The sequence below is a fragment of the Theobroma cacao genome, chromosome 1 (genome assembly GCF_000208745.1).
Source record: "Theobroma cacao cultivar B97-61/B2 chromosome 1, Criollo_cocoa_genome_V2, whole genome shotgun sequence".
NCBI classification, from domain to species: domain Eukaryota; kingdom Viridiplantae; phylum Streptophyta; class Magnoliopsida; order Malvales; family Malvaceae; genus Theobroma; species Theobroma cacao.
The window spans coordinates 32,748,863-32,819,230 of NC_030850.1; the positions used below are offsets into that span (position 1 = coordinate 32,748,863).

The 70,368-nt window shown below is 34.1% G+C and overlaps 8 protein-coding genes across 15 annotated transcripts in view; 5 read left to right on the plus strand and 3 right to left on the minus strand.

The window, feature by feature from the left end:
- On the plus strand, positions 9,448 to 11,616 carry LOC18613826 (transcription factor MYB86). The gene is made up of 3 exons (XM_007051263.2): positions 9,448 to 9,868; positions 9,991 to 10,120; positions 10,210 to 11,616. Exons 1-3 carry the CDS (start codon positions 9,736 to 9,738, stop codon positions 11,303 to 11,305), a joined length of 1,359 nt encoding a protein of 452 aa, XP_007051325.1. The 5' UTR covers positions 9,448 to 9,735; the 3' UTR covers positions 11,306 to 11,616.
- Positions 19,533 to 21,129, plus strand: LOC18613827. Its single transcript, XM_007051264.2, has 2 exons — positions 19,533 to 20,574; positions 20,735 to 21,129. Exons 1-2 carry the CDS (start codon positions 19,770 to 19,772, stop codon positions 20,818 to 20,820), a joined length of 891 nt encoding a protein of 296 aa, XP_007051326.2. The 5' UTR covers positions 19,533 to 19,769; the 3' UTR covers positions 20,821 to 21,129.
- Positions 21,458 to 27,067, minus strand: LOC18613828 (pectin acetylesterase 6). Of its 4 annotated transcripts, none has more exons than XM_018128045.1 (13): positions 26,603 to 27,066; positions 26,418 to 26,500; positions 26,096 to 26,225; positions 25,922 to 25,995; positions 25,420 to 25,506; positions 25,225 to 25,349; positions 25,067 to 25,127; positions 24,735 to 24,788; positions 24,573 to 24,650; positions 24,014 to 24,119; positions 23,761 to 23,906; positions 23,371 to 23,474; positions 21,458 to 21,799 (listed from the first exon to the last, which is right to left on the minus strand). In XM_018128045.1, exons 1-13 carry the CDS (start codon positions 26,799 to 26,801, stop codon positions 21,754 to 21,756), a joined length of 1,293 nt encoding a protein of 430 aa, XP_017983534.1. In that variant the 5' UTR covers positions 26,802 to 27,066; the 3' UTR covers positions 21,458 to 21,753. The 4 variants fall into 4 exon arrangements, with proteins under 4 accessions (XP_017983534.1, XP_017983539.1, XP_007051327.2 ...); XM_018128050.1 differs by lacking the exon at positions 21,458 to 21,799 and adding an exon at positions 21,939 to 21,960 and having other exon boundaries at positions 26,603 to 27,065; XM_007051265.2 differs by lacking the exon at positions 21,458 to 21,799 and adding an exon at positions 21,990 to 22,444 and having other exon boundaries at positions 26,603 to 27,067.
- On the minus strand, positions 28,165 to 32,662 carry LOC18613829 (protein ABC transporter 1, mitochondrial). Its single transcript, XM_007051266.2, has 8 exons — positions 32,059 to 32,662; positions 31,725 to 31,950; positions 31,346 to 31,498; positions 30,532 to 30,690; positions 29,999 to 30,158; positions 29,636 to 29,745; positions 29,140 to 29,256; positions 28,165 to 28,807 (listed from the first exon to the last, which is right to left on the minus strand). Exons 1-8 carry the CDS (start codon positions 32,586 to 32,588, stop codon positions 28,415 to 28,417), a joined length of 1,848 nt encoding a protein of 615 aa, XP_007051328.2. The 5' UTR covers positions 32,589 to 32,662; the 3' UTR covers positions 28,165 to 28,414.
- On the plus strand, positions 41,599 to 43,989 carry LOC18613830 (uncharacterized protein C24B11.05). 4 transcript variants are annotated; one of them, XM_007051267.2, is made up of 8 exons: positions 41,599 to 41,729; positions 42,175 to 42,240; positions 42,377 to 42,442; positions 42,532 to 42,629; positions 42,748 to 42,873; positions 42,980 to 43,273; positions 43,378 to 43,443; positions 43,614 to 43,989. In XM_007051267.2, exons 2-8 carry the CDS (start codon positions 42,183 to 42,185, stop codon positions 43,764 to 43,766), a joined length of 861 nt encoding a protein of 286 aa, XP_007051329.2. In that variant the 5' UTR covers positions 41,599 to 41,729; positions 42,175 to 42,182; the 3' UTR covers positions 43,767 to 43,989. The 4 variants fall into 4 exon arrangements, with proteins under 4 accessions (XP_007051329.2, XP_017969313.1, XP_017969312.1 ...); XM_018113824.1 differs by lacking the exon at positions 41,599 to 41,729 and adding an exon at positions 41,787 to 41,915; XM_018113823.1 differs by lacking the exon at positions 41,599 to 41,729 and adding an exon at positions 41,939 to 41,996.
- LOC18613831 (peptidyl-prolyl cis-trans isomerase) lies at positions 43,951 to 46,151 on the minus strand. Its single transcript, XM_007051268.2, has 7 exons — positions 45,964 to 46,151; positions 45,681 to 45,875; positions 45,406 to 45,547; positions 45,206 to 45,294; positions 45,048 to 45,102; positions 44,810 to 44,895; positions 43,951 to 44,313 (listed from the first exon to the last, which is right to left on the minus strand). Exons 1-7 carry the CDS (start codon positions 46,015 to 46,017, stop codon positions 44,158 to 44,160), a joined length of 777 nt encoding a protein of 258 aa, XP_007051330.2. The 5' UTR covers positions 46,018 to 46,151; the 3' UTR covers positions 43,951 to 44,157.
- Positions 61,389 to 65,733, plus strand: LOC18613832. Of its 2 annotated transcripts, XM_018114126.1 has the most exons (4): positions 61,389 to 61,493; positions 63,019 to 63,236; positions 63,842 to 64,009; positions 64,991 to 65,733. In XM_018114126.1, exons 1-4 carry the CDS (start codon positions 61,457 to 61,459, stop codon positions 65,192 to 65,194), a joined length of 627 nt encoding a protein of 208 aa, XP_017969615.1. In that variant the 5' UTR covers positions 61,389 to 61,456; the 3' UTR covers positions 65,195 to 65,733. The 2 variants fall into 2 exon arrangements, with proteins under 2 accessions (XP_017969615.1, XP_007051331.2); XM_007051269.2 differs by lacking the exon at positions 61,389 to 61,493 and having other exon boundaries at positions 62,548 to 63,236.
- Positions 69,909 to 70,368, plus strand: part of LOC18613834 (protein phosphatase 2C 32) — a 5,866-nt gene continuing 5,406 nt past the window's right edge. Inside the window, exon 1 of the mRNA XM_007051271.2 lies at positions 69,909 to 70,368. This exon is cut by the window's right edge and continues 2,600 nt beyond it. The gene's annotated coding sequence lies outside the window, so the exon portion shown is untranslated.

Sequence of the window (70,368 nt, forward strand, 5' to 3'; positions counted from 1 at the left end):
AATAAATAATAAAAAAAGTTTCCGGCTCTGTCTGGGTTACACCATCCTTGTAATTGATACAGGGAAATGTCAAGTTTTTTCTCATATGAATGAATACTATTTCATGCTCAATTGCATTGCGACAATTGTTGTTAATCATCTGGTAATACTGTTTAAAGTCGTTAATTTGGGTGGTTCATTTTTCTGTCGAATGATGAAGGGTTTGATAATCATATTCATAATCTCAATTATGCAGATAAAGAGGTATCATTGAGTTTCATCATTACTTAATTTGACACAGGGTTCATTCTTGAATTATTCAGAGTAATATATGATGCAATCCTAGTCGTCCATTGAAACTTCCAGCCAAACAGGGGGTAAGGGATACTGGGGATTTGTATTGGCAGGCGAAATAGTAACAGAGATTTGTCCACGCATCAGCTGACACATTTACCACACTAAAACATTAAAAAATTAATAAAGTTTTGGGCTTTTAAAAGTTAAAAACCCGAAAAAGGAAAGTGCCATGTAGTAATAAAAAAATGTATATATATATATATATAAGAAATTGTTGTCAGGTCAAGAGGCAAGATTTTAGGGCCAAAAGTGGCTATTTTAAGTTATTAAGCAAAAATCATTATAATAATAATGGCAGACAAACAGGGAGCAAAATATTCCATCTGTGAAAGAATATACAGCAAAGGGTAGTGAGAAATGAGTAGCGGCGGGGTTAAAAGAGGGGTTTGCCGACAATCCTTGTTCAAGTGATGGTTATGGTACTGTTTTCCACACAACTTTTTCAATCCCCAAAAGAAAAAAAAAAGAATCAAATATGAAATCTTTACTTGATTATGTTTTCACACCTGTACTGGATGAATCCGCAGGAAAATCTTTTTGGAGAGTTAAAAGAAGCAGCAGCACTCGAAAAGAGCTTTGGGATTTCTTTCTTTCTTTTTTTGCCCTTTTCATCTTCGACATCAATGCATTGCATGGTCATGATAATCAATCATTATTTTTACATCCCAATGCACGACACATCACGTCATCGCCCTAGTCATAGATGGGAGGGAAGGCGGTCCCAATGATGGACGGCCAGATCATGAGGCCCACAATCCACAGCTTTCTTGACATTGTGTGTAAACGAATTGGGTCCCCAAAGAGGGAGGATGGGGGGGAGCCCTAGGAGACCCTGGCTGCCCCTATTTTCCTTTTCTTTCTTTTCCTGCAAAAAATGAATGGATTTTAGACGCCTTTGATTGCAATCTTGAATTATCCGACCTTACCTTACCCTTTTGTGATGCCGTCGGATGTTTAGGTGTACTTGACAAGAAGAATGTGACATATCCTTTGAATAGTAATTAAGGTCACCTTTTCTATGCTAGGAACTCCCCTTTGGGGCTGATTGGGTCCCTTATTCAAAACCCCAATTCAGGGATTTCCAACTTTTGTGTGCAGGCGCCTTTTTCATTGTGATGATCAAATCAAAAATCTGGAAAACTACAAGGGTCGGTTATATACAAAAATCGAATTGATTTTTTTCTCCTCGATTTCCTTAACAGATGAAACATCCAGTTTGACCGACTTTGTGATGTTAATCATTCTGAGAGAAGAAAACAACACAAAAGGAGAAGATAGAAGAATGGTTGAATAACTCCTAGAATAAACTACTGCTGTATTGATCAAACTCCTATTTTGGGAGGAAATATATGGTACTATACCATGAATTTTGTTTTTCCCTCTGCCTGCAATGTTTACTTTCCATTTTGGCATTATTTTTGAACCTTAAATGGGGAAAATGATTAAAGATACATGGCCCTATGGGTGGGGTTTAATTGGACAAATGTCACATATTCTAGACCCCACCCAACACCAAAACCTTATCTATCTTTGCCATTAATTTCAATTTTTTTTTTCCTTTCTTTCTCCCTGTAGGGATAAACATGAAGTGGGCAACGTTTAAATGTGGTTACATTTTGAGGGGAGTTCCCAGCTCATCCACTTGTAGGGGACAAAATATAAACCAAGTACCTAAATTGTGATTTAGGGCTGGATCCGGTCATTAGCACACTCGTGCAAGCAATGTACCTAGACAACTGAAAGGATTTTGCCACACCCTTGCTTTGATCTCGATGTCATTCTTGATTGTACTGCTTGTAGGCCATCACCTAATCTTTGGTCTTAACCTTAATTGCCGCTTGACCTTAAATAATTGTGCTCTGTCTCTCTCATCTCTCTGAACTCGGGCTTTGCTTTGTACTTTTCTTGGGTGCCATTGGATGAGGTGCGCAAGTAAAATTCCTGATGTTTCTAAAGATAACAATTTTTTATTTGCAATTTGAGAGATGAAAACCAATGAGTTTCCAGAGCCAGCGATTTCCCCTTTTCTTTAATTCTCAATGTCTGCAGGCTGCGGCTTTTGGCTTTTGAGAATGTTTGTACTCCTTAATTTGCAACTAGCTAGTTTCTTTGCACTATTTTTAATAAACTGTGAATATTTTACTTTGGGTACTGCATTCCCTTGACATTCTCGTTCAACGTTATGAAGGCAACCAGGTAGAAATGCAGCAACATCAATTGAATCCCATCAAGGAATTAGCAGTTACAATTATATGTGATTGTACTAACAATTTTAAAATTAAATCAAGTTGATATTTCAACATTTAATTCAATAACAGGTACATATATATATATCCTCCTATTTAAGAAATAATATTAAATTCCCTTTTATTCACGCTCATAATAGTATTGATTGTATTAAAAAATTGAAATCAAATCAAGCTTTGATTATGATGTAGAAGTTCAAAAAAAGGTATATATGAATATCCTTTTTGTATGTCTGCAATTGGATTTGAAAACTTCCCCTAAGAAAAGGGGGGAATTGGGGGCATCCTTGAGAAATCCACAATTTGACCTCCAAAAGAACCAAAGCTAACCACTTCTCGACCATGACTAAAATTTCAAAACCAATTATGATGCTAATGATGCTGTCAAATTAAAGCCTGCAGCAAGTAACAATATTTCTTTTCATGACAAGCCCAGGGAAACAAAATTCCTTTGGGAATAGGATGGAACTCGGAAAACCCAAGTCAATGAATTGAAGCCAAGCATTAAAAATGATACAGCCGACCGGCCGTGGATCTTCTTAGGGGTATCAAATATCATTAGCATAATGTTTTTAATTTAATGGTGAAAGACAACGGTTGACTAAAGGAAACAGCTCATGTGCTTGCATATGATAAGCTCGCGAGTAAATGATGAGGCATGCAGATATAATTAGACGAAGTATCTTTTTTTAAATAAAAAAATAAATTCCTGGGGTATACAACAATATATAATTTGATCTTGTTGGATGTGTGAACTGGGACATTGCTAAGGTCAAGGAAGCCTCCTACTGGCGTTACAATGTAGACAAACCAGCTATAATACCAAAATGAGACAGAAGAAAAGAAAAGAAAGAGAGAGAAAGGAGTTGAAGATGCTCGATGGGTTCGGTTGTCTGTATATATATAGGATTGAACACTTTGAATGGAATATTTGCCTTTCCATCAAACTAAATATGCAAATAGCTAAACGACGTACTTTTTTCCATGTTTTCTTTCGGAAACCAAAACCTTAATTATCTTCTACTTGAAATATATATATATAAAGATAAAATGCCAAGGAATCTTTCCATCCTTTCTGTTGTAATATAAACAAGCAATTGGCTATAATTGTCAGAAGGGACATAATCCATGGTCTTTTAGTGTAAAGTTGTGCATTTATAAAATATCTAATGTTTCACGAATTATGTGCTTTGTGGGAATAATAGATTGAATTCTGGTATCTCACAAAGAAACAAATCAACAACAGAAAATTTTGAAAATAAAAAAGTTGAATTAGGCTGTGAAATAATATAACGGCTTGATTTTGTCATGCATAATAAGTTCTTGTTTAAAAGAAAAGTAAAAAATATACTACAACCTGGGAAATTATGTAGTTTTTTTTTTTAAACATATTTCATATATAAAAACGAGATAATGTTTACACAAGTACTGACTTGAGTCTGTTTTCATGAACAACTCGATTGTCAAAATTAATATTTCTTTAATTAAAAAATAAATTAAATAAAAGTAATTCTATTAAACGGTTATCAGTGGTAGATTTAATATTTTATTTGATAGATGATTAAAGAGTAATCATATAAGATTATCAATTTATATATATCAAATTTTATACATATAATTATAAAAATTAAAAATTGAAAGGTTATGGCCGTCATCTCCGATCACCACCTTAGCTCCACCCTTGATCATAATGACATCTATGAAATGTGAAAGATAATTACACTCAAGTATTTAACTACTAATGATAGGTAACTGTGTTCATTATTTATCAAAGAATTAGATCAGAATTTCTATTTTTTTAATAAGAAAAATGTGAAGATATTGTCCATAAAATTAGAGAGGAGAGCACTAGGATTCCATTTGATTTGTAATTGTCGTGAAATCTTGCAAAGAGGGAAAGAATAATGTACCTAGGGTAAAAACCATCCTACACCATGCATGTTTTCAAATTTGGGCAACCTAATGCATTAGTTTTGAATAATATATCAATCTAAAATATGTATTTAAAGGCATAGTTTTTTTAATTATTATCATTTGTTGGAAAAATTAACCCAATTTTCCATTCCTTACAAAATATAGAAAACTATTTTTCTTTTTGCTTTTTCAACTTTCGGCTAATTTTTTTTTAAAAAAAACAAAATATAAGTTTTTAACTCTCTTTATTAGCCCTTATAAAAGCAAAAATGATACTCCACTAAGTTATTTTTTTTTTCAATCCATTTTCTAAAATTAAGCACATTTTTTAATAAAATTGTAAAAAAACTAGAAGAATGGAAAATGTTTTGCAAATATAAAATGTCCTACTTTCTAATTTCTAAAAAAAGGAGAGAGAGATATATATTTAAATATGTTTTCCATTCCTAACTATTTTTTAGAAAATAAAAATAATAAAAGCGCGCTTCTGAGTTCTAACCACTTTTTCTATCTGTTCTGTATGTTCAAAAATTCATTTTGCCTTATTCTTTACCATTAAACAAGATTTACGAGTTCTAATTTTTAAGTTTAGTATTTTCCAGAGTATATATATATATTAAAAATCTTGATGAATTTGATATATATATTTATATATGTTTATATTTCTCAAAATACAAAGAAAAATATAATTTTCTCAAGACGCATAAACAAATTATATTCGTTTCACTTTTTGTTTCCTGAAAAAAAAAATTTAATAGTAAAATTAATTTTAAAAATAAAATATATAATAAGTTCCATTTCTTATCCCAAGAAAACACTTATCTTTAGATTAAATTAATATAGATTAATTTCAATAGTGAAATTAATATGAGTACGTATGGCTTGCAACTGGCAGATAATACTATACTTTCCTATTCCAGATTACACGTAAAATAAATTCTAAGTATTTCATTCCTTAGCAGAAAACAATCTCAACGTTTGCTCAGGAGCAATATGTCTAATATCTTCCATATAGAAAAAAACTGCAATATTAATTAATATCTGTTTTATTTTTCTAAAATCAGAACCGAAGTGCACTTTTTATACACTGATAATGGGTTTCAATGATACTTTTGTGATTGCAAATTAAAAGATTAAAATTAGAATTTTATTTAACCAGAAAAAAAAAGAAAATGAAAAAGGATTGAATGATGAGTCTGTCGGTGGAGGAGTACGTATGAGCATTCCTAATCGCTACCTTGATGGGTCCCGCACACCTCCTATTATGTGTATGAGCTCCCTCCCTGCCTGATTCCCTTCTGCTGATCTTGACATCTTTTTTCATTCATTGGCTTTTGATTTATGCAAAGTCAAAAGAAAGTGAAATGCTTAACTTAGTCAATACTCCTATATATATTTATATGTCCAAAATAATAAGAAAACGGTTGCCGTATTAACAAAGATGGAAAATTTTCTACATTTCTCAGCTTTTTTAGAAGAAAAATCCATTGCTTGCAATCAGTCACAAATACCAGCAGGAAACAGACATGCAATTTCTCATTGGCCACGTGGAAGACAACCTTGTTAACAAATACTAATTAAATTGCCATATGTATTCCTCTTAACTTCAACTGATTACAAGAAGTTAAACATTATAGTTTTAGTCATGCGAATGGAACCAGTTACTAAGGATGGTTTGTACTAAACGAGGAGCGTGTACCATTGGCTAAGGTGTACTTACTGCTGCATAGAAACTAAGGAACAGTAACGGACAGGGGCTGGGGAAAATGAAAATTTGAAAAGAGAAAAAATAACCATTTAATCATCATCTTCCTGAGGGGTGTCCCTTGCATAATTTTGAGACACTTGGGACCCAGAAAGATGGCGTAGAGATCTGTTATCTGGACAGTGTAGCAGATGCAGATGTTGTGTAGTGCTCAGTATCTAATGGGTCCATTCCTCCCTGGACAAATTTGCATGCACACAAATTGACTCCATCAACTGATTCTCCACCATCTGATGAAAACCTCATATACCCTTTTCGTGTCTGTCTCCATTGATCCCAAACTCCGGTATCCTGCATGGGACCCCTTTAAATGATGGGTCCGACCCCAAATTCCCATGAACCTCTTCATCTGGCCAAACTAGTCATTCCCGAAAAATAAAAATGAAAAAAGGACAGGCATTGTTACCTGAGATAATTTTAACGTAAAGATCATTGAATATTTTGACAGACAGTAGCTTGAGGCAATTATTAGTGTTGAAGAAGTTTATGAATTGACTATATTACACGTCAACGTTTTGGCACTTTTTATTATTATTTCTCGGGAGCAAATTACAACTCGATTGTACAAAGGAGATAAAAAGAAAAAGGATTTTCATTTTAATTCTAAATTTGTCAATTCGATTGAATGTAAACTGGTCCTATGTATAATTGATGTTAAAGTACTGTGTTTGCCGCCTATGATCGATACTTTCTAATCTTTTTATCAAGATTCCCATGGGTTTCACATTTCAATGCGGGCCATGCCCAGTACAGCTAATGATTTGGAATAATTTGATGAATTTCTTGTTATCTTTCCAGTCATATGCTTGTTAAATCATTTAAAAATCTGCAGAAAAAGAAAAACTCAAGGGGGGTCTCTGGGATTTCTAATTTAATCTATCTGTTCCTGATCATCTCTTAGAAATTTAATTTCCCTTTGTCTGTGGCTGGCTAAGAAAAGACCGCAAGAAAAGGTGCAAACAGCAAGGATTAGAGAGTTTATGTTCGAATTGACTAATCAAATTTTAGCAAAGGTGGTCCAGAGCAAGAGAAAAAAAAAAAAAAGGAAATGCATGCACAAAGAATTTGGTTCTGTAATCTGTATTCATATCACATATAGTGTTCCTAGTTTAGTCTTGTATGAATTAAATATATATTCAGCTTTCCAAAGAATTATTTGGCCCATCATGCTGCTATACATCTCTAATCATTAAGATTAATATAGAATTAATCTGTAAACCGAATCCTTTTTCTCACTTATTTTATTGCTCAACTTTGTCATTTTGACACTAAAAATAAGTTTTCTTGCAGAAACTGACTTCATATAGTTTAGTACCGTTATCAGACTTGTGCTATATTTCTTTCTTCTTTTCAGGGTTTGCTTTTTTACATTCATGCTGCTGCATTCGTCAGCGTCTTGAATTGGCAAAGGTTTCCGGTGAAACATATTTCAAAATTAATGAAAGACTTAAGTCAAGTCTTCGCTTGTGTATCCAGGACGGCCAGGTTTTAAACCGAAAGGAAGATGCCACAAAGCCAAGCTTAATGCAGCATTAATTACAAAAGAACTAGCATTTCTGATGAATTTCCCTCACGATATTTTTATGGCAGACATTATCTTTCAAGCATTTTTAAAGTTATTTGAATCTTGAAAAGTCCAACCTTACTGCAGGATTTAGATTCATGAGTAATTTGATATTGACAGTTTTTTCTTTGGTCCCCAAAGTTTATTGTAGTTGTGTGTACCTTCTGCTTTGTAGCTCCACTACTAGAACAGGAAAAGCTATTCTCGTCCTCCTCAGATTCATGATCAGTCGGCTTAAAGTAATAAAATTCACTATTCTTTTTTGCAATGAATGTATGAACCAGAGGAACTTGGTCGTTGCAAATCTTGGAAAATCATATATCTGAACCTCACTCCTTGAGCATACAGCAAAATTTGTCATGTGAACAGTTCTAGTAAAAAAGGGTGATGCAGAAACGTCAGATATCTGTACAAATGGTGGGGGTGCTCAGGCAGTGCTCTGGTCCAAATGGGGTTTTTCAAATAAAGAGACATATGAATCAACACATTGAATCAAATATTCGGATAAAGATTTTAATTAGTTTTGGATTGGAATAAAGTTTGGGCTGTGGGTGGCTTTTCTTTGCTGGTAAACCTCAAGGGTTAGCTTTGCCTGTAGAAAGTCACTGTAGCTAAGAGAAATTAATGCTGTTGCAGTATGTGTTACCAAAACTATAGAACAACATATTTTAGTGGCATGTGTTGGCTAATTTGAATAAATACAGCTATGTAGTCACCTTCAACGTATGTAATTACAAGAAGACACAGCAGTCTGAATCTGTTTCTCGGTTTTGGCCATTGCCGTGTGAAGAAAGCGTTGCCCTTCTTGAATTAATGAGAGGGGGAAAAAGGGGGAAAATGTGAATTAAGTCTTACGTCCCCAAAGTGGAAAAAATTTAGGGAGTAAGGTAATTTATAACAATGAGTGAAATTCATCAGAAACAGGAAAGACATTCTTAATTTACAGAACATGAACAAAATAATTTGTTCTTTCCACGTAATGATGGAACTTTTCAAAGTGATCATGATTTGGAAGAATTGCCCCAAAAAGCTCACAGAGTAAAGAAGGGAGTGGATCCTGTTTCCTTTGAGACACAAAAGTTGTTGTGCATTAAGCAAAGGAATATATAATATCATATATATATATATATATTCCTGCAGAGGGGGAGAACTTTCTGTTATTTTCCATCTTGACTGTGTTGTTGGGGCTGCTTTTGAATTGGGATTTCAGGAGGTGAGCAAGCACATAAAAGGATGAAACCAAATACTGAAAGTCCAGAACCAGTTATCAGACAGAAATTCTATACTTTTGCCTAAGAGTAAAAGAGAGTTACTGTCGGTCTCCCATTAAGTAAAATTTACCATTAGGTTTGGATTCACTAACAGAAGTTAGAAGCATGGGGTGATTATCAAAACTTCTGTTTTTCTCATATAATATCAGAAAAAATGTCCCACCATCCCTGCAAAAGACATTAATTCTCAGACCTTTGATAAGACACATGCAACTCAGACCATTAACTCATCTCCACCTCTCGTCAATATGAGGAGAAGGAATAGAAAAAAAAAAGGAAGGAGGGAAGAAAAAAAATCGAAATAAAGAGGAAAATTTAAAGAATTAATAAAAGGAAGGGGGGTGGGGGAGGGGGCGGTGAGAGAGAAACTACAACACCTTATTGAATGTGACTTTTCTTTCTGGGGAGCCTCCTCTTATATTAATTCAACTCCCTTTCACAGCTGCTACTTCATTTTCTAGCCTCCCTATATCAAAACCCTCTCTCTTTTTCTCTCTCTCTCTCAAATTTTTTTTACCAAAGCATTCCAAAGATACTGTTCAGAACCACCCCTGCTTTGCTGACAGTTTCACCTAGGATTCAGCAAAGTTGCTGTTTTAGGAAAGGTCTCTTCCTCATTGTAATTTGGTCTGTCTCAAAATGGGGAGGCACTCTTGCTGTTACAAGCAGAAACTGAGGAAAGGTCTTTGGTCCCCTGAAGAAGATGAGAAGCTCTTGAGGCATATTACAAAGTACGGCCATGGCTGCTGGAGCTCTGTCCCTAAGCAAGCTGGTAATTTAAGAAACTTTTAACTCCCTTTTCATGTTAGTTTCTTCTTTAAATCATCTGGTCTTCAGAAAAATATATGACAGAGTATTAATGAAATTATTTCCGTAACATGGCCAAATTGGCAGGTCTGCAGAGGTGTGGAAAGAGCTGCAGGTTAAGGTGGATTAATTACTTGAGGCCTGATTTAAAGAGAGGCACATTCTCTCAGGAAGAAGAAAACCTCATAATTGAACTTCATGCAGTTTTGGGTAATAGGTATTCTTTCCTTCTCATGACTTTTTCTCGTTTTTGGATTTTGCACAGAATTCTGTGTAAACATTCTTTGCCTTCTGTTGGTTCCTCAGGTGGTCCCAAATCGCTGCACAATTGCCAGGAAGAACCGACAATGAAATTAAAAATCTGTGGAACTCTTGCTTAAAGAAGAAGCTTAGGCAGAGAGGCATTGACCCTGTCACACACAAACCGCTCTCAGAGGTTGAAAATGGAGAAGACAAGAGTCAACAGACGAACAGCCGGGATAAGGCCTCCGGGGCATCTAGTGAATTGAACCTCAACACCGACAATCTTAAACCTGGAGTAACTTTACATGAACAAAGACCAACGTCAGTTACTGCACATGGTTACCAATTGGAAATGGAAGGCTCTCCCAGCTCCAAGACAATGAACAGCAGCAATAACAATAGCAACAACAACAATTTGATGACATCCACAGCCAGCAAAGACTTCTTTCTGGATAGATTTGCAGCCACTCACCATGAAAGCACAACCACAAACAGCCAGCCTTCTGATTTAGTGGGGCATCTTCCAATTCAACAATTGAACTATGCATCCAATGCCAGGCTCTCATCTACCTCAAATCCTACTCTCTGGTTCACGCAAACTAGCAAGGCTTTCGATATCAATTCTGAATTTTCCTCAAGCGCGATGTCTACCCTTCTCCCACCATTGACAAGTTCATTTCTCTCTGCTCCTGTGGGATTCAAGCCTTCTGTCTCCGTTTCCTCTGATAGCCCTTCGATGCCCTCGTTTACTGTTAATGGATCCCGCTACTGGGAAACCGGTGCCTCCGCCAATAACAGTAACAGCAGCAGCAGCACTGAGCTGCAAAGCAACAGTTCCTTCTTTGAGAATAGTTTCTCCTGGGGGTTGGCAGATTGTAGCACATCAGAGAAAGAGGCTCCAATCCCTCTAATGGAAAGCCAAGCAGAAGAAATCAAGTGGCCAGAATATCTCAATAACCCATTATTAGTGGCGGCTGCTTTGCAAAATCAAACTCCACAATCCTTATACAACATTGAGATAAAATCAGAAACACATTTCCTGACTAATAGTTCAAACAGTATGTGGCCCCATAGCCAACAGCAGCAAGAACCCTTACAAAATTCCGATATGTGTGCTAAGGATATCCAGAGACTTACGGCAACTTATGGACATATTTAGCTTTTGCATTTATCAAAGGACCTCTCTTCTTAGAAGAAAGTAAAGAAGAAGGGGGCTTGAACAAATGCCATTCTCATATCAGGTGTGTACCACAGATTTTTCTTTCTTTCTCTTTTTTCGCCCCCTTTCTCTTCATTCTCGTGTATATAGGTCTGATACAAAAATTTATCACCTCTGCTTTTGGACTATTTGTGAGCATAACAATCTTGTTGTTAGCTTTTTCTTTCTTCTTTATTTTTCCATCTTTTTTTTTTTTTGTGCGTGTGTGTGGGGTAGAACTGCAGAATAAGGCTTGTTTTCGTGGCTTTTTACTCTTCTTTGCCTCGTTGCATATGGGTCATATTTGTGCATTGGAATGTTGCGATTCTATCTGTAAAACAATCGATGAAAAAGAAAAGAATATTTGTTATTCATCCGTGGGGGTTTTTACCATACTTTTGTTACCCGCTTTTAGAACGACACACTTTTCAAATCGAAACACAAAAACAGATGTTAATAAGTTGTCTGCAATCTATCCAAATCGTTCCTTTAGACTGTGCCATCTCCTGGTTTAGATAGTAATTGAAAAATACATGAAACTTGTTTCATCGGCGCCTTTTTTTCCAGTTCCAACACCCTAAATTGGTTGTCTATCACTGTCTTGCAAGGACATAAGATATCCTTATCGCTTTTATAACAGCTTTATCACTTTTCTCCTTTCTCTCCCCCCTCCCTTTAATTTTTGGTGATTTTCGAGTAAATGAATCCATTACTTGGGCTGCCTTTTGCCTGAAACAATCTTAACACCTGAACTACATTTTTCAGTTTGCTTGATTTTCAAGTCTCAAAAGGAATTATAAAAACCCATCCCCACCACTCGCCCTCTCCTTTTCTTTGTCCCACGCACGTACACACCCACGCTCACGCAGATACACCCAAAACTCAATAAGAACATGAGCCTAAACTTTAAGAGAGAAAAGAAGGGTTATGCCACTTCATCGTCAGGTAAGAAAAAAAAAAAAACACCCACAGAACAAATTGAGAGTTATTAACTTTCTTGTCCGTACAAGGGAAAGTGACTCTCAATCTAATAAGGGCCATATATCAGGTGCTGTCTTGTAGCTTCTTTTAAGACACTTACATTATCTTAAGAAACACTTTATAAAGCAAGAAACTTCCAATTCAAGGGAAGGAGAGAAGTCAATCTCGCAGTGAATGCATAAAAAATATATTTATATATTTGCTGACATGGAAAATACATCACCACCGTCCACTTGGCAGCATCTTTGAGAGGATACATTCAACTTTTTATTGTAAAATGGTCCAAAGCTTCAATCTTTGCTTGCAGTAAAAGAACTATGCATTTACGCTTTGTTTAGCTGCAGTTAATGCCGCTTCTGATTAAAGACCAGGCCACTTATGGTCAGAATTACAGGGTTTTTTTTCTCCTAAGTTCTGGAACAAAAGACTAAATGGTTCGGAATCCAATGTAGTTTTTGGACAAGGAGAGATGAAAGAAATGGGGAATATGTCTATGTCAGTTTGAGATAATGAGCTAAGCTAGCAAACCAATTAATGTACTGCTCGTGTAACAATTCAACGCTTACATTATCCGTATATTTTACTTGAAAACTGGAAGTATATGAAAGCGAAGCTGTGTTGGAGGACCCACTGCAATAATTTCTAGTTGGGTGAGTCATGGGGGCATCTTCCTCACGGGCACAACATCAACCCCATGCCCCGTCCCCCAAATGGCATCTGTTATCAGGAAACAATATTTTCAGGCCTGTTTTAATGCAATTAATTGCAGAGACTTAATGACTTCACTGTTTGCCTGATGACTCTGGGAAACTTTGAACTTGTTGTCATGCATTCAAGTTCAAGCATTGCAATCACGCAGTTGCTTGACCATATTCACGAAAACACAAAGTAATCATCTATATAAAGGTTAAAGGTTTTGAAAATTATGTTATTGCCAGTTAGTTAGAGGACAAAAATCAAACCTTCATGTTGATTTTAATTTGGGGTTTGATATCGTTGTCAACAATAAAATAAGCACAAATCCTCAACTCTCAAAGATAGGAAAGTACTAATTAATTTATGTAATCAAACTGTAGCTTAGTCCCCAAGCAATGAAAACAGCACATCCAGCTTCAAACATAAAACAGAAAAAAATTCATTAGTACTAATATTCCTTTAGCAGAAAAAAATTAGGGAGTTATATATATATATATCAATAGTTAGTATATTTAAAGTTTAGCCAGTTCTGGGACTTCAAAAATCTGCAGCATTGCAGGAGAAGACTGGAGAAGAATTTATACCAGTAGTTATACTAAACCAAATTTAGATCAATTTGCAGCCAGCTGATACCATCTTTGTTGAAAAGCAATAGGGCATAAATGCACAGAGTAGAAATAGTTTGAACAAAGAACAGACAGGTTTCAATGTCAAGCCAAGCCCAACCTTGCAAACGCCTAAAACCCAAAATTATGTGCAGCAGAGTACTGGGATGATACTCTAGTCTCCAGCTATGAATTATGAAATGCTCTACCCTTGCAATGAATCAAGACTATGGTGGTCATCAGAGTCTAGAACTCGGGCAACACCTATGCTTGCTTGTAATACATGAAATAGTTTTACTTCAATTGATCAGCAAAAAGGTTCTATATTTTTCTTGATCCGTTAGCTCAGCTGTGTGTGAACAATTTTGGGAAAGGAAGCACCACCAAACTATGCCATACCAATGAAAATTTGGCGGATGAAAGATGGAAAATGATAGCAGATGAGAAAAAAGTAGTAGTTTCCAAGTATACCTGACCTAATAACGTTGACTACAATCTACAAATTATTGGGTTAACCTTTAGGACATGGAAAGTAGGGGGAAAAGGAGGAAAAAGATTCAACAAAACCATCATATTTACTTTGTTCACCTCATAATTCAGCACTTGCCCTTTTCCTGATAATGAAATCTCCTTCATCTTCTGATGCATAGGTGCATACTCCACAAAAATTAAATAACTAGAAGCTCTCCTAAGTTGCTAACATGATGATATTGAGAATGCAGATTTTTATTGACAATTAAACCAAACTTAATTTGTTGGAAAAATATTCATGAACTGGATTTGGTCAATTGAACAAAATATGAAAAAAAATGGCAATGGCAACTGGAAACGACTGTCAAGTTGGCAACCTTTGGTAACGAGGTAGTCTGTCTACAGCATTTAGATGATTAAGCTTTGGACTAGGCTGCATTTAAATAGGGCCAGCTCCATCTCATATCAACCCGGGCCGAAGCTTCCAATTTGTCAGAGACTTTTCTCTGACTGGGTCAGCTTTTTTCAACAGCTGGGCCAATTATGGGTGAAGGTCCAGACCGCCAAGGACTAGGATCCATCTGATGGATCATTCCACTCAAAATATTGCCAATTAGTACTTCAGGAGAAAGGGTAAAAGAAAACACTTTATGACATTTGCATATAACAGATTTACCTTTGCCTATGCAAGTGAACTGTAAAATAATTAAGATATTCATACAGAAATAGAAAATTCTATATTAAATGTTTATAGAAAAAAATATAAATAATATTTTAAATAATTCTTAAACTGTTTAATAAAATTCAAATTAGACTTCATTCTTATATCATCTTTTATAAAGTCCTTATATTTTTATTTTGTATCAAATAAACCATTAAAACTAATCATTAATTAATTATCATTAATCAAAATATAATTTCTCATTTTTTATATCATGTGATGTTGATGTTAAGAGTGAAAATATTACGTGATCATGGTATCATGTTATATTAATGCGTCATGTCATCATTCACTGTGATATATCAAAATATCACATCAACATTATGTTATATAAAATGACAAGTGATATTTTAACTAATAATAACTAATCAATTGTCGTAAAAGCCTATTTGAACCAAAGTAAAAAATAAAAAGACTTAATTGAATGTAATAAATAAATAAATAAATAATAATTTATTTAAATTTTTTAAATAATTTAAAATTTTTTTAAAATATTATACCAAAAAAATTAATGAACTTTCCCTTCATTGTTGATTTGTTACTAAAACTTAAAAGTCGTCTCGATTTTGGAAATTACCCTCCCCTTTTCCCACCTCTTTTGTGTTAGTAACTTTTTTTCTTCTTTGAAAAGATCCCTTTTTCTTTTTAATACGCAGGAAGAGCACTAAATAACGTATGAATTCAACTCCATAATTCAAGGAAATGAAACAAATTTAACTAAAAAAAATGAAACCATTGGACCAATTGCCGACATTTTCATTTCAAAGATTACAAAAAGAAAAGAAAATTAAACTGCTAAAGAACCCTCCAACAAGGGAACCACCTGATATATAAAATGTTTTCCATTTAAATGGTGGGTTGCCTAAGCACTTTCCTTCAAACCTTGACCAGACAAAAGAGGCTGCTCAACTATTGATCTTCTCCCAACTTTTGGTTAGAATTCTATTTGCCTAGCCCAATCGGTTATGAGTCATCAATGGAACTGATTTTTCCTTTTCAGGGACCCTTTAACACGTGATAATGTCTGATTAGTCCATGACTTTTTGCCCCATTCTTCTTCAACCTCTCCCTCATCTTTTCTGTATTTTTAACTCTTTTGTAAATTGCAAAGTAGCAGCATTTGCTTCTCATAAACCACACTAAGCAATTGATTCCATTGGTATGTTCACATCAAGACTTGGTCTCTCATTGGGAATTATACTTCCCGTCAAGGGGACACCAGGCCCATTTACAGTTACTAGAGACAAAAAGCTGTTATTTTCATCAACTCTTGAGGAAATTACTTGCATTATATCCTGTTGTAGGCTGAGAAATTCAGAACACCCATTCCAAATTCCACATTCCACCACCGACTAACCTTTCTGAACCCTCACCTCTGCCTCCCCTTTGGGCCCAAAGAAAATCAGGGTCAAGTTTTAACATTAAATATTAATAGATGGGAAGATATTCTTGCCAATGGACTCTCTCCCTGACCAAACAATGTTTTATCTCCCCAGGGCTTTGGAGCCCACTGCCTATCACTTTCCATCGAGGCACTGCCTCCATTGTCGGCAATTTGTGTAGAATTGCAGCAGTGGCCAAGAACGGGCTTATTCTCTTTTTCGCCTAAATGTAGATATACAAACTTGTTTTTGCAATTTATTGTGTTTTCCAAGTTCATGTGTTGGCAATTTGTTGGCTACAAAAACCTTAATTTGTTGATCCAATACAGGTTGGAGTGGTCAGTAGGTTTATTGTGCAAAACGAAAACCAACCCAAGGAAGGAAAATATTTTTTTCTTCTTCAAATGTCTGGAACGTGGTCCACGTAGCATTTTCCCTACAAAGAAAATAATAAAGGACAGAATAAAACCATGGAAGGAAATGCCTACCCATCCCAACATTATATAAAGTCATTTCACATTAAATATAGACAAAATTTCTCCCTTTTTTGACCCTTTTATAAAGAAGAAATCGTTCTTGGCCCTGCTCTAGCAGCTAGCAGGGAAGTTAACTAGAGTGTTAGAGTAAGCAAGTCCTAGGAACGATTTGACATTTAAGTAACACATTTTGTTATAAAATGCATGGTTCAATGAATCATTTCCAATGCCTTCCCCTCTTTCCTTCCAAAAAAGGAAGAGAATTGTTTGGTGAATAATTGAGATTCTTAAGCTAATAGTATCTCAAAAGCTTGCCACATCTCCCAACCTCTAACTTATCTTCCATAGATTTTCTTTTCTCCTTTTCCTTTTGTTAAATGAATCAAAATGCCATCATTAACTTCTGTCATTAGTTTTGATGTGATGTAGGATAAAAAAATAAGTTTTATTCTTTCATATCGTACCTTAAAAGCGAATAACTTTTCATTGATAATTTTAATCGAGTATAATTTTTTTTAGTTTCAAATTTATTTATAAAAATATCTTTCAATTAATAATTTTATAAATTTAACAAAATTATTGTATTAATTAAAAGATACTTCGATAATTAATCTTAATAAATGTCTCCACAATAAAACCCCGAGAATAATAAAACGATATATCAGCAATTGTAGCAGTGAGCTATCATTTCATTTGTCATGGAGCCAACATAAGGCAAATACGACAAATGGGGTCCACTCCTCCAAGGCTTGATCCAAACCACACAAAATCTAAGGAATGCTCATCACGTAACGTCTCTCAATCGTCCGATCATCCACGTCAGTCTTTTCCCATTATATGGCCAAAATAAAACTCTTTTTCTAATTACTTCTATTTAGCACGTGTAAGCAACACAGTCACTGTCACCTCCACATCAGCCGACCTTTTACCACTGCCTTCTACAAAGCTGGCTTGAATTTTTTTTTTTTAAAAAAAAGGCTACTAGTCAAAGGATCAATGGTCGGTGAGCGGCTGTGTTAACTAAACCCATTAAGCTCCGTTCAACGGAATTAAATAAATTTATCATCAAAATTCAAAATTTTTGAAGATAAAACAGGTGGCTAAAAGAAGTAATTAAATATATTGAATGGAAACGGAAAAAAAATAAAAAAAGAACAAAAAGGAGAAGATAAAGGCCGAGGCAACAGCTCGTGCTGGCGCAGTAAGTGATGTGTTGGGTGCATGATAGGAAGACCACGTGGCAAGGAATGGGCCTGGACAACTGGAGGGTCATTGGTGGACCCCACAGTTGGGCCGCGACGCTTTTGTTTCGGAAATCCACCATTAGGGCATTTGTCGTTTTGAAGCTTTGGGTGAGGAAATAAGGACCCAAAAACGCGGACAGCTGTCCCCTTAAACGCGGTTCCATACATCAGCTTCGATCATCTTCAAATCAAAGACAGTCTCGTGGGCCTGATGCTACCGAACGCCCACTCCCCAGGTCACCCCAAAATTAGCTTATCCATTACCCAAAACACCCTTGTTTTGTTCATTGGTACCAACGTCTTGATAGCCACGAAATCTTTGGATTTTTGGAGGGTAATTTTGGAGTTTGCGTTGTAGTAAACTAGTGATCCATAAAGTTATACAATGTGGATAATGTTTGGATTAACTCAATTTCTTTTTTTTTTTTTTTTGCTTTTACTTGGATATAAAAATGTCTGCATCAGCTTTACTACCAAACTATATGGCAGTAAAACTATAATGTGGAAATTACCATTTATTTAAATACTAACCATATAGAATAATAACATACGCGGAAAACACACGGTTAATCAAGTGTCAAAGTCCGTTCAAGATTACATTAATTAACCAAGTAAAAGCGAGTAATCTGTAGAAGTTTACTTTGACTTGTTTATAACTCGAAATTATTATAATTTTAAGCAATTTTATGACTATGGTTATGGTTGGAGCGGAGGGGCATTTGCCACATTGGATCCTCACCTTACATAGTCAAAATGTACTGTGTACTGTCGAATGGCGTAGAGATGAAACATTACAAACGTGAACAATTTGTCCAGACGAAGAAAAGGAGACGGAACTTGACCCTCTTAAGGAATGCATGTCGATTTCTTATTACGAGGAGAGGGACCATATGTACAGTACTATCAACAGAGCTATTAATTGAGACAATATTTAGGGTTTAGTACAGTTTCGATATTTCATTTTCAAGTGTTTCACTAATACATGAATCAGTGAAGTACAGAGTGAATAAAATTTTGCACGCTGGGCAGTGAAGCTTTCAGAGTCATTTTCCAAGGATGTTAATGCTAAGTTAAAAGGGAAAAAGAGAATGAGAAAAAAAAAAAAAAGGTTAGATTGGAGCATCGATTGAAATGAAGAAAGAGTATAGTGATATCCGCAAATGGCCTAGGTTTTGGGTCATGGTGCGGGCAGGTCTCAATCTTTGTTTCCTTGTTAACACCTAGTGAGTCGTGAGTCGCGACCCAGCAGCGGATATCAAATGAGTGCTGTGTTAGCAGCAAAGGAAGATGTCTGAAGCTACGTGTCCTGAAGTGAGTGGTGTGGGACACTCCCCTCTTGAGCTGATTCTCTACGTCATTTGTCTCAATGTTGCCGTGTGGATTTCTTAATCATTATTAATTAACCAAAAGGAGGCCGGATCAGAAACTTCTTACCCAACTGATTTCATATTAAGATTACCATCCCACCCTCTTTTTAATTCTCAACCACCGTCAGGGTAGCTGGAAGGATGTGAATCAAGTGAGGGAGTGAGTGAGGACTTAAATGGGCATATCTGGAATTTTAAGGCATGAACATTTGCTATAAATTTGGTCGTAGGAGGATTGATTTGGGTTTACCTTTTGCCTTATCATGAAATGAGAAACGAATGATTCACAAAAGCCCGAACGCCACAGCTTGTTAATAAGTGCAGCCGCTCTTTCTGTATTCTCTCTCTCTCTCTCTCTCTCTAATCAATTATCGTTTTGATATACAGAAAAACACTTTACCTTCTTCACTCATTTGGTTTCTTTCTCGTTTCTTGGAGTTGCAAAATCACAGGAAAGAAGAAAAGGAAGGAAAAAGAAAACTATGGCATCAGATGAAAGTATGACGGTTGTTTCTTCTATGCATGAAGATGAGTATGATGATATTGATGTTGGGTTTGATCATGATCATGACCAACAGGCTCATCCACATAACTTGTCCAGGCTTTCCATGTGCACTAGTTCCATGTACACCAACGAGGATGATGATGATGATGATGATGATCATATGGGGATGTACATGTCGAGATTGTCAATTGAGAGCTTTGATGCGGATGTTGATGAAGAGTTCTCTGATGAAAAAGAAGGCAAAGAACTGCTCGAACTGTCATCCGACTCTGACAAAGAACCTAGTTGTTACTCTCTTCCCGCCACGCCTCCTCGTCGGAGGAATAGAACTGGCGTGTTGTCACAGCAGCTGATGGGAGCGGTCAAAGATTATGCAAGTGAAAATGAAGCTCAAAGGGGTAGTTTTGGAAGGCCAAAGGGGAGCAAGAATTTGAGGAAGAGGAGGATTATAAGGGAAAGATGGGGAGATAAGGAGAGTAAATGTAGCAGCAAAAAGAAAGATGGGGATTTTATGTTTGGGGGTTACAGCAATTACAGTGGAAGTTTTAGTGGGGAGAGTGAGGGGGGTAGTGCGGGTTTGGTGGTGATTACCAGGCCAAAAGGAGGAAGGAGATCGTTGTGTATGGACTTGGAGGAAGTGAAGGCGTGTCGGGATTTGGGGTTCGAGTTGGAACATGAGCGGATGTTGGAGATGCCCTGTCGTGTTTCGCTGTCAGGCTCCACACTTGATACTAGTAGCGGTGGCAATTCTCCCATCGCCAACTGGCGTATCTCTAGCCCTGGTTAGTCAAAACATTGCCACCCTCTTAATTGCCTCTACTTTGGACTCTTGTTTTTTGGCCTAACAGGGAACTAGAAATTTCTGATTCTTGGCGATTTGTCTTAATGAAAAGGCTAAGCATTTTCAGTGCATCTGATGGGATCTTTACTCTGAAATTTTAGGTGATGACCCAAGAGAGGTCAAGGCTCGGCTCAAGGTGTGGGCGCAAGCAGTGGCACTTGCATCAACATCTAGGCATTGCAGCTGACAAGCTACTCTCAACTATCATCTACTGTTTTTGGTTTTCCAGTTTTTCTGTTTCTTTTTTTCTCCTTCGAAATCCTTTGGTGGGATGGGTTTGATACTTTTCTTCATCTTGCTTCCTGGCAAAGAAGCTTTTTTCCAGAGGTTTCATCGACCTTCTAATCCTTTGCTGTTGGCATTTAAGAGCTTCCAGGCACCTTTTTTGATTACTCATGTACAGCTTTCCGCTTGTAAATATAACACGGGTGGAATATGGAGCCAGATTATAGGCTTATTATTTCCGAGGCTAAGCATATTTCCAGTTCTTTGCTCATAAGTTTTTCTTGTTCGTCGTCAGTCTTGATTTGGGTAGTTACAGGTAAAGCATTTGGATAGAGATTTGTTTCACAGTGTGTTCCTAAAAATTGCATTTAAAACCTTGTTTACAAGAAAGAATTGTTTGTTCTTGCCCTCTGTTCTAACGGACGAAAGCAATCATAATTGCCCGCACAAAGAGTAAACGCATAAGCGGGGGGAAACTTGGGATTGGTTCCAATGTAAGGGGAATTTACAAATCGCCAAAATGATGATTTACTTCATTGTTTATATACCCCAGAGCAATAAAGCAAGGCTTTGGTCATGTGTTCATTATTAGGAGAAAGTAAAATAATCAGGCTTTCAATAATGAAGGCAGCACCTCAAGTACAAAGAACTAAGTGCACTCCCTATACAGTGGACAGGACTAAAATCCTGCTGAAAATAATTTCAACTACATAGTCTCCTGCATATGTTAAGACCCCTTCTTCCACAGTTAAAAATAATCATGAAATCTGATCAGAGATTGTATGTCAAAACAGAGTTGACAATCAAACTCACTGGAAAAGAACCACCATGCAAGGTATGGAGAGAGTATGAACCCAAAAATCTAACAGCTCAAATATCAGAATGTAGCAGCCTGTTACCTCCACCAGCAATATCGGTTTAGAAAATCAGGGATGCTCTCTCTATTCAGACAAAATCAATCCGTAAGAAATTACCACGAGATCTCAGTGATGACAGCTCCATACCAAGCCTAACCAGTTTAGGCAATCTCAGACAACAGTAAGCTAATCAGGTAAGCTGTTTAAACATCCTGCCACTACTTAATTCACATCACTTTCACATCCTACAATTCAACATAAAGTGAGAAAGCACTTGAAATGACAATCTAGAATAGACGCGAACACAAAATTTCATGATACACCAAAATATAGCATACAAAGAGATCAACCCTTTAGTCACAGAAGCCAAGAAACATCCCTCTCAGTGTTCATTTTCTTCACTTTCTTGAAATGACTAATACACATATGATTGGGAACAGGTTAACCATTCCCAAGCATAAACTATTGCAACCACAGAATATTAGAGAAGGAATGCAGTGGCTACTAAAGAAGCGCTTTGAATGAATGATTTGAAATGGTTGCAATCTAAAGATCCACCATATCTGCTAGGATGTGGACTTTAAAGTTATAATTATTAGTCACTGGCCAAACTGAAACTCCATGGTGCATTTGGAACATGTTAAGGTGATCAAGAGGGCACTAAGCAGATTTAGGAGAGTAAATGTCAACCTTGTGGACTGAGAGATCGTTATGGTCGATGTAACGTCACTGCAGAGGAAGATATTAATTTCAGTCCCACCGTAGACGTGGAGAGAGTAAATCCAGAAAGGGTGCATTAGGTATACTGAAAGCCAAGAAACTAGAAAGACACAATATAAATTACAATCCACTCAAGCACATGGGGGTGGGAGGATTTGAACTAAGACCTCTTAGGACATCACTGGATCCTTTTGCCATTAGGCCAAGGCCTCATTGCTAATTGCATCCTAGATTATTCATAAGGAAGTATAAAAACATATATCCCTAGAGATATAGAAGTGACAAAGGATTAACAAGGTTCATTTTGTAACATTTTCACTCATCTGTATATAGAAATTCAAATAGAATAACTAACATCAATGTGGAAATAAAAATTATATTCTGTATCCCTGCCACCTTAATTTACTTGCAAATGTTTTTATCCTAACAAATTTATGATTCTGACTAAAAAATGCCACAATAACAGAACAACAATTACAAGGATTAGCTTTGATGTCGCACTTTTGGTAAACTTTTTTGGGAATTCTAGGCATAGTTTGAGGTCCTAGTGAAAATTTAAAAGCATGAAACAGAATAATGTGAAAAAGGTGACGGTTGGCAGTAGTGCTAACAGTTAGGGTTCCATGAGTGTGGCCTTCATAAATCTCAAACAAAAAGATATCAAACATATTAATATATTTTTCTTCTCCGCTTGAGTTCAGAGATATCAAAGGTCTATGGAGAGATCATATGGCTTATAAATAATATTTCTGAAAAAAAAAAAGAGAAAAGATTATATTGCTAATCATTCTGATTTGCATTCCCCAGAAAGCCATAGCCTATCACTTTATTATCACAACAAATGAATGTTACAGTTTCCACAAATAGCAATTGGGGAAAAGAAAAAAATGGAAACCATACAGGCCCCAACAGGTCAACAAGAAGTTCTCACTCACTTGAAGACAAGATCGTGACAAGTACTGTCACATGGGTATGCACAGTCAATAGCTTTAACAGCTGTTCGATCAAAGAACCAGTCTCCAACAGACACTGCAACTGCCTGCATAATTATAATGAAATTCAAACTAATGCAAAAGATATTCTCATATAACCTCTGACCCATTCAGGCAGACAGAAATCTATTTGCTACTTTGTGTTTAAGCCTTAGCAAACATTTCAACATAAAGTTTGGAATTAAGGGACTATGGAGTTTTATGTTATTTCCACCCTAAATCACAAAGTGCTAAATGAGGTATAGTTCTCCAGAAACTTCAGAAGATAGACACTGTTATCATTTATCTGCAGCTGCTGCAGGAACTTAACAACTTAATACAGATGGGACATACCTTGTTTCCAATACGGGGAGAATCATTCTCATACCATGTATCCTGCCTCTCTGACTGGCAGTGAGCAAAACAAGAATTTATGAATAAACCATTTTGATTGGACTTTGAGAAAACATTTATGGCGTTGAGCATTTGACTCCTGAAGTCTGCTCAATGTGAGAAAGAAGAAAATAGCAGTTACAGGCAATTCATCTGTATTTTCCAGTTAATAAAATTAAGCCAAAACATAGCAGAAAACAAAATTGGAAATCACCTTGCAGAAACTGCATTTGTGTTGAGTTACAATGGGAACGATCCATTTTGCACTCACGCCAGGAGCCATGAGGATCAGCAGATGATGGAATTAAACTCTCTTGGACCTGAAAACAGAAATTAGAATATTAATCCAAGTTACTTGCCAATCAAGAGGTCATCTTGGTAAAGCTATTGGCGAATCCACTGGCAACTCCACCGGAAGAATGACTGTCTACTTTTGGGCTTTGGCTTGAGGTCAAAGGGGAAAGGAGAAGGATAGGCTTTTTTTTTTTTTTTTCATAGAAAGGATAGGGTTGTTTAGGTTCAAAGAGTTGCTGTCTTAGAAAAGCCAATGCAGGACAGGACCCAACAATGCCCTATTCAAACAATCAGGAAGTTTCACTCTGTTGACAGCTGTTTAGAGGAGGTCTTGACGTTTAGCATTATGAAATCTTGTCTGATATGTTTCTGGGTGGAAATATGGATTCTCATTAAAAGAAAAAAGACGAAGAGAAAATGAAAAGAATTAGCAGACACAAGAAGAAAAAGAAAGAAAGTAGCAAAAGGAGGAAGATTACCTGCCATGCATCATAGGCTGCATTGAGAAGAAACAAAGGAGTCCTGATATTTGCAACCAAGTTTTGAGGGAAGAAGCACTGTAAATGAAAGATAGAGTTACGATCCTTTGAATGAGTTAGATCTTCTCTCTTACCCTAATCTAGTTAAGCAGATATGTTTACCGAAGTTGGATCCATTTGACTGGTACAAGTGTTTGGCAGATTCTTTTGCACACCCTAAAATTTAATTGAGCAGAAAGCAATCAGAAAAGATTTCATGACAATGAGTGTTGATTACTCATAACAGCACTAGCATTTCTTTCCTGAGGACAAAAGATCTATGTTGAAAAGATTAATACCACAAAATACTAATATATAGCTCAGGCACCTCAGATCAAAAGCACTGAAGTGACTACAAATGACGCTTACTTGGCCTTCTAAGGTTAAGACACAAAACTAGCTATTAATTGAGTTTTCACCAACTCAGAAACTTAAAAGAGGAGCATAAGCAGTACCTGTAAGGTAACCACACCCCCATACATATCCCTTAATGAATGGCCACCAGCCACATTAGTTCTGCATAATTAATGGAAACCATTTATCAATACTATATTTTTGAATTGAAGAGAACCTACTATAACCACAAAGGAGGGAACAGAGCATAGTTCATTACGCATCAAGGAACATTCCCGCATCGCTTAGACATTTCACTTTGGTGGTTTTTGGAAACAAATCCTTAAATTCATCACAGTGTAGAATGGATGCTAGACCCCCAGCTGAGCATCCAGAAAGAAGAGCCTGAAACACAATCATATATTAGATACCCAAAACCAAATTGAAAACTAAAAGAACATGCTAGGTGCAAAACCTGCTCAGCATTCTGCATTCCCTTGGCCATTAATTCTTCCATAGCAGCTGACCAGATCCTTTGTCCTCTAAAATAAAGTTGGTTAGCCTGAAAGTAAAATCACTGAATACCATGAATACTTCACCAGATTATGACAGAAAAAAGTGCTATAGAATATATGCTAGAGAAGAAAAGCAATCTGTTCTGGAACAGAGTCTATCTTAAAGAACTAAACATGTTAATTTTAACCCCCCCCCCCCCCCTTTCCCCCCCCAAAAAGAATATCATCACTTGTCCAATTAGAGTTAGGTTACAATAATCACATCAACTAACTTCCCTAACAGTTATAAATCATTGAAGAGCATGACGGAAAAACAAGAAAATAATAACTGTAAGACTAGAAGAATCTAAAATAAGCATAAAGTAAATCAAACTTGACCACTAATTTCACTGACTAGGCTATTCGTGTCATGAGTAACAGTTCAGGAAAATGCTTCAAAGGGTTAAAAGTACTCTTGCTAACCTCATTCTGGCCCTCCCCAGCAAACGATGCCCCATCGCAGTACCGTAGCTTCACTCTGTTCCAGTTGTAGAAATCTGCAGGGCGCAAGAGGCCCCATTCAAAATTTTTATGAGGAAATGCTGCATAAATACTGGTCCAAAAAGTATAAAAATAGGATTACAAAATTCTACAAACCAGGATTTTCTTCAGCTTTATTGCTCAATATTCCGGTGAAATTTGTTTGCTTCGCCATAAATTTTGATGAACCACGTCGAGTAGTTTTACGGAAGACACAAGTTCGAATGTTATTACACCATCCACCTCCCTTAAGACAAACATTTATGCCGACAAAGTTAGAAAAATAGATGCAACCAGTAAAGAGATCTATGTTGGCATAGGAACAAAGTGATATGACTTCAGAATCCCAGCGCAAAAAGGATTACAAATCTATCTTTATCAGGATCATACAATGCTAAATACACTTATCAAATGAGGTGTTAAAGCCTGTTAAACAAACCTCCAAATGAATGAGCCAGCCGTTTGAACCTGAACCGAACCCACGATCCAGATGATAACCAGGAGGCGTCCCATCCAAACAAACTGTGACACAACGCATCAAAAAAAAAGGGAGAATTTTGATATTTCAACATGAACAAAAAATCAGGCTTTCAGGCACTCCTGAAATACAACAATCAGAATTACCAGCTCCTTTAGAAGCAGCTCCTTGAATGAGAGTGAGGGGAACCATGAGAGTGTTGGCGCCAGGGGACGCTGCATCTTTCTCCAAGTACGAAAGCAGACTCTCTTTAGCTTTCAATTCTTCAACCGCATCTTCAGATCGGCTCAAACCAATTCCAACTACACAACACAGACTCAAAACCCATATCGAAACCCGATTCATTATGTTTCTTCCTCCTGTCTTTTCAATCCTATCTATTTACAGAGTACAGCTAACTCTACCTACTAAGAAAAAAAAAAAACAATGTCTTTTCAGTCTGGGAGTTTCAAAATCTTAGCAATAGATAGCTGGCACTTAAAAATGACCATCAAAGTGCAAACTTTTTAGTGGGAATGTGGACATTATAATAATGGCTACAGATTTCCGCTAAGATGTTGATATCCCAATTTTGGATAACAAAAAATGAAGGCAACCTTGTACAGTTGAGGCACATTCACTGCTAATTGATTAGAATTTCTGGAATATAATTGGTCAGCCGCAAGAGACCGTTGTGTCTTTCCATTTATTTATTTATTTTTATTATTTCAGATTCCCATAATTGACAAATCTCCTCTTTTTTGCCGTCAGCTCAAAAGGCCAAAGCCACGTCCCTCTCAACACTCGATGCCATTTCCTTTTCTTTTCACTATCTAGCGGCCCCTTCCCTCCCTGACCACAGTTGTTCTCTTGAATGCTCCTAGTTAACTCCCTACCTTTTTAAACCCTCTGCGTATTACCCAAATTTAATTCTCTTTCCTTTTATAAAAGAATTACAACTAGTCTTTCTCTTCGATGCCCTGGGAAATTCTTGAAAAATGGAAATTATGGCAATTTCGTAACGTGAGGAAATGTTTATAAGCTAAGACAATCACAGTACTATCGCCGTTGGTGGGCAGGCAAAACAGAACAACTACTCTTACTAAAACAGTATGTTGGTTTGAAATGGCCAATGAGCTGGTCTAGTACTTGGTATCAAAGTAAGGCCCGGAGCCGTCGGACCACCGGCACAATTCTCGTGCATTGTACGATGATCATGAAGATGTTTGACGCACGCTCCCTATATTCGCGAATAACCCGCTTTCCAGTAATTGCGCTTGCGATCTAGTATTTTAATTGAATTATTTTTCCAACATTGTCATATTGGGTTTTATTGCAAATAAAAAAAAAACAGTAAACCACCATTCAGTAATTGTTTTCATTTAGAATTTTCGGTTAAAGCGTCGCAAAAATATATTCTTCATATTGGGTTTAGGTCAAACATTTTTGTCGATTTTCATGCTTTCCTTGAATTCGAGGGCTTATACATGCAAAGTGCAAGAGTATCTTTGTTCTTTTACTTTTGGTATTCTGCTTTTATGATTTCTGTCTTCTGGCGATAAAGTTATTCTTGTCAGTCTGTAATCAACTGTGTCTGTCGATGTTGGACTGCAGGTTGTCAACACTTCGTTGTTGATCCCAGCCTACTCAATATTTGATAGGCCATGCCCAAGAGAGCACTAGAGCATTAAACAATGAAAGTAAATATAACGCAAAGGAGATCAGAACCTGGACATAACTCAACCCTTTCTCCTTCACCCTTCTTTTAATTGTCTGTAAAGAATTATATGAATCTAGAATGTGGGCTGCATTGCAGCTCCATTGTTGGCTCAACCTATTTCAATTATGGGAATATGCTACAAATTCATACTATGATGGGATGGAAATTTGGCCAATTGCATCCCTACTATTACACATGTATGAATTAATCAAAATTTGGAACAAAACTTCGAGAAAGGAAAGAGGAGATGAAAATCCCATCAAGATGCAGAAGCACTTGATAAGATATCCTCATCTTCACCAAAAGGATAGTGCTCATACACTTCAAGTAATAGTTCCCTGCACGGTACAACAGCCCCAAGCTTAATGCAAGCCAAGAAAGCACCTGAGAGTTTCCGATGAAGACTGTAAGCCTCATCAGGGGGTGGAGTAAGCCTGTGCCTCAGCATTGTTGCCCCAAGGTTTGAAATGCTTTGAGTAATATTAGTGGAGCGGAAATCATAGCCACCAGGCTTTGAGAATGGCAATCCCACGACAAAACCAGCTTGAACATGAGCCTCCAGCATTACCTCTGATTCCTTTCCCGTGAGGAACCCAAGCCTCTTTGACATCTCAATAACTGCCTCTCTGTCATCATTTGCACAAGCCATAACCTGGTCAAACATGTACAAGGAAGGAATCCTTTAGTTCAAATGGTAGAACAATCAAATCTGAAGATGCTAAAAATTTAACAGTGTTCAACAAACTATTGTAACACAAGGTTGGACATCTTGCTGCATTAATAAGCTTAAAGTGAAATCACTTTAGAGATCAAACTATATAAATACATGTTTATGCAGGAAAAAACTAAAAGAAGAAAAAATATGATCCATAAAGGTCTGAGAAGTATAAATGGCCAGTTTTCAGTCTAAATGTCAACATGAAATAATTAATGCTCCATTCATACAGAGAATTGATGCCACAAGCACTTTGGAAGGGAACTGACCATTCTCAAATAGTCATCAACAAAACGTTTTGGATAATCTCGAGCTGCTCCAAAGTCAATGAGATTGATTGTTCTGGTGGCCTCATCATATAAGAAATTACTCCAATTAGGGTCAGTCTGCACCAGAGCAAACACAATGTTTAAGACAAGCAAGAAATCACTTCTTCAACAATACTTCTAAAATGAAATAATGCAGAAGTTTAAGAGAGTATATTAAGCAACCTCACAGAAAGGGCTAAACACATAGATCTACAAAGTTTTCTAAAAGGAAACTTCCAGTATCTGCTTGAATAGATTGCCATATGCTTAGAAAAAAATTTTGAGAAATATACTAACCAACCATTTTATAATCTTTAAAGTAACTCTAAACCTTAGATGAAAAAGCATAAATAACCTTTAGGAATTTAAATACTTTGTAAAGAGAAGTAGGAAATATAGAGAAACACACAATATAATAACCTCTTGAAAAAGGAAAACGAAATTAAAGAAAGCATGCCTGCATGAAGCGGAATACAAAAAGCTCCATTAATGTCAGTTGCAGCAACTTTCTCCCAACATAATTACGAGTTCCTTGGTTTAGTAATGCAACCTTGTCAATTGGAACTCCTGCAGAAAGTAAATAATATTTTCAAACTGAAAAATAGGGTTCACGAGATAATTCTATCAACTTTATCAACTGGAAACTGTTTTAGAGTACTGAATCACATTTATGCACTTTGATCTATCTGAAATTCCAGTTAAAAAATTTTCTTTTAAGCAATTAAGGAAATTGTCCTTGGAATAATTAGTAATATAGCACCATACCATTGAAACAAATGATTTAAGCAAAATAGGAACCCAAAAGACACAACATAATTACCATAGACAAGTTCTGTCGTTAAAACTCTTTTGCTTGAAATATCATCTATAACAAGTGGAACATAAAATCCCTCTCTGCTGGATAGCAGATCACAGAATCTTTTCTGATTGGATGCCTCCAAATTATAGTCACATTCACGAGATAATTCTTCTTTAGCCACCTGCAAGAATTCATGTAACGGACATAAACATGCAAATCTTCTTTTAAACACAGAATTTTCATTTGTTAAATGCCCCAGACTATCATCCAATCACTTAATTCACATTCTCTAGCATCCAATACAGGACTGAGCAGCCATTTTTGAGGCATGAGAAAAGTAAGCACTGGAACCCACTACCCTGAGCAAAAAAGGTGCAGGAAAAGGATCAAACATTCATAAGAGAAAATACTCTAGTTATATACTGGGTGAGGCAAGTCTATATCTAAATGTGTCCATCATAGCACTAGCATTTAAGGCCAACCACTTACTTATTACAATACGCATACTAGGAAATTGAATAATAATGCAAGTTCATACAAGCATAACAGCCTACCTTCATTGCTCTATCAAGATAAAGTCCTTCAGGAATTAGATTTGTATAATCTAATAGAAGTTTCACGTTCTGAATGTCACTTTCAATGCTATCTGCCACACCAGGGTACTGAATTTTCATGGCTACATCCATACCATCCTTTGTGACAGCTTGGTGAACCTACAATTATAGAAAAACTGTAAGTCCAGGCTGGGTAACCATCAAAATGATATAAAAGGCCCTTGGAACGGGACAACAGTTGGTTCATCCAAATTAAACCATTGAGAAAAATATTCAATCTGAAATGATCAAACAGAGCAGTCTCATGGTAAAGAAAGAAAAAGTAAACAGACAAGCAAGCATTGTAAGAATTTGAAATGCTGATAGTAATAAAATAAGGAAAGCAAAAATCAAGAACTGCATTTCATATATACAAAAAAGAAACTACATGTAACTAGCATCAAACTAACTTTCAAAAAAAAAAAAAAACTAAGCCAGAGACAAGTTAAAATGTATAATGCAGAAAATGATCACATAAAACACCAGCAAACTAAAACGAAGGTTGAAAAGAAGACCAAATCCTGAGCTTCACCAAGTTATCCATTTCAACCATATAACATCAATTCTAGAAAAAAAAATAATGAGTAATTGATATTAATATGTTCACATCTTGATCAAAAGTTTGCACACAAAGACTCCTGCTAGCACGATCAATAAAAGAAGTAAAACATAGAAAGAGAAATATGCTACCTTACATGGTTACAAAGACTTAACATATAAGGGAACATCCTAGTCAGTGTGACAATGAAAACGACATGCAACTATTTTGGTTTACCTGGCCTATACTTGCAGCAGCCATGGGTTCATAATCAAAGCTAGTCAACTTTGAAGACCAATCACGGCCTAGTTCAGCATCCAAAACTTGATTGAGCTGGCTCCTTGGCATCACATCTGCCCCTTGACGCACAATATCCAGAGCAGTTAAGATCTACAGAAAATGAAAGAATTCAAAAATAAGATTATCCATTATGCCAAGTTTTATGGCCAAGTTGATTCAAGGAAAAGATATAAAACACAACCCTCTGCCTAAAATCCTCTTAACTGACTCCTTTAAAAGAACTACAAATGTATCTCTTCTCCTGAGCCAAATATCCCACTATCAAGTTACATTCATACGACAGCGTTCTAACACATATAACAGAAAATTACCATACCGGAGCAGGAACAAGGGATTCATCCTGTATGCTTAACATCTGACCAATTTTTAAAGCCGCGCCACGCATCCTACAAAGCGCAAGGGCCAATCTTTCTGCATTTTGTTCAGACAAGAATGGTGAAATAGCAGATTGCTTGTCGTTTGAGTTTGGTGAACCATAGACAAGCCTCTTGGCAGATTCCTGAACTGTTCCCCAAGCAAGACCGGCTCCTAAAGCAGCAAAGCTTTTGATGTTATAAAAAGCACAAGTTAGCAAAATATAGCAGAAAAAAGAAAAATTTTGCAATAGCAATATAACTAAAACATTAAAAGAATACAAAAACAAAATTTACCCAAATGCTCTAGAAAATGGAGTAGCAGGAACTTTCCTTTCCCTCGGCCTCCGTCTCTTCAAATCTACTGGCGCCTCTGCCGCCACTTCACCGTCGTCAACATCGTGCTTATGATCCAAATTGGACTCACTTTCTCTCTCTAATCCATCATTACCAACCTTCTCTTCAAGAATCGTTTGATCATTACTGCTGACGACTATTTCGCAATGGATTGGTTCATCTAGGGTGGGGTTCGCCGGTGCGACGCCGTTGGAGAAAGAATTTACATTGTCCTCGGCAACGCCATCGTTATTGCTGTTGAAGTAGACGACGGATTCTTTGGGCCTAGGGCTGGAGAACTCACGGACCGTACCTTTAGTTAGGCCCGTTAGGTCGGTAGCCGAGACTACAGCGTTTTTGATAGAGGAAGCGAGTAGGGTTTCGAGATCGCCTTTTTTGGCGTTCTCGATCGTTTGGGAGCGTTTGACGATCTCTTTGGCGATTAAAGAAAGGCCGTTCACCAGCCTCCCCAGCTGATTCAAAGAACTCATGGCACGTTTAATTCAAAACATCTTGTAATTTCTCCAAAAAGATTTCTGCTTCTGACTTCTTTTCTGATTACAGCCCAAAATATATATATATATATATATATATATATATATAGTAAGTCGAAGAAATCTTGGGGTTTGAATTGAATGTAAATTATTTCTGTTCTAAAGTGAAGGCTTAAGACTACGAGGGTTTTGTCGTGTCCATGAAATTGGGAAGAAAGCAGAGTTGGCGACGTGGAGGCTTGTAGCTGTTTGTTTCCGGATGGACTGACCCAATGAGCCCAAACATGTTTGTTTTCTTAAAAAGCCAGAGCCTTTGCCCCAACATTTAAATCCACTCTTCTAGAGCTTGCCCTCAGCCCAAGCCCTACCAGTTCTGAGGTGCATTTCGATACTTATTAATTATATATAAAAATAAAAAAGCAGGTCTGGTTGTCATTAAAGATTAATTTAATAGGATCATAAATGGATAATGATTCATTATATATAAAACTAATTAAAATGCGAATAATTTCTCAGTTGTCTCATAATAACAGATGTGTACGTTTCTGGAAAATGAGAAAAGAATGTGATTAATTTGTATATTATTTTATTTTTTTCTTCTCTTTTGCGATTTCTTACTTTTTACATAATTATAATATTCAATCCACCCCTAAGAAAACTAATGTGTGCCCATGAAACTTCATCTCAGAGATCGAAGAAGCGTTTTTACATAATTTACAATGGGTGTTAATTACGACGTTGAACGCCCATTTCTCCTTCGGCACGATCAGCAAACTGTCAAGATCCTCGTACTGTCTACGCTGGATCTGCAAAACATGGCACAAATGCACCAATGAGTTAAGCTGTAATGTGTAACAAGTATACTGAAGACATAAATAAGGAATAAATGTTGTGAAACACCATGAATAACAAGCAAAATGTTGTGACATGCCATGCATAACAAGTAAAATATTGTGACACGTCATGCATAACAAGTAAAATCTTGTGACACGTCATGCATAACAAGTCAAATGTTGTGACACGCCATGCATATCAAGTCAAATGTTATCACACGCTAACGTTGACACGCCAATAACTAACTATAATAACAATGACGTGACACGGTAAACACCAAAACCCCCTAACACCACTACGACTTAACCCCAAAAACCATTAAACCAGCAAGAACACAGTCTAAACATTTACAAAACAAAACAAAAAACACGAACATATCAAGCAAACCCAGTAAAAAAGCAAAAAATTAACGAACACAAGAATGTTTAATTTGAGACTCACTGACCTCTTCACTTAAAGTTAACATTGTTGCTGGTGCTGTGGTGTTGTTACGCTTGCAAAGAGCCTTCTTGAACACTCCAGTACCGGCAGGAATGAGAAATGAATCACACAGATATTAGAAATTCTGAAAAATAACTGTTTAAAATGAAAAATGGCCTTATAATATTCTTTTTTATTCGTTTCACTAAGGGAAATTAATTTAGTGGAAGTCCAAACGATTACCATGTTAATTGCCCGCTTTTCTGTTCCCTCTCTCTATTTCAAACCATGACTTGTCAGTTGTTCAAGCAATGCCTTGTCACACACTCTAAACCATGGCGTGTCAGCTTTTCAAGCAATGTTGTGTCACACACTCTAAACCATGGCGTGTCAGTTGTTCAAGCAATGCCTTGTCACACACTCTAAACATGGGTGTCACCAACTCTGAACTCTGGCTTGTTATAGTTTCCCTCAATGGCGTGTCACCAACTCTGAACTCTGGCATGTCACAAATTCTCTCTATGGCATCTCACAAACTTTGAACGCTGGCGTNTATATATATATATATATATATATATATATATATATATATATAAAATCAAACAATTCTTAAAATTCAAATTAACTCATAATTAACAAGCAAATAAGTTCTAGAATAAAACAAACATCAACTTCAATAAGTATAAGCAATCATAGCATTCATCTTCCTTGACAACAAATGTGTAAGTTTAATGTATAATTGAGCATGGTCCTACACAAATAAAATAAATGAGAAATTATGTCACTCTTAAGATCAGATATAATAGATTTTATTTTTGAAAAAACAAATGAAAATAAAAGTAGTATATTATTTGCCTTTTATGTCATTCTTTAAACAAATTTTCGAAACACACCAATGCTTTCAAAATCTCTACAAGAAGCCTACTTTTATGATTACTCATGGCTCTCTCACTAATGTTAAAAGCTTACTCGAATGTAATTGTAAAAAAAGAAAAGCAAAAAAAAATTTTGACAATCATTTACAATACAGAATACTTTATTCTTTTTTTTTTTAATTTTCACCAATTAAGAATATCAAAAACTTGAATGCATGGCAAAACTGGCTCATGTTGGTAGGGATCTAATTTTGACTTCACTTGCACACCTATAGAAGAATTAACTAACAAATGCAACAACCTTGGAAAGATCTAGATTATTTAATATTTTATGCAATTATAATACTAATATTTAAATGATATTAAATGATAACATTAATTATTGGATAACATTAGTTGTTGTTATTGTTGTTGAAATAATATAAATTTTATTTATTAAATTCATTGTTATCTTTATTTAATTCTTAAAAATTATTTTGTATATTGAATTATTATATTTGCAACAATTTTAAATATTTTCCTTTTTAGTATGAAACAACATTACTTTTACCAAACATGTTGGTGGCGTTTGATATTTTACAATACAATGTAATTATAAGTAATGTGATGCAAGGAAAATAATATTACAGTGCTTGGTATATAAGTAAAATAATGATTAAAATACAGAGAAAATAACATTACAATGTTTGGTTTACAATTGCTTTACTAAATATGTAATTTTAATTTTCAAAATTATCCCTATTTATTAAAATACAAATTTAATATACTTGTATTTTTTATTGTTAATTTTTATATAATATCATCTCTTAAATATATTTTTAATGTCATATATTTTATTTTCATTTCTTATTATAATCTTATACATTTTATTTTCATTTCTTTAATATAACTTTTTATATTATATATTTTATTTTAATTCCTTTTACCTATATTATATAAATTTTAATTTTTTATATTTTATTTTAATTTCTAATTCTTATATTATATATTTTATTTTAATTATAACATCACAAAATATCTTTAACAAAATAATAAAGTTAAAGGGTTATAATGTTTTTAATAACATTACAGAATGTAATGTAATTTAATTACATTGGTTTTGGACTGCGATCACGTTATATCACTTGGCTGTAATTTAATTTAATTAAACACATTACAGAAAATGTGCTCATACTTTTTTTCATACCAAATACTACCGTTTTATGTTTGACATGTATAGTGCTAATTGTTGTTGAGATTGATTGATGAGGAGAGCTGAGCACAAGATTATTTCTACGTTTTGGGTTTGGCCTTATTGAAAACAGCATAGATTGATTGCCTTCTCATGTCATGCAAGGCCATGTGGGATACAATAAAAAATGACTCAAAACATTTAAAACAACAAAAGGAAGAATGAAAGAGTGGAACATTAATTTGTTTATTTTGTCTCTACAATTGTGTAAGGATTCCTATCTCCAAAATCCAAATCATTTATTTTGTTTGTATGCTTGCTCTGGCATTGCTTTTTAGTCACCCAGTAACCATTACCAAAACTGTTTGTGGGGTAGTCATTGAGAGGATTAATGGCATATATATAACTCTTCAAACTTTATATGGAAAAACTGAGCATGTGAGGGCAAAAATCAACATTCAAATCTTACATAAGATTGGGTGGGTGCATGTCCTATCTCTTTCTACCACAATGCAGGAATGTGCTACGACCCATTGCATTAATATTCATGATATATACTCTTTCCTCTTTGATTTTTTTTTCTTTCCTTTTTCCCTTTTTAGTACCACTGCATTATGCCCTTATCTGCGAAGATTTTACAAATCTTGGACCAGAGAGGGGTTGATTGAATAAAGGCACTCCAACTAGTACTAAGATAAGTATATGCTTGGTTATACCGATCAAGTGCCGTAGCATACTTGAGTACAGCAGTGTTTTGACACTCCCTCGCTGTCAAAAGCAAGGAAATGTGTGACAGGCAAGACTTGGTTTTGGTTTTAAGTCATACTGCATTTACATTTTTTCATCAAAATATCTCCATCAGTTCTTGCTTTCCTGCGGCTGGTGCAAAGTTCCCAAGGGCAAAAAGTCTAGCCGGAACTGCAGAATCCAACAATGTTTGAGTGCATGTATTCCCTGCTCAAGGAACAGATTCGAATCCTCCTATCCCAAGATAAGAAAGGAAAATGTTTAAGCAACTTGTACTTTCCCTCAATGCCTCGTCCACCGATGACTGTTATAAGAAAATTACTCATTTGATTTATCGGTTTATCCCCTTTTTATTCATGCCAACAGGTAGATTCAGCTCACTTGCCCATCTTCTAGTTCAAGCAAATTATTGCTTTCAGCTCACGTGAAGAGTACCCCATTTGCGCTGGTTAAAATCGGTGGAGATAACAGATGAACAGTTGCGTAAGGACCAAAGAATAGATGGAGCAGTATATAATGCCATTTCCTCATTAATTTTGATAATTGAATATTTACTGCGATATGCTTTATTCTATATACCCTAGAAAGGAATTATACTCATCTTCAAAACCCCACTTCACTGTAGCTGACGAGCCCCTCACCCATATTCTGGATTCCAAGATTCCAGACCAACTTGAAACCATCCCTTAGTCTCCTTTCAGGATAAACAAATAAAGCCCCAATATTCTCATTTGCCAAAATGCAATGCAAATCATGCAACAACCTATTGTATTTTGGGACCATTTTTTTTTAGCCCTCAAAGTTAGTATTTTTAGTAAAAAAACTTTTTTTTTTAATTTTAATTATTTTTAACCAAAAAAAAAAGCTTTTTTGAATAAAATTACCTTTATAAAAGTTCTCATATTCAAGAGCACGTATCGAAAAAAATTTATTTATTTTTTTAAAAAAATCAACACACTATTCAGAAAAGATGATATAGAGGTGTAAAAGTTAACAACAAAATATTTAAATTATATAAAAAGAAAGATGAAAAAAACAAGTATCATCATCGTAATCATGCTCTCATACACACAAATGAACAAATGAAAAAAAAAAAGAAAAAGGGAAGTGGAGACAAATCTATTTTGATTTTTCATGAGTCTTTTGTTTTTTATTTTTTAAGTTGGTGGAATTGCTGTGGAAGGATCCAAAACCTTGATAACTGCAGCCCTAAGGATGCACTAGTGGTATGCCGTTGTTGTAAAAATTTTGACGAAAGGACCAACCCAAAATACTTAAAAAAAATTATTGTTACACGTTATGTTTAAGATGTTTAATTCCAAGAGTTTATATCCTAGTGAAATATAAAAATGGATATCAAGTTACATGTCATGTTTAAAAAATAATATTATTATATACCATATTCAAAAAAATGTTGTCACACATCATGTTGAAAAAAATGTTATTACATACCATGTTTAAGTTGTTTAACTCCAAAAGTTGTGTCCTAGTGAAATACAAAGATGGAAACCAAGTTACACGTCATGTTGAGAAAAAATTATTACTTCATATTAAAAAAAAGTTATTATATGTCATGTTTAAGATATTTAACTCTAAAAGTTTATGTCCTAGTAAAATACAAAGATAGAGACCAAGTTATATGCCATATTGAAAAAAAAATTGTTACACGTTGTGTTAAAAAAAAGTTATTATATGCTATGTTTAAGGTATTTAACTCTAATAGTTTATATCCTAGTGAAATATAAAGATAGAGACCAAGTTACACACCGTATTAAAAAAAAATGGTTGTTACAAGTTATGTTGATAAAAAAGTTATTACACGCCATATTTAAAATATTTAACTCCAAGAGTTTTATATCCTAATGAAATGCAAAGATAAAGATCAAGTTACATATCATGTCTAAATTATGCCATATTCAATAGATTTATTACATGCCAAGTGCATTAGAGTTGCTACATGCAAGCATGGTGTGTAACAACTTTAAGCAGTGTTTTAATTTATAGATTTCACTTATATAACTTCAACCCATCAACTTTGAGATTCTATGGATGTAAATTAATAAACCCAAGAACATATATTGATGTCATCTCTGCTCTTTAATTTGTAAATCGATGACGATATGGAGAGAAATAGACAGAAATAGATAGTGATTGTGGTAAAATTAGAAAGAGCTAGATAACGAAAGAAAGAAATCGAGAGCACAGCAGACAAATGCAGGAGAAAGAAATTAATAAAATTAGAGAGAGCTGGATGGCAAAAGAGAGAAATCTAGAGCACAACAGACGGATGCCAAAGAGAGAAATTAGAAGAAAAAATTGTGATAAATAGTTTAATTTATCTGAAATGGCTTTAAAAGCATTTTTATCTAAGTCATGACAAAAATTGGGTAGAAACAACTAACTTTATAGTAAGGGCTATTTTTGAATTGGCTTTATGAAGTTGACCATTTCTCACAATTTCTTCTTTCAAAAATAGCCCACAATATAAAGTTAACTATTTTAATCTAATTTTTGCCATGACTTGACAAAAATGTCTTTGAAGCCATTTTAGATAAATTAAACCATTTACAATTTTCCCTTCTAATTTCTCTCTCCGACATCTGTCTGCTATACTTTTGATTTCTCTCTCTCCCCATCCAACTCTCTATAATTTTATCAATTTCTCTCTCTCTCATATCTTTCTGTAGTGCTCTCAATTTCTCTCTCCTACCATCTAGCTCTCTTTAATTTTACCACCATCGTCATCTTTCTTTGTTTATTTCTTATCATATCATCGTTGATTTACAAATCAATGAATAGAGATGATATCAATGTATATTCTTGGATTTATTGATTTACATTCATAAAACCCCAATATTGATGGGTTGAAGTTATATAAGTAAAATCAGTAAATTATAACACTGTATAGAGTTTTTACACGTTATACTTGCATGTAACAACTTTAATGCACTTGGCGTATAACAAATCTATTGAATATGATATAGTTTAAACATGACATGTAACTTGATCTCTATCTTTGTATTTCACTATGACATAAATTCTTGGAGTTAAACTCATTAAACATGGCGTGTAATAATTTTTTTTTTTAACATAGCTTGTAACAACTTTTTTTTTTCAATATGGCGTGCAACTTGATTTTTATCTTTGTATTTAACTAGGACCTAAACTATTGGAGTTAAACACAGCATGTAATAACTTTTTTTTTCAACATGGCCTGTAACAATATTTTTTTCAATATAATGTATAACTTGGTCTCTATCTTTGAATTTCACTAAAATATAAGCTCTTGGAGTTGAATATCTTAAGCATGGCATGTAATAATTTTTTTTTCAACATAACGTGTAATAACTTGTTTTTCAACATGGTGTGTAATTTGATTTCTATCTTTATATTTCACTAAGACATAAACTCTTAGGATATGTTTGGTTTGTAGAACGTAATAGGGTGGAAATGGAATAACCATTTCATGGGAATAGAATAAATGAGGAATAGTTATTTTGTAGTTTGATTTATGGGAATGAAATAAGATAAGAATTGCTGTTATGACTTATTTTAATGTTTGTTTTGTAAGAATAGTTTTAGAAATAACCAAGGAATAAATGATAAATGATAAAAATACCATTTATTATAATATATGATTATTTTATTTTTAAAATATTAAATATTTATAATTAAAATTTTAAATATTATTTTTTATAATTTATAATTAAAAAATTTAATTTAATTTTAAAATATAAAATATTAATTTTTAGCTTTTCTTTTTTTTTTGTTAATTCCATTTTAGTATTTTTTTCTTTTCTTTCTTTCACTGGCTAACCACCGAAGTTGTGGCCGGCGTAATGGAGTGCCAACCTGGCGCTCCTTATGGCAAAATCTGGTTGCTAGAGTGCCAAATTGGCACTTTTCATAGTCGGATACGATGGGGAATGCTAATTGATACTTCTCGCAATTGACATCGGTGCCATGCTGCCTTTCATTTAGGGACTTTAGAGAGAGAAGGGGAGAGGTAGAAGATGAGTAGAGGAAAAAAAATATGAAAAAAGAAGAAATTATATATTATATGTGATGATAATTTTTAAATTTATTTAAAGGTAATTTTGTTTAATAAAATTTTTTATTTATTCCCCACTCTTGGAATAGCTATTACCAAGGCCTCCGTTGGTAATGACTATTCAGGTTTCTTCAAGAATGAACATTTCAAAGAATGGTCATTACTATAAAGCAAACAAGTTTTGAGATTTTTTCATAGCAACCTCTCCAACTAAAAAAAAATAAAATAAAAGACTCATAGTAAACCATAATAGCTTGTCTTCCTTTTTTCTTTTTTTTTTATACTATTTGTTTGCTTGTGTGTATGAAAAAATGATTATGATGATAACCCTTTTTTGTTCTTTTTTATCTCTTTTTTTTATATAATTTAAATATTTTGTTGTTAACTTTTGCATCTCTATATCATTGTTCCAGAGTAATAGTGATGTTGATTTTTTTTTAAAATATTTTTTTCAACATATGCACTTGAATATGAAAAAGTTTTATTAAAAGTAATTTTATCTAAAAATCTTTTATCTTAACTAAAACTGTCAAAATTAAAAAGAGATTTGTTTTTAAACATACATTATCTTTTAGAGCTAAAAAAAGAATGTTACCATTTATCATAATTTTTTTTTTATATTTTTTGTTAGTTGACATTTACAAAGATAAGTGGTGGCCATCATGCATCGGAACACATGGTATTCTTTTTATTTGGGGACCAACATCAATATTCTCTGTACAAAAAAAGTTGGGGTGACAAGAGTTCTTCTTAAAGCAGCTTACAGTACAATCACTGGAAAATGACAGGTAACAAAAAGCAGGACGACTTTGGCAATTCCGAATCATACATTTTTCTTTTAGTTGGCACGTAATTCCTGATCATATTAAAACAAAGAAAAATATAGTCACCACCTCAGCCATTTCAGCGTCCTTTCAACACGTCTATACGTCATTCAACTGGGATGGGGTCATCCTTCCTTGAGTTCGTATAAATAGGCCCCATCAGCCACTACTCCGATCGTGCATCGGAGCTGTTTTATTTTCATTCTACTGGTTTAGGTATTTGTTTAACGATGGCGCTATGATTTTTTTAATGTTTTCTTGTTGATTTGTTTTCTTCTATACAGTGTTTAAGACTGTTCTCTCTCGGATTATGTGGTTAATATTGATGGGGTTGCCTTGCTTTCATCACAAATTTAAGTGGAATTTGTTGAATATGCTGTCATTTTGAAAACCAAGAAAAAGGTTGTCTCGTCTATGTCATTAAGCTCCAAGCTCCAAGCTCTAAGATCTTAGCCTTTGCTCTTCCATAGCTCCTCTTGATGGGTTCATTACGTCTCTCTCAGTTTCTTGAATCTCATTTCATCACTTTATTTTCTTGAAGACAATCTCCCCATGTTTTAATCTGTTAACAATTTGGAAACCAAATCGGACTTTAATGCTAAAGTGCTTATAAGTGCAGGGTTAAGATTATCCTGGCAGTATCTGATGAACTTTTTTACAGATACATTCATGAAGATGGACGCTGTTGGGAGAGCCACTGGAACTAAATATGAATGCTTGCTCTTTGGTATGTTATAGCACGATTAATCTCTCCATTAAGAACAGAATCATGTGATATATCTAGCTGCTTTTGCTCAACCCTCCCCTGTTTTAAGGCATCTAGAATTATTTCTGATTTATGAGGTTTCAATTATGATTTACAGACATGGATGATACTCTATACCCCTTAAGCACAGGTGTCAACTTGGCTTGCCGCAAGAACATAGAAGGTATGACCCTAAAAAGCAAACATGATTACTTCAGATTTTTTTTTGGGCCATAATCATGTTATAAGCAATTTGACTTGTTTTAATTGCAGAATTTATGCTGCAATACGTGAATATTGAAGAAAGTGAAGTACCAAGAATGTGCTTGGAATTATACAGGGAATATGGAACAACAATGGCTGGTTTAAAGGTGAATGAGAGTTTATCTTGCCCTAAATTCCCTGCTCCTGTTAGTTTATTATTTTTGGGTCCCCGTTTCTGACAAAAATATGCATCTGAAAAGTTGAGTTACAAATGCCCACTTTCAGGCTCTTGGTTATGAATTTGACAACGACGAGTTTCACGCGTATGTTCATGGAAGATTGCCATACGAAACACTGAGGCCTGATCCGGTGTTAAGAAACCTTCTGCTTTCCATGCCCCAGCGGAAAATAGTAAGTGAAGACTGTGAAGTTGAATTCCTTCTAGCTGATCGAAATAAAGTTCACTAAAAAACATACTGCATCTTGGCTGTTCTAAGATGTCTCGTGATGCTTTCAGATCTTCACGAATGCTGATAAGGCACATGCAAGTCAAGTTCTTAAAAGGTTGGGCTTGGAAGATTGCTTTGAAGGAATCATCTGCTTTGAAACTCTTAACCCTCCTCTTGAACCAGCTGATTTCATGGATGCGCTGGATGATAATCAAGTTCTGGCAGGAGCAGACCTAGAGCCCAACACCGCTGACAGAACTGATGCCAGCTGTGTCAATTCCAACTCACCAATTCTCTGTAAACCCTCACTGGAAGCTTTTGAAGCTGCCATTCGGATTGCGAATGTCAATCCAAAGAAAACGGTAAAGACTCAATCCTTCTTGAATTTGTACAAATTTTGGCCTCTACCCCTTTTAAAACTATGTAAATGATTCATGGATTCCCCATCATTTTTTTATTTTTTCAGATTTTCTTTGATGATAGTGCTCGAAACATCGGGAGTGGAAAAGCAGCAGGGCTTCACACAGTTATAGTAAGCTGCCTTTCGTTTTTGTATGGCATTCACAGCATCTAAAAACCTGCCGGAACAATTAGCTTGAATGGCTAAACATAAACAAGCAAAAGCATAAAGCATTGGTTCTATTTGCTACCATTAACACTCAGCGTTCAGTTTTAGCTAACATTGGAGAATACTGATGGCAGGTGGGGAGCTCGGTACTGGTGCCTGGTGCAGACTATGCCTTGAGTAGCATCCACAATATCAAAGAAGCAATACCTGAGATATGCGAAGGTGAAGAGGAGCAGATGGAGCAAGTTATCCAATCTGCTGCAGTTGAAACTGTCGTCCTTGCATAGAAAGTTGAAAATTCCTGGTTTTGAAGGGAGGCTATCCTTGTTATATTATGTACATGGGAAGTATTCATGTTAAGCTTACTATATAAATGACCGAAGCTCTGTAATATCCACATGTACTTAGAATGTAAGATATGTATCTTTATGATTCATGTACTTAACTAAATTTATGGCAATGAAGGCAATGGAGAGAAATAGATTGAAATTAATAAAATAAGATGCTACATTAAGAGAAGAATTTTCATGGGATCTGCAAGCTTTATTGCCCTAAAAAATGAGAATCACAATAGCAAACCCCTGCCAAGAGCTTACAGAGTATCATCCAAAATTCTCTCAGCTACAATGAATGCTGATTCTTATACATGATTTTCATGCTTGTTACATGAACAGCATATCAGCCGTCCAGTGGTAGCTCCCCACAGTTAACAATTCTGCAGGGCACCCGAGGGCTGTCTGACCTGCTTGTCTCTTGAGATTCTAGTTTGCGCACAACATCCATTCCATCAACAACATGTCCAAAAACAACATGTCGATTGTCCAGCCATGGAGTCTGTAAAACACAAAAACACAACATTACATGTAAAGTTTGAACCAAATAACCAACTTAAGCTAACAAAATTGTGTGTATGAATATTTAAGCTCTCCAAGAATAAAAAGTAGCACTCGAGCATTTGGCTCATTGATTGGTACATGATTCCCTGCCTAGAGAGAAGGATTTGAATTCCCCTTCCCTCAATTAAAAAAAAAAAAGTAAGTGATTTGGGCAGCATGATTGATTAGCAAGACATATCAGCAGCGCACAGTCAGCATTAAGCTATAAGCAGATAATGCACACATAAGTCAGAATCCAATCCAAAAGGTTATACTAATAAGATATAATCCCAATCACAGAGCAAGAGTAGTTCTAGTAGACGTTCATACCTTTTTGGTTATCAAAAATGACCATAAAAGCACAACTTCCAACAAATATAATGGATTTCAAATTGGAATAGTGCAACCAGATACATCATCTACAAAAAAGAATAAGGCAGCCGCAGCTAGATCACCTTTACAGTGCAAATGAAGAATTGGCTCCCATTGGTATCAGGACCTGCATTGGCCATGCTTAATACTCCAGGTCCAACATGCTTCACTGCAGCCAACAACCTCAAATATCAGTACACTCTAGCACTCATTACGATATCCCATAACCTAACAGCCCCAATATAAACTCCAAAATTTTTGAACAAAAAGATGCGAAGTGCATAATTTTTGCACGCTCTTTATTATTACAGCACAACTTACAGTCAAAATTCTCATCTTCAAACCTGGACCCATAAATACTTCGTCCTCCAGTTCCCTGCAGCCAGAAAATGAACCAGTTTTCTGCTTAGCAATGAGAAGTATTTTTAAAAGGTATATACCTTTAGAAAGTATTGAGACGAAAGCAAGAGAGAGTTTACATTTCCGTTTGTAAAATCACCTCCCTGGATCATGAAATCTTTAATAATTCGATGGAAGGAACATCCTTTGTAACCATACCCTTTCTCTCCTGCAACAACAACATCAACAAAAAATATGTTGATCTAATGAACATAGTTCCGGGAAGATAAGAATAAAACTGGTTTGAAAGAGTGAATATAGAAGTCTAGGCATAGCTTGCCTGTGCAGAGGGCACGGAAGTTCTCAACAGTTCTTGGAACAACATCCCCAAAAAGGCCCATCACAATTCTACCAACAGGTTCACCTCCAACTTCAACATCAAAGAAGCACTTGGTTGTCACTTTTGATTGCAACGCTACTTCCTAAATTAAATCCAAACATGTGTAAGAAGCTGAACAGTGAACACTGAACCAAATGTAAACCAACAGAGCTCAAATTGCACATTTCAGATGTATTACTTTTCCATTTTACAGAAACTAATGATAAAGTACTTACATTTGCGATCGAGTTGCAAACCATTCTCCGGTATTTAAAGGAAGGAGATTTAGAAAGTTGGGTAACAGGGAAACATGTTGAATAGTTTAATTTCGATGTTAAGGCTCTTCCAGGCGAGATCAAAGTTTGACTCTGGGAGTAACCTGACCGCGAATTTATCATAAGCGGCCTATGCACGTTTGAAATATCTTGACCCTGTAGGAATGAAAGGAAAATGCAGGACAAGTCAAACACTTCAATGGGAGAAAATCGAAGTAGGAAAAACTTTCCCAGCAAAACTGACCTGGAAAGTTAGGCGAGGGATATGGACCATCTGCAATGAGAAGCCGCAGGCCATTTTACTGTGGTTGAATGGTGAAAAGAGTCCTCTGATATTGGGGCGTCTAGTAAGAAAAGAAAGTGTATTTCGATAAGGCTGTCACTCTCTCTCCCTCGGTCTCGAGTGCAGAAACAGAGAGATATACAGTCTGGTGGTTGGGAATGGGTTGGTATTGTGGTTAACGCGCGGCTCGATTTCCACATCGTTTTCACCGGCGCGATTCTCAAAATATCCGCCTCACGGCCCACACCCAGCTTCATTTTTCTTGGTTTTGGGCTGGGCCCATGAGCTCTTACAAAAAAATAAAAGGCCTCAATCTAAGAGATATAAGGCCTTTTATTTATATATTCAAATGTACCGCTGATTATGTTATATATTGTGGCACTATATTTTATATATATATAAATAAAATATGAAATTAATATATATTAATAAAGATAATTATTTAAAAATAAAAGATGAATCAAAATATCATTTACAAATTACATTGTAATGTGTAAAGATAAATTTTTAAAAATGAAAAGATATTGTGATAATGCATCAAACTTATTCAAAATGAACTTGTTTATCAAACTTGCACTTGTTTGATCCTTTGCAGTGCTATCATGTGTAGACAATATTCTTACTAACAGATCTATATAATGCATTGTTAAGATTTTTTTTTGTTACTTCATGCATTGTAATAAAAAAAGTGATAAAAATTGTAAATATAATTAGTAAAAAAAATTAAATATTAAGAAAAATAAAAACAAAAAAAATTAAAAAGAGAGAAAAAAGAAAAACTAACAAAAAATTCAATCTCAATTTTNAGAGAGAAAAAAGAAAAACTACAAAAAATTCAATCTCAATTTTTTCCCAATTAAAAATTAAACTAAGAAAACCGCCCATTCTTTTTGCTCAATTTTTCCTTTTGTTTTTTTTTTTTCTGTTTTTCCTCCTCCATCGCCCTCTCAACCCAGACTTACCTTTCTCTCAGATACGTTATCATCTCCTTCCCCTTCTTTTACCCTTTTCCTTACCTTTCCTTTTTTTTATCAAATCTGATTATTTCACCTAATTTTTTTTCAAATTTTTTCTTTTTCTTATTCTTCTTTCTTTTTCTACCTTTATCCTTATTATTTTCTACCCTTTACACCTCAACCAAAACCACTTTGACCCCCAACCCTTCATATGTTAACTTTTTTATTTTCTTTAATTCTTTTATCTAATTAAGTATTATTATACATAGATTTTTACTTTCTTATATTAATAAATTTTCTTCTCAATCAAATTAAATAGATATTTTGAAATCAATTATGGTGTGTCAACTATTTTATTTATATGCTAATATTAAAAAAACAATTAAAGAAACTTAAACTATTATAACATTATGCAAAATTAATTGCACATTCAATTCGTTTTTTTAACGTTTTTTTGTTAGAAAAATTTATGAAACAAATGAAAATAAAATAAAGTAAGTAAAATAGTAAAAAGTCTGAGGCGTGATATCACTATCCTTACGGATAATTTTCACCTCTTTAGAGTACAAAAATCAATGCAAAAGGATTGTAATAGTTATCCTCCAAAATTTAATAAACCCTTCCTTATAGCTTGCACAAACTAGTAAGGGATAGTAGGAACAGTAGAAAGATTTTTCTGAAAAAATAAAACCGAGCAAGAAAGAAAGGAAAACAGAGAAAAAGTGTGCAGAAAAGTTTTAGAGGAGAGTATGCAGAAGAGCTTTAGGGGAGATGAAAGGCTCTATGTGTGTTGTGACTAAGGCAGGGAGGCTGTATTTAAAGGCAGAGCAAAGAGTTAATGTTAAGAATATCAACATAAAATCAGTACAAAATCAAAATAAATCAAGATGCTCAGTCAAATAACGTTTAACAAATATCCAGTTAAACAAAGTTATATCAAGCAACAATTCAGCAAATATTTTGAAAAATAAGACTAAGTCAGATAAGGTTAAAAAACTTAGTCATTAAGACTATTTCAACTACTACAAGCTGAGAACAAAAGAAAAATAAAGCCCGAGAAATATTCTGAAAAATAAGACTAAGTTAAATAAGGTTAAAAGACTTAGTCATTAAGAGTATTTCAACTACTACAGGTTGAGAAGAAAAGAAAAATAAAGCCAAGTTACAAAAGGTTCACTTGGGCTTAGTCCATGTGTATACTCACGCGCAAGGGGAGAATCTGCATTTTCTCAAAGCTTAACTCAATCTCGTATGCACATGAGTCTACTCCTTTTTCCTTGCTTGCAACAAGCCCATAATGCGTTTTTATATATAAGGTACTTACCTCTCTTATACCTTAGCAATGTGGGATGTTGAAACTTTATAAAATATACTATTTTCCAACAATCTTCCACATATTTCATAAGGTTTCATAGGAAGTTTTTGCTGGGCTAAATTTCATTTAAGTGTAATGTACCATGACCAGTGCTTTTTAAGCTATGAACCACCTTAAAGAGAATGAAACATAAATCACAGAATTTTGGTAAAGTTTATAACTTATATAAACCAAAAATCCTTTATGTGAAATATAGTTTTCATTAATCACATTACACCCCCACAATTTTCGCTGTTCAACGCAATTTTGCGCAAATAGGCCATATGCGTATCTAGTTATTCATAAGTGCTCTAGAGAATTTACCACAATTCTGATAGAAATTGCCCCACTTCACACTTATATATGTGATTCCATCAAACGTATACTGCAGTATAATACACTATCCATAAGGGATATGGTATTCATTAAGAGTTTAACTCAACATCTTCTATATTGCAGTTTTGCACCATTTACATACCATAGGAGGGACAATAATTTTAGTAGTGCATCAATTTATCAACAAACAATTTATTATTACTCATGAACCTAATTCATGTGATCTCCAATCATATAGGTTGAGTTACTATTATTTGTTGATTTTCTCAATTAGCTTAATTCTCATTCCCCTCGATGTATCATTAATCAATTTTCTTCCCAAGGATTTAGTCAAAAAATCGGCTAAATTTAGTTTTGATGTCACATATTTAATGGAAATAATTTCATCTCTAAGCAACTGTTTTATAACATCATGTCTCAAACGAATATGCCTATTCTTATCATTAAAAGTTTTATTTTATTTCTGAGTAAAACCCTTTGCAACTAATTTGGCTTTGTATTTCTCAATAAAATCATCAAGATTAAATTTCTTTTAAAAATCCATTTGCAACTAAATGGTTTGGCTCCAAGTGGTAAATCAATTGATTTTCAAGTTTGATTTTGTAAAATCTAATCAATCTCATTTTGTATTGCTTTTTTCCAAAATAAACTTTTTTTGAAAGAAATTGCATCAGCATAAGTTAAAGGAATATTATTTACAAGATAAGCATAAAAATTATTACCAAAAGAAATTTCTTTCCTTAGTCTTTTACCCCTTCTCAAATCATCATTCTGTTTTTCAAAATAGTTTTACTAAAAGGTGTATGAAAAATTGTATCAGTTTTTAATGAAAAAATATTCTCAAAAAATTCAACATTTTTTGTTTCAACAATTATATTATTATTAAGAACATCACTTTTTAATACAAGAAATCTATATGCAGCATTATGTTCAACATAAACCATAAACATGCATTCGGTTGTCTCAAAGCTAATTTTTCTCTTCTTAAAATCAGGAAGCATTACTTTAGTAAAACACCTCCACACTTTTAAATATTTTAGGTTAGGAGAATAGTTTTTTCATAATTCATAAGGTGTCCTAGCAGTTTTCTTATAAGAAATTTTATTTTGAATATAACATACGGATAATAAATTTTCACCCTTATAAATTTTCATGTGCATTAGAACTAACGAGCATAAAGTTTATCATTTCTTTGAATGTTCTATTTTCCTTTTAGCTACACCATTTGATTTAAGGGAGTATGGAAGAGTAATTTCATAAATTATTCTTTCATTTTCACAAATATTATTAATTGGTATATATTCACCCCCTCTATCTGATTTAACCCTTTTTGTCTTTTTGTTCAGTTAATTTTCTATCTCAGCTTATACTTAATAAACATGTCAAAACATTCATCTTTATGCCTAAGTAAATAAACTTTAGAAAATCTAGAATAATCGTCAATAAATGTAACATAGTATTACTTACTACCTCTAGTCATAGTTTGTTTTAAATATTTTAAGTCAGCATGAATCAAACTTAATAATTCAAATTCTCTATTTACTTAAATACAAGTTTTCTTAGTTGATTTTGTTTCAGTACATATTGCACACTTATTAAAGCATCTATTTTTAATACTAGAAATTAAACCTAGTAATTACATTTTCTTAATATGGGGAATGCTAATATCTTCTTAATATAGGGAATGCTAACCTAGTCTATCATGCCATAAATCAAAATAGTCAATCATGTAAGTAGAAAAACTAGTATTTTCATTCAAAACATTTGAAATGTTAAGTACAAAGAATGCCTGATTGCAATATTCCTTACCCACAAACACATTATTTTTTGTTATTACGATCTTGTCAAATTCAAATGACACTTTCACCCCAACCTTGGCTAATAAGGCCACAGAAACTAAGTTTGCCCTTATATTGGGAACATATAAAGCATTATTTAGAGCTAGGGTCTTGCTAGATGTGAGCTTGAGAAAGACTTTCCTTTTGCCAAGAACTTGAGCAATTCAATAATCATCAAGATATATTATCTCTTCTCCTTCTCCCATTGGGGAATAAGAGATAAAGGCATTTTTATTTGCACAAATATGCCTAGTAGCACTTGAGTCTACCACCCATTCGTTCACACTGACCACCATATTGACTTGGGAAATGATTGCAGTTATTATATCATCAGATTCATTTGCTTTGACCAAGTTTACTTTTGGATTAGTAGGTTTGTCATTTCTTTTTGCTCTCTTCTTGCATTATGCTGCATGATACCCTGGCTTTTCACAAACAAAACAACTACCCTTCTTTTTGAAGGTGGGATGAGAAGCTTTGGGTTTATAATCATGCTTATGAGGATACCTCTATTGACACTAGGTTCTGCCTTATATCAGATTGGCTTTAGTTATAACTTCCTTAGCTTTGGAGGCCTTAATCTCCCTCTAAGTTGTGTCTTCAATAATGATGTGCACAATTAAGTCTACAAATGACAATTGTTTTTTCTTGTGCTTCAGTTGTTGCTTATAGCTATTTTAAGATTCTGGCAACATCTCAATTAGCAACCTAACAACGAACTCTTCTTGCAAGTTGATTTTTTTAGCCTTCAAATCATCCACCAGCTTGTGATATCCATTGATCCGATTCTTGATGTCCTTGTCATCTATCATCTTTTAGCGATTGAAGTTGCCAATCATGAACTTCTGTTTTCCAACATCTTTAGCAGTGTATTTGGCAATCATTGACTCCCATATTTACTTTACTTCTTTGTAGATACTGTATATCCAATAGCTTATTAGAAAGTGTGCTAATGATCTTATGCTTGCATACCTTGTTTGCGTGCATCCATAGTTTCAACATCTTGACATCATCTAGCTTGGAGTCAATTAGCGCAAAAGCCACCTCATAAACATCAAGGATTGAAAAACCCTTTCTTGCCATCTTTTGAAGTTTCTGCCATCAAAAACTTTAATTTTGGAAATATCTGGAAATGGTTTGGCATATGAAACCAAAGGCATAGGAGGAATGGTCAAAGGAGTTGGAGTCGTGGTGGAAGCATTGACAGTGGTGTTGACAGTAGGGACAAAGGTGGCAGTAAGAACAGTGACGGTAAAATTATTAACATGAAAATCCATTATCCTTAAGATTGTTATAAAAATTTACGAAATAAATAAAAATAAATAAACCAAGTAAAATAGTAAGAAATCTGAGGCATGGCATCACTGTCTTTAAGGATAATTTTTATCCCTTCATAGTACAAAACTCGGTGCAAAAGAACTGTAGTGATTATCCTCCAAGATTCAACAGATCCTTTATTATTATTTGCATAAACTAGTAAGGGATAACAGGAACAACAGAAAATTTTTTTTAGAAAAATAAAACCCAGCAAGAAAGGAAAGAAAGTAAAGAAAGAGTATGTAGAGAAACTTTAAATGAGAGTCTGTAGAGAAGTTTTAGAGGAGATAGAGGCTCGGTGTGTATTGTGACTAAGGTAAGGAGATTGTATTTATAGGTAGAACAGAGAGTTAATGTTCATAACATTATATCAAGCAACAGACTCAAGAAATATTCTGGAAAATAAAAATAAGTTAGGTAAGATTAAAAAACTCAGTTATTAAGACTATTTCAACTACTACAGGTTGATAAGAGAAAAAAAATAAAGTCAAGTTACAAAAGGTTCACTTGGACCTAGCCCATGTGCAGGGGAAAATCTACATTTTCTCAAAGCTTGGCCCAATTTCATGTGTGTGAGTGCCCACTCATTTTTCCTTACTTACAACAAACTCATAATGAGTTTTTATAGATAAGACATTTACCTCTCTTGTATCTTAACAATGTGGGATGTTGAAACCTTATTAAATACGTTATTTTTCCAACATTTTTTGTTTTATTTTTCTATAACCCTTTAAATGTCTTTTAAATGTATGTAGTCTTGTGCTTTTTTTAATTATTAGTTAGACTTTTTTTTTTCTTTTGATATTGAGATTTTAATTTTGATTTAATTCTTTATATATACGCAATATAAATATGGAATTTTTTTTAAAAAAATCATTCATTAAAATACATTATAATGTAATTACATTATCACTGTATTCAATTTGTTAATATTGTCTTGAGCTATTTTTAGTTTTACATTAATCATATACATGTGTACAGTGACCAACTCCTAAAGCAAAATTTTTTTACCTTCGATTATTAGCGTTTACATGCCATAGATGTCTGATTTTGACTAACTTATTATTTCTTCAAGAGTTGTTTTGCAGAATAAAAACAAGTATAGAACAGTTACGTTGTGTGGATGACAACGAAAGTAACCTGAAACAAATAACAGGGTTCATAAATTAGTTTCATCAGTAAAATATTTTAAAGAGATTAATTTGATGGCTCAAATTTAGAAATAATTAATAGGTCTTCCTCTTAACCTTTCATAGAAGTGTTTTACATTTTCTCTCGTTCTTAAGAGACACATGGCTGTTTACTATCATTGACTCATTGTTATCCCCCATGATAAACATGTTCTTACATAATGGACTTATTCTTCCCATGATGAGTATGTTCTCCCTAAACATGTTCTTTCCATGATGTCTAATAAGCATTTTCTTACCAATTGTTCCTAAAAAATCGTTTTTACTTGGTGTGTGTGTGTATATATAGGAGTTTGGTAACTCATTGAGGAGAGATTAAAAATTCAACAAATTCCCTCTTAAGATATTCTCTCTAAAAGCTCTTTTTAAGTACTCTTTTTCCTTTACGTAACTTTTTACATCCTATCTTCCTCTGTTGGTACACTTTCTTTACCCTTTCATTAAGTTGTATCATTTACATCCCATCACAAAATACTTAATATTTAGGATTACTCCAATCTTCTTCTCTATCATCTTAAGTACTTCTTCCCAAAAGAACCTATTACAGATGCATAAATTATGGTGAATGAATTCTATAACATGATCAAGATGATGAATTGTTCATTGAATTTGACAAAACCAAATAATTTTAAGGCATGTTTGATTCGCAAAATATAATGAAATGAAATAAAATAAATATTCTGTGAGAATAAAATGAAAATATTATTATGTTGTTTAGTTGATGGGATAAAATAATGTAGGAAGTGCTAGTATAACTTATTGTAATATTTAGTTGGTAAAAATAATTTTGGAATAACAAAAGAATAGATGATAAAAAGGTAAAAATATATTTTATTATAATATATAATTATCTATTATTATTTTATTTTTTAAAAATATTTCATTTATAATTCAATCATTAAGATTTTAATTTTTTTTAAAAAATTAAGCAATTTTCTTGCACGATGCCGAAGATAATTCATTGAATTATTAATACAAAATACAAGAAAAATTAAAAAAAATAATAGAATAACCCCTAAGTATAAAAACACTGTATGTGAGGATGTTTGGAATGTCCGGATCCAAATAAAAAGCCCAAAAACCTCACCCAAACCTTAGGCACAATATACCAAATTAAGACATGGATTATTAAAAATGTAGAATATCCACTTGGAAAGAAACCGTGTCCAAACTGGAAAGAAATGTCCAAGTTCAGACCACATACTGGCAGCAGCGTGAATATGTTAGACATTAACCAGACATCAGCAACTTAATTTACAGAATTAGAAGATCCTTTCAAGGACGGCATCTATCAGTATTCAAGATTTAAATGAATACTCCTAGCAGTAGAAATCTTCTAGCTCGTTATCAACAATCAGACTTCTTCTCCCATAATAATTCCCAACTACCCCAACACCACCCGGATAAAATCAACCATCTCTCAAGACTCCTTTACTTAGTCCATCTGCAATTCTATTCCCTACCTTCTTTATATGTGCCACCTTCCAACAATAAATTTTATTACGAAGATTCTCAATTTACAATAAAACCTACTTGAATCTCTATGGAGCATCCTTTGTATTATTGACCCAACTTACAGTATCGAGAGAATCACTATTTATTCAAAAACTCTGTAAATACTGATTCATTAAACCAACAAACAATTGAAAAGCTTTATTTATTGTAAGTATTTCAGCTAAATTTGAATCTCCATGTCCTATGCATTTCAAGAATATTAAAAGCATATTAACTTCCGCATAAAACAAATAGCCAACACATATCTGATAATTGAAGATAAGATCTCAAAATTTTGAAACTTTTCCTTTAATTATAATTTCAAAAGAATTTCAACCAAATTTTTCATTGAATTTGACAAAACCAATCAATTTAGTATATATTGTTTTTAAAATGAATTAATTTACTATATTAACTTTCGATCCACCTCTCCTCTAAACGACCTTAATAAGGCACGACTCTTTAATTGGTTTAACTTAATTGTACTCCTATTTGCTCAAAGAAAGAAAGCCGCCGCCTCATTGCTTCTTTTGGTAAAAAAAAAAAACAACTGTCTTGATTTCTCGATAGACGTTTTCTTTCTTATATAAATATATATGGGACTTGCATGAAGATACAAGTTCAGATGCTCGATCAAGTAAATTATGTGAATACCAACACTACCCTTTGGAAAAAAAAAAAAGATTATGTACTTGTGATGATATTTCCTTCGTCAAGTGATGGAAATCAATAACTTGTCTCGGTTGTATTCTTATCCTAGAATTAATATAACTTGTCCTTGTTGTTTAAGGGATTTGCCTTTCCTACTGATACGTACCGACCTTGTTGCTTTAATCATTCAACATGTGAATCATGTTGTGGATTTTTTTTCCCTTTTAAAAAAGATTGCTACTAATCTTTTTATAAAGTTTAATTTACTAATAGAAACTATAATTGCAACTTATTTACATACGAAATCAATAAAACAAATAACCAGCACATACTTGGAACTTGAAAATAAGATCTAAAAATTTTGAAACTTCCTCTTTTAACTATTAAGATAAAGTCTAACGTCTTGTCGTGTTGAAGTACCATTGCAAGATAAGAATGTTGAGTTCCCTGTTCTTCTAACCTAATAAAATTTAACAATGAAAAAAAGGATAAAAAGATAATAATGTAATGATGATGATTAATGAAGCCCATCTGTAAACTGAAACCCCATCTTTACACAACCGTACGAATTTAATGCATAAAATCAGATGCAGATACAGATCTAGCAACGATAAAAAATTATTGCATAATTGATCTCAAACTTTTTTTTTTTTTAAATCAATGCAAGATTCAAATCTTTCAAGTCAAAGATAATTTCACAAAAATATCTTTACTACATATAAAAAAACACGCAAACGTGGCCTCCAGCTGTAGTCAGGTTTCTGACTTTTTTTATTGACATGTGACTATTTTTAAGAGATTTTAAAAACGTTTTTATGAGGTCGGTTGCATTTAGAGTTGTGGCCTTGTGGGTAGAGGATGTAGTCAGAAGGGGTGAATCACGTGGAACGAGAATGGAAACTGGAAAGGTTTTCGATTTTTTTGCCATATGGAACCCACAAGAACGAAGTTGTAGGCCATGGAGATGGGCATCACATCCTTTATCTTGGAAATGAGAGGAGTGAGCAAGCACAAACTTTGAGGATTTATTTGATTTAAAAGCCTGATTACAAGGACATCCATCGCTCGGAGGATGATCCCATGTAATTTTTCTATGTATAGATGTACTTGATCCCGCTATATGTAGCAATGAAGCAACCGGGCTTCCTCACTTAATCACGAATCGATCGGTTATAGAAAGTGTTTAAAAACATTGAACGGTTTATTTTCAAAAGAGATATGAAATTATTCATGTAAATTGTAAAGATGTAAACTTTACATGAATTGTATGTGTTTATATACGTAAGTGTCTTATATTTAGCCACGATTCCTATTCTAATAATATTAAAAGGAAGCTGCCGCCTAAAGTCAGCAGAGAAACCATCCTTTTGAGTTACTCCAAAGATCAGATACTCCATCAAGGGAGCTTGAACTTACAAGTAAAAGCGGCGGCTATAAATCAGGTTGGAGTTTGGCATATATTTTACAGTTCATTTTTGGTTGCATAATAAAGAGTGATTTTGTTGTTTCGGCTTCGGCACATGATTGAGATTGGCAGTTGAAGATACATATACAGCAATCCGGTCGGCCAAGAATGTCTCTTTGACGTCTGGGCGTTATAAAGACACCTGAACGTTATAAAAAACATCAATCGTGGCGAGGTTGAAAACTCCACTAGAGTGAATCACCAATCGTGGCAAGATTGAAAATCTCACTAAAGTGAAAAATAGTCAAAATCTCACTTTGATTGGTTAAGCTAAAAATACTAAAACTTCTTACTCTTTAGAAAGAGCCTAGAGAAATAAGCACTTCTACTTAAGAAAATATTATTTATTAACTCTCAGCTCTGAATATCTCATAACTAAGCCTAAGGGTCCTATTTATAGTATTATAGGTCCAAATTCTAATAAAACTCTACTCCTAGTTGTCTAATACAATTAGAATAATTAATAAGAAATTTAAATAAAATAGGAGTTATATTCCTAAATAGAACATGACTAGCTTAAAATCTTAATACAAGTAAAAGGAAAAATTTTAATATACCTATAATTCTTAAATCAACTAAAATTAACAAAAATTAAATTAAATAAAATATAATCCTAGACGCTCCTACGTCATTCTTCTCGGGTCAGAAGAACTCGGCTCTAACGAGTAGGCATTGACATACTCCATGTTTGGATCCATATACTGTCATAGTTCATACTAACCATTTGAACAATTCATCCATGTTTGGATCCATATACTGTCATAGTCCATACCAACCATTTGAACAATTCATCCATTATTTTGAAGGTTGTTTTCCATTCATCTTCAAGTCGTATTCAAATTTGTTGATATCCTTTCTTCAAATCGATCTTTAAAAACACTTTAGAGCTAATGAACATATCATCCAATCGAGGGATAGGAAAATCATACTTAACTATAGTCTTTTTAACGACATGGCTGTCCACAAAGCTTCTCAATAAGTTTCCCAAACTTTTGTTGATCAATTTTGTTTGACCATGCTTGGATAAGGATGAAGATACTTCATTCTCCTTAGAGTCTAATAAGAGACATAAATGATTTGACTCACGATAAGCTTTATTCAAACCAGACACAGTGATAAGTGTTTTATCTTCCTCTTGTCTCTTTGATCGATTTTCTGGCTTTAATGGAGTCAACATAATTTTTACTCAATCTTTAATGAAGGAATAAGTATTCCTGTATCCATCATGGTGAGCTCGACGATCATATTGCCATGGGCGTCCTAACAACCAGTGGCAAGCGTCCATTAGAATAACATCACACCAGACTTCATCTTCATACTTATTTCCAATAAAGAATTGAACACAACAACGCTTTGTTACCTTAACTTTGTTTCCTTTTCTCAGCCATTGTAACTTGTAAGGATGGGAATGTATTTCAATTGGAAGTTTCAACTTTTCCACCATGTAGTTGGCAACAACATTCTCACAACTTCCACTATCAATAATGACATTACAAACCTTCCCTTGGGATGCGCACCTTGTATAGAATATGTTACGACGAAGCCAACTTTCATCTTTAATCATCATGGCAGTGTTAAGGTTATGATGAACAACAAGAGCTTCTCCATGGTCAGCAAAACTTCTTTTATCTCCTCGTCATCATACTCATCATAGACTGGTTCTAATTTTTTTCAATTCACATAATCTTCTTCTTCAAATGATGAATTTTGATGAAACGGGTTAGTGTCATTCTCTTCATCACTAGAACTGTTATTGTTGATTTGAGCATCACGTATTGCGAGTTGCTCTTATAATTCTTGAATTTGCTGACGTAGTTCTACAATCTCAATCTCATGATCATCTCTTTGACGATTTTGACGTCTTGGTGGCATTTTATTGTATGGTGATGACGATGTGGTGGTGTAGAAAAAAATGATGATATAACTATAAAACAATAAATAAAATTACCCGAACAGGGAGTATAGACACTCGACAGCAATCCTGAACTTATGCAACGAACAATGATCATCCTGCTCTGATACCAAACTGATGCCGGGGTGTTGTAAAGACACCTGAATGTTATAAAAGACACCAATCATGGCGAGGTTGAAAACCCCACTAGGGTGAATCACCAATCGTGACAAGGTTAAAAATCCCACAAAAATGAAAAATAACCAAAATCTCACTTTGGTTGGCTAGGCCAAAAATACTAAAACCTTGCCTAGAGAAATAAGCACTCCTGCTTAAGAAAATATTATTTATTAACTCTCAACTCTGAATGTCTCATAATTAATCCTAAGGGTCCTATTTATAGTATTATAGGCCCAAATTCTAATAAAACTCTACTCCTAGTTGTCTAATACAATTAGAATAATTAATAAGAGATTTAAATAAAATAAGTGTTCTATTCCTAAATAGAACATGACTAGCTTAAAATCCTAATGCAAGTAAAATGAAGAATTTTAATATACCTATAATTCTTAAATCAATTAAAATTAACAAAAATTAAATTAAATAAAATATAATTCTAGACGCTCCTGCGTCACTCTTGCTTACGACGGAGGAGCTACCATCAGTCAAGCTGCATACATGCTTTTTCTACATATTTTCCTTTTCTGATAACCCTTCTCTCTCTCTCTCTCTCTCTCTCTCTCTCTCTCTCTCTCTCTCTCTCTCTATGCTTTTATTTGTGTTCAAGGTGATCTTATACGCACCAGCGAAATAAAATGATTTTGAGACTAGTTTTAAGTGAAAACCTGAGGGCTAAGGAAGCTTGAATTAGATACCGATAGGGCATTTTGCATATATGTATATAGTTGGAATGAATGATGAATCTTTCTTGTTGTCAAGGGCGGAGCCTCTTATGGGAGGCGCGGGGGCATAGTCCTCCAAAATTTTAAAAAAAATTTAAACGATGTATACAGTTTTTTAATTTTTTATAATTATTTTTAATAGTCTCCCAAATAAAATTTTATTTAATATTTAATACAAATAAAGAATAATAAAATAATTTTATATATTTGACTCAATTTTAAAGCTTTTTTATTTTTTAATTTATATTATTATATTATTATTTATTTATTCATATATTTTAAATCTCTATAGTTTTTCTTTCACAAATTTCTACGAAGTATCAATTATATTATTTTTTTTCTTTTTCATTATGTCATATGTGGATTTTATCTTCTACTTGTCATATTCTTTTTTTTCTGTTACCTGAATTTTATTTTTTATAATTTTAATCTTTAAAAATAAATAAATTATTATATAATTTTCAAATATAAATTACAATATTATTTAGATTTTCATCAATAAATTATTTTTTATTCATAACAATCAATGCATTATAACATGTATGTTGCAAACTTTAAATAATAAAGATATACATATAAATTGATAAAATGAAATAATTGTATTTCTTTTAATACATTTTTATTTATTATATATTTTTTATGGCTTTCAAAATAATTTTTTATTTAATAATTAGTTTTATTTTTCAAACTGTTTGATAAAATTAGAATCATTATGATTAACAAATTGCTAGTTAAGCACAGCAAATAAATTCTAAACTAATATATTAAGCCTATCAAATTAAAAAAAAATAAAAGTGAATCTATTAATCCAAATTCATTAAGTTTTAATATAAATATAAACTTATCATAACATATTATATCTTAACACTATAACTTAATAGCTTATCATAACATATTATATTTTAATAGTTCAATTTAATAATCCAATATGTTAATTAGTAATTTAAGAGGTAAATAAAAAATAAAGAGAGAGTTAGAACACACAAAGTAAAGAGGTAATTTATTTGAATTTGAAAAATTATTTTTTCTTTCACTCTTATACGCAAGGAGTGAGAGAGATTTTTTTTATAGTTTCATTCAATCATATATATACGATACTATCATTGTTAATGTACATTTTTTATATATTTAATATCTTTCAAATTTTATTTAAATTTTAAAAATAATAATTAATTATATATAAAATTTTCAACTATTTAATATTTTTTTATTTAACTTCTCTTTTAAAAATGTTCTAACCCCATCCCTACTTGTGTATGAATGGCGAGTTTAAAAGAGTTTTAAAGCTGAAAAGAGGGACATAATCAGCTCAGTTGAAGGAGGGCAGGGACCGCAGGGTACAATTGTAGTTAAGCTAGCATGTGGGAGGAGAAGCGCGTGAAAGCAATGCGGCTTTTCCTTTCGCCTACTTTCTGCACTACGCTGTACTCGATCACTTCTCTGTTAGAATTTTTCAATGCAGAAGTGTAGATTTGTATTATTTATATTTATTTTATTTTATATAAAATAAGTTAAATTTACTTGATTTTGATAAAGTAACAATTAATTATATCTTATAATTAGATTTATTTATTCATTTAATTAAGTTCACTTTCCCTTCGCTTGTTTTCTGCGTTAGATTTTGTATTCTAAATTTTTATTATAGTAAATCTTAAATTTGTATAACTTTATTTATACATAAAGTTTGTACCATCTCCCATCCCCTTCCAGCGATTTGCACAGACAAAAACATAAATGAAACATGTGGGGTATGTCACGACTCTCCGAAACTATACATGGAATGAAACAAAAAGCCAAGGTGATAAAGCATTTAAGCGTGAGCATTATACCTGTTACATATTAAACGCACCCAGACCATGTTTTATTTCTTGGCTAGGGTACGAGGGGGCCCCCTGTCCATAAACATAACTCGCCCACCACCTCTATTTTCTGAGCGTCATTAATGCGCCATTGGCAATTGGTTACTTGTTTGTATTGATTTCAAACCACGCTGATAGCTATAAGAATGGCGGTAAACTCTGAAGCTCGCAGACTTGTGATCTCTTCTGGGCTTTCGCAAAATGTCTCTTAGCTGCGAAGAAAATGTAAACTTTCGAGGTATTACTATATTGGATATTTCTTCTACTTTTTTTTTCTTCTTTTTTCCCTTCTCAGTGCGTTGTTTCTATGATAAAGAGTGCATCTATGCAGGGTCTTGATTGAATAGCTTGACTCCTCATTATAAGGAGTGTTCTCTAAAAGTTGGGGAGAGTATTGAGCCCATGCCCTTCTTTTCAATTTTAAATTTTGAACAATATTTCTTTCTTTTTTTGTTATGAGTTTTACATTTTAATATGAGCTTAAAAGACATCACATAAAATTTAATAACTTAACCTTATTCAATATCTTTACTTCAATCTTATTTTTTTGCAAAACTATAAATTAACTCTAATAACTTCTCTCGTTATTTTTCAAAATATGATATTGTTTTCAATATCAATTTATATATTGTGTCACTAATCACTTATCACTTATTAAAAGAATGAATATCATTTATTCTAAATTTTTTATTTATACAAGAAAAACCTTAAACCCTAAACATCGTCATTTTAAAAGAAGTGTCTTTGTGCTTGCTGTGTGCCTCTTTGGCCGGTGGTAAGTTCCTTTGAACCCTTTTGATTGTATAGTCATGAATTTGTCTTTTGTTTTTGCTTGCTGGGATCATATTGTGTGCTGATGGTAAAGGTGCAATCCCAGTTTTTCTTTTTTGCTTGGATGTTTTGATGTGTCTTTTTTTGGTGCCTTCATGGTGTTATTGGAAGACATGCTGGTTTTTGTTTAAGGGTCATATCGTCCTTTTCAAACCTTCTGGACGTTGTTTTTGTTCTTGCTTGGGCAACCCTTTAATTCCTCATTATTAATGGAAGTTCTCCCTAGATTTTCAAAAAAAAAATTTGAAAGAAATGTCACTCAATTGAATGTACAACTGAAACAGAAGCTCCGGGAGCTACTTTTATATAAAGTAATAAATATTTCTTCGTAGGGTAAACGACAAAACAAATTACCTTTCATTAGTAAGAATAACTTTTGTGTTTTAAAAATTTTAAAAAATACCCTGCCAGGAAGTTTTTTATTCTGCAATAATCAAGGTTTGTAATAAGCACGGGAATCAGCTTCCCGAGCCCAAAAGGAAAAATGGGTCTGAATTAGGACCCAAGGGCAGCTTGAGATGTGAACTTGCAAGCCTAAGTGGCGTACAATCATTGGGCCTGGGAGTAATATCTGTATTTTCTTGGAAACCTACCGAAATCCCCCGGAAAATTTCTGGCAGTGAAAAATGTGGGGCTGTGGCCTTTCAGTTTAGCTAAACAAAATATGCGCGCCTATCCAATACCACTCTCACTAACTGCTGTTTCCACCGTCGCGCTCGCGCCTTTCCCCACCATCCGATTTCTTCTCAACCCACCAATCTCCGACAAAACCACCTCCCTTTTTCTTTCAACTTCCTGTCCCAGGTTTCTGTTCTCTAAATTCAGACCCAACCCTTTTTGTTCCAACTCTGACGCCACCTCATCCGACACGAATGAGGGTGATGACGATGATGATGTTTATTTTGACGATGATGATGGTTTTGTTTTGTCAGATGAGAAGACACAGACGTTGTCTGAAGATGGTTTTTTTATTGAGATTAAAAAGCTTGGAGGTAACTCTCGTACAATTCGGTCCAAAATTGGGATTGAAGCCAGCCTCGATACTGTTTGGAACATTTTGACTGACTATGAGAAGTTGGCTGACATTATTCCGGGTCTTGCTGTCAGCAAAGTTGTTGAAAAAAAGGACAAATTTGCTCGACTCTATCAGGTAATTTACTTATACCCCGTTTCTTTGAATTTGTGTTTTGTACTCCGTTTGGTGTTTGATTCAAATTCAGTTGCATGTGGACTTTGACAATGTTGTGCTTATGATCAATTAAGCTTCTAGGTAAGACAGCAGCAAATACGGAATTTTTAGAACAAAAAGGAAGGTTTTTCTGGGTGTCTTTTAATATGGGTAAGAATTTAGTGAATATTTTGAGTGTCAAATGCTGGGTGGGTCAAGAAAACAAAAACGGGATTTTTGAGTTCCTACTGATTAATTAAGCAAAGGGATAAACGGAGAAAGGATGTTGTAGGGATTGAAAAGCTGTATTATTCTTCTTTCCCAAATAAATTTAACTGTTTGATAGGGTAGGGTAGCATTGACTCCATTCTCTTGATATATGTATATAATGTTGTCTATTGATATACGTTCCTCACCCTCCAATCGCTAACCAACTGCTCTTTGTATGTAGTGAATGCTTTGATGCTTTGTCTATCACTTGATTGAGAACTTTTGTCTGGATACAGATTTTTTTATTCTTAAGTGTAGTCCTTACCTTCTGTCATGGATGTAATTGATGTAATCATTCTGTTACATTATTTCAACAGATTGGACAGCAGAACTTGCCCTTGGGTTTGAAATTTAACGCTAAAGGAGTTTTAGATTGTTATGAGAAAGATCTTGAGATTTTGCCTTCCGGGAAAAAGCGTGAAATTCAATTTAAGATGGTTGAAGGTGACTTTACACGTTTTGAAGGGACATGGTTGATTGAACAGGTAAAGAATTAATTGTTGTTAGGTTGTTCAGCACCTTTGAATTTATATTATTCAGGCCATTGCTTATCTCTGTCTGATTTTTGGCTGCAACTTTCATACTTATCATTTTGACAAATTGTTTAGCTAGTTCAAGAGGAATTGCAATAGATCATGAGTTAGCTGCAAACTATGACTTAAGGCATAATAATGAAGTAGCAGAAACCAAATGAGTTTTGAGTCCTAGCTGATTGAAGAATTCGATCCCGTCAAATCTTGTCCTCTAGTCTGTGTTTCACAGCAAGACTAAGTCACATCTCATCATTAAAGTTTATCACGAATTTTGGCTTTGAGATACCTTATAAAAGATAGCGACAGATTGTACCAAAAAAAATAAACCTCATTTAATCCAAATGGTTACGTATTACACCCTCTTGGAAGCTTGAGTCAACTGAAAGGATCCATTTCCTGCTAAATGGAGAAAAGTATTTTGATCCATACTCAGCCACTCAGCCCTCAGACTTATTGAAGCCTTTAAGAAACTAGCCTTCTTTGTTGGCTCTCGCTGTAAGTTTATTGTGTCTGCTGCAATGCAAACGACTGAGCTAAACGAAATGAAATTGTATTGGCTTGGCTGCAGTTAGCACTTGTTTATCTTATGACAAGTGCATTTCACTTTTAACTTTTTATGTTACATTTTTTATTCCATCCCATCTTAAATTGCTGCTTGTTTATTCCAAAGTTCTGACTGGTATTGAGCATGATTGTTTTTAGAACATGTTGCTCGTAAGGGTTGCATCTATAAAATTATATGATATAGCAATTGTATTGGTATAGATGTCTCCTGTTTGGAAACTTGAGGCTTGGCTTCAGACGAGTACACTTAATATGATTCTCACAAGCTTCCTCGGAAATAATTCTTTTTGAGATTTGTTATAGTCTTTGATTAGGATATAAGGTTTATAATTCAAAAGCTAAGAACTCTCTTAATGATGGGGTGTGCAGTTTAATAAAGGAAAATGCAAAGGCAACGAAGCATTTGCTGGTCAAGAATTCCAGACAACTCTTTCTTATTTAGTAGATGTAAAGCCAAAGATGTGGTTGCCAGTTCGCCTTGTGGAGGGCAGACTTTCTAGCGAGATAAAGACGAACCTTTCCTGTATTCGTGAAGAAGCAAAGAGAGTGATAAGTGCTTTGAACTCTCTTTAATATTATTTGCTTGGACAGATAAGTCTCCATGCACTCTACTCAAGCATAATCTGTTCAAGATCAAGTTTCATAATGGAAGAATGATTCAACCCAAACCTTTTTCACCTATTGATATGCCCATGCTTTACATTGTCTAAGAAAGAGTTGAGGAAAAGGGAAAGAATTGAGTATGATGGACACTCTGGTGAAAGGGTTTAATATTTCTTTAGTGTAATATATTATTTACTATTAATTTATAGTAAAAGAACTAATGATGTTACATGTCCTTTTCGTGGGTTAAAATTTGAAAAATGATGACAATGATGTTGTTGAGCAGAGGAGGCACGTTGGGTAAGTTTTTGTGACAGCCCTCAAAGGGCCAAAAGGGATATGTTCCAAGTAAAGGGGAAGAACATGATCAAATTCTAGGGAAACATCAAAGTGACTCTAGGGCCAAACTTTACAAAAGGTAATCACACGAAGTCCAATACTGTGGGGTTCCGCAATCTGTGGTGATTGAACTATCAAAAACCCAAGAGGGTGGAAAAAGAAAAGGGAGGTAAAAAAATAAAGAAGAAGAAGGGATAAATACCTTTTGCAGAATTAGATGTATTTGTTCTGTAAAATACGGTAGTAAGTGGTCGCAAAGGGGGTAAGAAGCTGAATGTTGAACATGGACAAAAAGGTGCACGAACAAATTGGGAAGTGGGTCCAACATGTTTGACCCATTTTTACATGCGGGTAAGGTGATTCGTACAAACAGGCACTATGTTTTTGCTGTTTACCCGAATTATATGGTTTTATTTCCTAATCCTGTTACTGTACTATTAGCCGCATTGACATCCTTGGGGGGGCAATGAGGGCAGATCCAACAGAATCATCCCTGGATGACTTTGCCTGTTTGGATTATTGGGAAGATTGTTAGTTCGCATTTCCAATCAAGTTCATCTGTTGATCTCAAGATTGCCCCGTCAAATAAGGAACAAAAAGAGAGATTAGCAATTGATTGATCAATCCTTTTCCACGAGGGTTGAAAATGGGAAGAATTTCCACTTTTCAGCCCATTGATGCAGGAATCTAATCAAGGAGATTTTGCGGTGGAGGTCACCCTCTAAGTAATTAATTGCTTCCTTCACCTTCTTGTTCGATTTCCGATCATTCTTACTATGATATTTTTTCCTGATGAAAATAAGAAGCAGGTATTTGGTGATTTACATATCTCATATCTTGTTTTCCAACTCAAGACAAAGCTCAAATTCAGTTCCCCCCCAAACCCCATATGTATGAGCTTGTCAAAGACAAGGAGTTGAAAGCGACATTTTGTTTACTAGTTTGATATAACCTTGACCCAACCTTCAATCAGCTTGATTTGAGGGTTTGCTATTGGCTAGACAGGTCGTACACGATTATCACCTACTTTAAACGTGAACTCTTTTTCCTTTTTATTTTTCCCCGTTTGATACCATGATTTAGTAAAAAAAAAAATTGAAAATATCGTATTTGAGATGGGTGTAAAACTAACTAAATTCTTCAGTCTTTCTCGCGCAAAGGATCAAAGTTGATGAATCGAAGTCGGAAGCACGTTTCGTGCGTTCCCTGCTTCTTTAGAAGCCATTAAAAGTGAATTGTCGGATAATGTTTGACGAAAATGGTAATAGATTAGGTTCTAGGATTCATCATTTAGGGCAGCTGGTGACTTGTCACCAAGCCCACACTGCAGGGGCCAGGGGGTATTATTACTAACTATGAAGATTATGCACCACTACAAGCTCGCCATTTCAATACAAAGGAGCCCGAAAGAGAAAAAAGTATGAACAGGTAGGATAGAATGCACGTATAACTGAACGGTGTCGTTCTGAAACAATTAAATGTGGTTGAGATTCGTATAGAACTAAATATTATCAAAAGATCACCTCAGACTTAGATTACTTGCAAGAAACAAAAGTAAGCCATAAACTGAAGGCAAAGCCAATGGTGTCTTATTATAAGTTGATAACCAAAATAATATAATCATATGTCGGATCCTGTTTACTTTATAATTGGCACTTTTTCACGTTGCTTTACTCTCTCCCTCCCTCCCTCTCTCTCTCTCTCTCTCTTTNTCCCTCCTCTCTCTCTCTCTCTTCTTTATTCCATGTCTGTCTGTCTGTTCTTTTTTTTTTTTTTTTTTTACTATAGTAGAACATTCACAGTTTCTTCTCCAATTATAGCAATAAGATACGAGTTCTTTTTTTACAGCAAAGTGAAATTAATCATTCACCAGCTCGGTGATTACTCCTTTTCTCTGTAGCACAAAAATGCTTCTGACTAATGATCATTGGACGGAATCATTATTCTTTCTGGCATCTGTGATTGTGAAGCTTTTTTGAGATGGAGACTCCTTGCCTTGGGCAGAGCAAATCCACTCAATGCAAAACCCAACCCAAAAACAAATAGAAAATAAAAAAAAGAGATAATGTTTTATTTTATATGCTTGATCACAAATTAATCATCATGATCCTTAGCCACATAATTGTCAAAACCTATGACCTTTTGGCAAGTATTAATCAACTAACACAAACCATAAGTGGATTTGGAAAAACAAATCCAAATCTTGTTTTTAAAAAAGGGTTTCATTTACTTTAATCCCCACTTTGATGTAATTCACATCAGAATCTGATCTCAACTCATCTCCTTACTGCCAATTCTTTCAATTTCTTTTTCGAACTACATTATTCAATAGGAGAGTGGTTTTTGGAAGGATGTGGGAACCAAATTAGACTTTATGGGGGGATTCTTTTTTTTTATTATTTATTTAATATGACTACTTATATATATTTCTTAATGGGCATTTCCCTGACTTATGATTTTGTTTGCATATGAAGGATTAATTTGTGGTCGTAGACTTTGGTTGCAGATACCCACTTTCAACCACTTTTTTTTTAATGCAAGTAAGTGTCATTATTCTATTGAAACATGTTCATTATACTAGTGTTTAAACCTTGATCTAAACAAATCATGGACAAGAGAAATGATGCCAAGAAAATTTTAATTAATTTATAGGCGTTGAAAAGAGGACAACAACTTGGGGAAGCAGGGTTTGGTCATCATATATTCTAGTGGATTTAGTTTAGTTAGTCAACAATGTAAGGATACAAAAGGTCATGGATTCGGCATCCCTTGCCCCATGTTAGGCATGGCTTTAGATGCCCAACTACACTGTATAAAAAAATATATTAATTACATTTCAGTTTAATTTTTATTCCCTAAAGCATATCTCTCTATCTCTTGGTTGAGAAATTCCCTTTAAACATTTAATGTGCCTAGAATTATTGACATATCTTTCTTAATTGAATTATCTCCTTTATTTTTTTTCTTGATTTTCTGCCCTTTTTGGTAGGCTTCAGAATAATGTCTTGGAAACTGTCGTCAGTCAAACTATAAACCCATACTCCTTGAAATGTGTTTCTCTTTAATTTGACAAACGAAACCGCTAATAATTATGGTCTCATCCAGAACACGTACCCATCAAACCTCTTTTGCATGTAAACAAAGTCAATCCAAGGTTTACTTCTAACATAATTTGTGTTCTCACGGGGTAATAAGTTTTAGCTCTTTCGTTCGCCTATCAGTTCTACTTAGATTGCCGTTGAACTGCAAGGAATGCGATATACGTTAAATGATTTTTTTTCATAATAATTTAAATTTAACATATCGATTATTATTTGTTTTTTTTTTCTGAATAATTTATATTAATATTGTACATTATTTGATGATAATAACAGTAAGTGGTACGGTCAATAAATGAAGTTCAAAAAATATAGTTAAAATGAATTACAAAAAAGGTTTTGACTTTAGTAAAGGGATCATTAATTGAAGAAGCAAATATATAAGTAGGGGAACATATTGTCCAAATATTTCAGACAACTTGTTGTTCTTTATTCAATGAAGGGTTGATTTTTTTTTTTTAAAGAAGAAAAAACCAAACAAATTGAAATATATAAGTGAAATAAATATTTAAATGATCTCTTTCAATATCATTTTTCCCTTATTAGAATATTTAAAAAATAACATTATTTTAAGTCAAAATTATCACACAGTCACATTTTTAATTCAAAAAATAAATTATTAACCTACAATTCGTGATAATTTATCTTATTCAATCATGCAACTAGTCTTTATACGAATTTTTTCATCCATGAAAAAGAAAAATCTACTTTTGATTCACGTTTATCTTGATTTTGATATTTCTGAAATATGATTATATATTTATATTTTTAATTCAAAAACCATATTTATTAAGTAGAAGAAGAATTTTACGTATAAATTTAAGATTCATTTATTTATTTTATTGAGATGTGTAATCTGTGACAAAATAGTAAACATAATATTATAATTTTAATTAAATAAAATAGAAAAAAAATTAAATTGTTCTTTTATTTATTTATTTTGTAAAGGTCAAAGACTCAAAATTAGGAACGGATGACCCACTTTACCCCCCACCCATACAATTTTATTGATGAGTATGATAATGTGTATTGCCAATTTATTGACTCCAACAGTACCAAACACACAGCCAATCATTTGTAAGAAAATTTTTAAAAAAATTTAAGTATAAGTCCAATAAAAAAAAACCAAACCGAAAACACAAAACAAAACAAACCGAACCAAACCCACGTTATAACAGTCTCAACTTTTCAACGTTGTTATAAAATACTGAAGAAAGAAATTAGAGTTTTTTTTTTTATTTTTCTTTTTTTTTAGTTTTTACCCTCCCAAACCATTTGAAAACCCCAAGAAAGAGACCCTCCTTGATGAACTAAACATTGATTCTTCATCATCAATAGCCAAATCCCATTTTTTTTTCCTTTTAATCTCTCAAAAACTAATACCCACATTTCCTCCTCTTCTTTTTCTCTCCTCAAACTTCCCTCTCTTCCTCTCTCCAGTTCCATTTCCCCCTCCTTGTTTAACTCACTCAAAAAATCTCTCCTTCCTTTTTTTTTTCCATTCAAAATACACTGTATATATTATAAACATAAATATATTAATTTATATGAACTTATGTCTTGATTTTGAACAGTTGTTACATGGCTGCATGATTCAATCATGGGAAGGGTAGTTTCAATCTGGGTTTTCGGTTTTTAATTTTTAATATGGGTACTTTGTCAGATTCCACAACAAAAAGAAATCTTAAATTTTTGGTGTCTTTGTTT

Excerpts from the sequence above, each read along its gene's own strand:
- LOC18613826 (XM_007051263.2), top strand. The coding sequence starts at position 9,736 with ATGGGGAGGCACTCTTGCTGTTACAAGCAGAAACTGAGGAAAGGTCTT. Across the intron at positions 9,869-9,990 it reads CTCTGTCCCTAAGCAAGCTG|GTCTGCAGAGGTGTGGAAAG; the intron begins GTAATTTAAGAA and ends CCAAATTGGCAG. Across the intron at positions 10,121-10,209 it reads CATGCAGTTTTGGGTAATAG|GTGGTCCCAAATCGCTGCAC; the intron begins GTATTCTTTCCT and ends TTGGTTCCTCAG.
- LOC18613831 (XM_007051268.2), bottom strand. The coding sequence starts at position 46,017 with ATGGCCTGCGGCTTCTCATTGCAGATGGTCCATATCCCTCGCCTAACT. Across the intron at positions 45,876-45,963 it reads TCCCTCGCCTAACTTTCCAG|GGTCAAGATATTTCAAACGT; the intron begins GTCAGTTTTGCT and ends TCATTCCTACAG. Across the intron at positions 44,314-44,809 it reads TCTTCATTTGCACTGTAAAG|ACTCCATGGCTGGACAATCG; the intron begins GTGATCTAGCTG and ends TGTGTTTTACAG.
- LOC18613828 (XM_007051265.2), bottom strand. The coding sequence starts at position 26,801 with ATGAATCGGGTTTCGATATGGGTTTTGAGTCTGTGTTGTGTAGTTGGA. Across the intron at positions 23,475-23,760 it reads CTCCCCGTATTGGAAACAAG|GCAGTTGCAGTGTCTGTTGG; the intron begins GTATGTCCCATC and ends ATAATTATGCAG. Across the intron at positions 22,445-23,370 it reads TGTCACGATCTTGTCTTCAA|TGACGTTACATCGACCATAA; the intron begins GTGAGTGAGAAC and ends CTTCCTCTGCAG.
- LOC18613829 (XM_007051266.2), bottom strand. The coding sequence starts at position 32,588 with ATGAGTTCTTTGAATCAGCTGGGGAGGCTGGTGAACGGCCTTTCTTTA. Across the intron at positions 31,951-32,058 it reads CCATTTTCTAGAGCATTTGG|CTTTGCTGCTTTAGGAGCCG; the intron begins GTAAATTTTGTT and ends TAACATCAAAAG. Across the intron at positions 30,159-30,531 it reads ATCTTGATAGAGCAATGAAG|GTGGCTAAAGAAGAATTATC; the intron begins GTAGGCTGTTAT and ends GAATTCTTGCAG.
- LOC18613830 (XM_018113822.1), top strand. Across the intron at positions 42,241-42,376 it reads ATATGAATGCTTGCTCTTTG|ACATGGATGATACTCTATAC; the intron begins GTATGTTATAGC and ends TATGATTTACAG. Across the intron at positions 42,630-42,747 it reads CAACAATGGCTGGTTTAAAG|GCTCTTGGTTATGAATTTGA; the intron begins GTGAATGAGAGT and ends GCCCACTTTCAG.
- LOC18613832 (XM_007051269.2), top strand. The coding sequence starts at position 62,751 with ATGCGCGCCTATCCAATACCACTCTCACTAACTGCTGTTTCCACCGTC. Across the intron at positions 63,237-63,841 it reads AATTTGCTCGACTCTATCAG|ATTGGACAGCAGAACTTGCC; the intron begins GTAATTTACTTA and ends TTATTTCAACAG. Across the intron at positions 64,010-64,990 it reads GGACATGGTTGATTGAACAG|TTTAATAAAGGAAAATGCAA; the intron begins GTAAAGAATTAA and ends TGGGGTGTGCAG.
- LOC18613827 (XM_007051264.2), top strand. The coding sequence starts at position 19,770 with ATGGCATCAGATGAAAGTATGACGGTTGTTTCTTCTATGCATGAAGAT. Across the intron at positions 20,575-20,734 it reads CTGGCGTATCTCTAGCCCTG|GTGATGACCCAAGAGAGGTC; the intron begins GTTAGTCAAAAC and ends CTGAAATTTTAG.